The sequence below is a fragment of the Pistacia vera genome, unplaced genomic scaffold (genome assembly GCF_008641045.1).
Source record: "Pistacia vera cultivar Batoury unplaced genomic scaffold, PisVer_v2 Contig928, whole genome shotgun sequence".
NCBI lineage: Eukaryota > Viridiplantae > Streptophyta > Magnoliopsida > Sapindales > Anacardiaceae > Pistacia > Pistacia vera.
Window position 1 is genome coordinate 1 of NW_022196810.1, and position 71574 is coordinate 71574.

Genomic DNA, 71574 nt, shown 5'->3' on the forward strand with positions numbered 1-71574 from the left:
CGGCTTTGCCATTTTACCGGATAGGTCGCCAACATTACACATTGCTGAAGAATTGAACTGTGGAAGCCTTCTCAGCATAGCTTTTCACATCATTGATAGAGCCTCAGCCAATAAATACATCCCTCAAGAATCAGTTAATGCAATATACAAAGTCATCACAGAGACTGTTGATTTAATTAAGACTGCTTTGGTCCCCAATAATTTACAAGACACTTCATGATCTGGTGAATGATAACAAGAGGAAGTAGGCCTCTTTATAAATCCAATTCATTTAGCAAGTGTTCATAAGATAATCATTTGATTAATGTGATGTAATTAATTATTATGAATGTTAATCATTCCATTCATTTTTTAGATCCTATAAGGTGCATTTGGATCGGGGGCATATAAGATAATTGGGTAATCTTCGTTTATTTTGCATGATTATGATGTTTGGCTTGCAAATAATAAAATATTACGGGTATCTTTTATTATAAATAGTGTTTACTGTTGGTAATGTATGAGGTAATTTGATACCCTTCCCTAGGGGTTTTATTAAAAGATTATCGGGTATATGATTTTTATAATTATTTTGCCCTTGATTAAATACCATTTTGAACATAATTGTCTTCAAATGTCTACCAAATAACTATTTACAGCCTCCCTATATTTGAGAAATTAGTAAAACACCCAAACCACTAAAAAATTTAAAAGTTAACAAAATACCCTCAGCCACCTAAGACCACCATCGGCCATTACTCACCACCATCGACCGCCAGCATCAATCGTCGTAATGGTGCACAACCGGCGAGACCTGGTCAGTCGTGCGCCGGTAAGGCCGTTTCCGGCAATGGATCACTATGGCCATTTCATGGACACATCTTTGGCTGTGAAATGGCCATAGATCTGGTTGTAAAATTACCATAAATCTAGCCGTGAAACGACTATGGATTTGTGATCCATGGCCAGAAATGGCTCTGTCAGTGCACGACTAGCCATATACGGCCAGTCGTGCGCCATTCTGTTAACTATCGATGGTGGTTGGCTGCCTGTAGTGGTTTGGGGTGGGTGGGGGTGATTTTGCTATAAACTAAAGTTTCATCTGGCTGAGGTGTTTTAGCAAAATTTCAAATGTAGAGGGTTAAAAAAATTATTAAAAAAATAATATTATATTAATATTTAAAAATGAGTGCAATTTAGTAATCTAATTAACATTTTTACCCATTTATCCTCCCAACCAAACATATTACTCACCAATTTATTCGACCTAACCAAACACATTTCCTAAACATTCTCAATAATCTTTAAGGTGGTCTATCTTTCAGTTAATATAACATTCTCTTATAATAAAATAGTATATGATCCAAACACCCCCATAATGTTAAGTCAAAACAATTTAAATATATTTCAATAATTTACTTCTTATAGTCATTATTCCATTTGTGTTTCTGTCATCTAACATATACATTTTAAACAGCAATACTCTAATGGAATACTAACTATAGGGGGTAAAATGTTATTTACTGATACCTTAGGGGGACAACGTAGTCAACTATAACTAATTAACCTCAAGGAATTGACCTGGTGGTCAAGAAAATTTACTCCCTTCATTGACTTCCTGGGTTCAAACCACCTTGAAGTCACTTACCCTCATTTATGGCTTACCTTGGAACATTAGATTTGTAAGGTATTCAATGAGCCTCAAGATTAGTTGAGGTGTACGCAAACTGACTTGAACACTTCAGTCTAAAAAAAAAAAAAAGACTGTAACTAATTAATCAAAGATATCATGAACTTATGGTGTATTGCAGCAAATGAAGAAGAAGAAATTGAGGAATATATATTTCCCAATAAAAAATAATAATAATAAAACAAATATACACAGCTTGACTCATCTTTCTGGTGCTATAATTTGTATTGTGGAGTGAATCATCAATTCATACTTACAATCTGATTGTTCATATCACATTTTTAAGTAATTGGTTATATATATATATATATATGGAACACCATAAGAAAAATGGCTATTTTCCGACGATGTCTAATCCGACACAGCGAAATATTGTTGAAGTAGATCACATACTCCAATGTCAAAGAGTCTTTTTAAGATTGTATCGTCTTCTGGCAAACTTTTCACCATTGATATTGATAGAGGACAGAGTTCTAGTAATGAAGAAAATTTGGTTCTCTAATTAAAAGCTACCGTTTTTCACGGGCTATAAAATTAATTATTGTTGAAATAAGTCAACAAATCTTATTTAATCATAAAATAATAAAAATCATTGAATTATTTTCTTCAACATTCTGTATCGAAACAATTGGATCCTTGAAATCCCATCTATGAATTAATTTGTTCTAAAAGAAGATGAAACACTAAATAAAGTAAGAATAAAAAAAAAAAAAAAAGCAAAACCACAACAATGTAATTTCATGTGCTTCCTTCAATAAAAAAAGAAGAAAAAAAAATCAAATACAAATTGAAGTAGTGATGGCAAATTGAGTTTGTATAATAGGACCACTAGGGTGGTTTAAAATTTTCCCAGCTAGAATGAAACAAAGATCACATGTATGGATTCAGTACATGTATTTTTGCATATGTTTTTCAGGAAAAAACTTAAACTCCAAATGGATGTATTCTGAGCAATTGGGGACCAAAACTTAAAATGATCATTCACCATAATAGAATGGTAAAGCTTCTGCACCATGTCTCTAAACAAAGTGATGGATCCATGTTCTTTTGTTAAGATATCACCTCATGTTGTAGATTGTTGGGGCCATTTTATTTATTATTATTCACGTTAAGTCTTTTTCAATGTTTCAAGTATATATATATATATACACATGAGATCCAAAGTCTCTGTTAAAATTATTTATTTTCACCAGCAGCTGTTTAAAAAAAAAACACAAATGGGTGGTCTTCAAAATTTAAAAACTGATGTAAATTTTAATTCACGATAGCAATGTATAGAAAGAAAGAAACAGGAGATGAAAATGTAGCCAACAAGCCGAAATCTATGGCATGAAATGAAAGACTTTAATTTGGATTCTCTTGTTCGATGTGATGGGACAATTAATTGTTTCCATTCAAAACAAATTATAATTATTAGCACTTAATGGGAAATTTTGACTTAATTCAGATACATAAACACTCTCTCATTTTGTTTCAACATCGAATGCGTTCATTTTATCACTTTAATTCTTTCAAAAAACAAAAAGATTATTATAAGACATGTATTATATATATGATTTGGTGAAATATTTCAAAATTTTTGTTTTTGTGTGGAACTTCAGACGTGGGTAGGCATGTGAAAAGGTAACCCTCATACCACTCGTGGGGGATCAGAAGTCCATGTGCAACAAGAAGAAGATTGAAAGAGCCATTCCTCTAACTCAATGACCTAAAATTGAAGATCAGATTACATCTTTGAAAATGAAAAATACAAAGTATTTGACCTAAACATTCCAACATTTTTCTTAGGAATCATGTTATATTGGACCCCACGAAGTGTTAGTGCCTTCAATTACTATTTTTATTTATTTATTAAATCATGTCAACTGATCAGGCTCCTTCAATTCATTTTGGTTTCTAATCAGCTCTGTTGATCAAGGGTCACTTAGCTCAGATGATGAGAGTGCAATGGAGTTGGGATCAGAAGAATTACATGACGTAAATGTCGAGGTAATTAAATCAAATTCTTTAAAATTCTGAACGAAAACCTTTTTTCAATGTAATTTCTTTTTTTTTTTTTTTTTTTTTTGAAATTTTTGCTTGACAGTATGATAAGATATTATGGGCTCTCACCGCGTAGTGTTGTTGAGTCTTAAGATTCAGTTGGTTCAATGTCATCCGCAGAGTTTACAGCTGAATTAACAGAGCAAGTGACCTTCTAATGGCGGTTTCAGTTTCAGCTGTACAAACAAGGCCAAAATCAGTGATGGCCTTTTCAGCAATGGAGGAGCTAACAAAAATGGCTCTAGAGGGGAGCCTCTTGGCATCGAAAAGGCAGTAGCGAAACCGAGACTCTAAATGGGCTTGAATATATGAAAGAATTTGGGAGTGTTGAGCAACATTGAAGGAGATTATGAGAATGGTTGAGGTGGGGACCCAAACGCTGACAATTTCCTTGAAATGAAAGTCATAGCAGCCAATTTTATGTGAAGAATTTGGCCAGGAACACTCCATGTGAAGCTTCGCGTCAAATCGGTTTAGTTATATGAATCCTATCAGCATTGTTGAATTTCTGATGATGTGTATGCTTAATTTTCAATTTTTTTTCTTGGTTAGTTAATTATCAAATTGAATCAGTTTGAGGAGCCTTGTGATGAACAGAACCAGTGGTCGACAGCATGTCTAATATAATCTCAAGAGCAGCATTGTTGGGAGTTTATCAGAAGGAAAGGAGGGAGATATAATGGGACAATGCAAGTGGTAATTAATTAAAACTTAAATCTCATTTTAATAATTGTTAAGCTCCTATAAGCACTGGTTATTGAATTTGTAGTACAATATTTCCCAGAGAACATGGAACTTCATCTTCCTTCAGCACTAGTTCCCACTAGAGAGAGTTATTTTGTAAGATACTGTAACAGTTAGCCTCTGGAACTGGGGAGTTGTTGATGTATCTTTGGAGAATTTATTCCCTTATTCGACATTCAAATTTCGAAGACGACCATCAGGCTGCTTAATCCAAGACATCCCAAATGGGTGCTCTAAGGTTACATTATAAACTAACAACACTTCATCTGAATTTACTTCAATAAAGTTAAATCTTTTTTTCTTAGGTTATATGGGTTGAGCATGTAGCAGTTGACAACAGATTAGTTCACAATATTTATCGGCCTCTAGTTACTTCTGGTTATGTTATAGCGCAAAGCTTGGGTCGCCGCTTTGATTAGACCAGTGAATGGCTCGAAACTTTAGTGTAAACAACTCCTACTAATGATGGAGGTAAACAAATTACTAATCTTTACTGACTGATTTTTTATAATGTTTGAGTTAATATATTTTCTGCATAGTATTGATACCTCAAGCTGGTAGAGAGAGTGTGTTGAAATTGGGGGAGAGAATGAAAAGAAGCTTTTGGGAGATATAAGTGCTTCCAATGAAAGCACTTGGATGGCATTGCTGTATGTGGCGCTGAAGACATTCGGTCATGACTAGAGGTGTCATTCAAGTTCTGGAGAGTCTCCTATACCAAGATAGCTTTCACTACTTCCTCCTGGCTTCCGTGCCTCCAAAGAGATATTCGACTTCCTTCGCGATGACAGTACCCGAACCCAGGTATCATCTTTTGAAATTAGTATAATTTTCTTAATGGTCATGGGAATTAGCCATGAAATCCCAAATCAGGGTATATCTTTTAAAAGTAGTACTTTAATCGGGTATTCAACTTGTGTTCTCTGGCATTTATGAGTGGGATATTCGTTTATGTGGCGTTTAATTCGAGAACTTGCATACATATTAATGGTGACATCCAGAGAACCGTATATCAATCTGCAAGTGAATGTAAGTAAACTATATATCCTGTTACCTCATCTCCATTTATCCTTTAAATTAATCAAAGCTCTCAAATTTCACTAGGCAACACCAGGGAGATCGAAAGTTTATACTTGCAAGAAAGTTTCAACGATATAAGGATTTTATGTGATATATGCACCAGTTGATATGGTCACAATGTCCAGAATTCTGAATGGTGCAACTCAGATTGTGTAAATATATTGCCTGCGGCTTTGCCATTTTACCGGATAGGTCGCCAACATTACACATTGTGAAGAATTGAACTGTGGAAGCCTTCTCACATAGCTTTTCACATCATTGATAGAGCCTCAGCCAAAAATACATCCCTCAAGAATCAGTTAATGCAATTACAAAGTCATCACAGAGACTGTTGATTTAATTAAGACTGCTTTGGTCCCAATAATTTACAAGACACTTCATGATCTGGTGAATGATAACAAGGGAAGTAGGCCTCTTATAAATCCAATTCATTTAGCAAGTGTTCATAAGATAATCATTGATTAATGTATGTAATTAATTATTATGAATGTTCATTCCATTCATTTTTAGACTATAAGTGCTTTGGATCGGGGGCATATAAGATAATGGGTAATCTTCGTTTATTTTGCATGATATGATGTTTGGCTTGCAAAAATAAAATATTACGGGTATCTTTTATTATAAAAGTGTTTACTGTGGTAATGTATGAGGTAATTGATACCCTTCCCTAGGGGTTTTATTAAAAGATTATCGGTATATGATTTTATAATTATTTTGCCCTTGATTAAATACCATTTTGAACAAATTGTCTTCAAATGTCTACCAAATAACTATACAGCCTCCCTATTTGAGAAATTAGTAAAACACCCAAACCACAAAAATTTAAAAGTTAACAAAATAACCTCAGCCACCTAAGACCACCATCGGCCATTACTCACCACCATCGACCGCCAGCATCATGTCGTAATGGTGCACAACCGCGCAGAACTGGTCAGTCGTGCGCGGTAGGCCGTTTCCGGCAATGATCACTATGGCCATTCATGGACACATCTTTGGGGTGAAATGGCCATAGATTGGTTGTAAAATTACCATAAATCTAGCCGTGAAACGACTATGGATGTGATCCATGGCCAGAAATGCTTGTCAGTGCACGACTAGCCAATACGGCCAGTCGTGCGCCATTCTGTTAACTACGATGCAATGATTGTTTTGAACAAATTGTACGTGAATTCACGCATAACATGGTCAGATCTTAGATTAAACAGACGTTTCAAAGACTATTTCGCTCTGTAGCTTCCATGACTGTTCACCCCCCCTAATCAAAGTGAATGACGTTAGTCACACAGGATTATCTCTTTTTTATTTGGTGAACGGGGGTATCCAGATTAGTTTGCGATTTTTTAGGATTTTAAAGTTAATGAGGTCATATCTATTATCAATTGAGGTGGCTTAAATTTAGGATCTCTTAAATAATACATTTAAAAGTTTTTGCTCCATTTAGGGTGGTTGTTTTTATTGCACACTTTCTTAGGATTATCAGTAAACAACAAATATGGTAACTTGTAATATCACCACGTGGCATGGAAGAAATTGAGCTTAACAATATATCATAACGACTAAAGTATCTCCATTTAATCAGCAAGAGAGATCTCTTTTGTTGTAGCACTGATAATCATCAATCTGATCATTACCACTCGGTATGTCTACATACAAATATATATTTTTCACTTCAATTTATTGCCATCAATGTACCTCCAGTATCTCAAATCAATGATTTTGTTTCATTTGTGTTACATTTTTATCATTTGATGTCCAGGACCAAAATCAAACTAATAAAAAAATATATAATTAATGTTACAGATTAAAGGTTATGGGTGAATTTAATTTGGAAATGACATTTTCAACTGATCGGAGATGAAGATTACCTCCTGGACAACTTCAAGACCGAACTACAAGCCATGGAAAAGTGAGTTCAATGCTGAAAATCTTGAGTTCTAATCAAGAAAGCATTTTCTTTTTTCTTATTTTGTTTAATTGATTCATTATATATTTTTAAGAATTNATCTCCCATAATCAAGACAATAATTCATTCTTGGCTCATCTAAAAGAATTTTTTGTATATTTTCATACAAAGTTTTGAGCCCCATCTTTGCTTTAGGTCATTGCTTAATTAAGCTTTCACAAATCATGATTATAGTTTTAAAATCTTTCTAAATTATTTTTCTGTTCCTGGTACAAACAACTTCAATGAAGCAAAATGATTTGAGTATCAAATAGAAATTCTCTACAACTGAAGCATTTTTCAAGTGGGTATAATTTGGTATTCACTATCCAATAAGGTGTGAAGTTAGTTAAAAGGAAAGAAATTAACAATATCAAACGATTGCTTGTCATTATAAAATTAAACTCAACTATATATATCAGCCGTACCAAACCAACGAATAATAAAAGAGTTCTTCAAATATTTAAAATATATATGGTGACAATATGATAGGGAAAGTCGTCGTCATAAAACATGAGTTATATTTTAAAGTTTTTTTCTTTCTAAAGTCATAGTCTTAATCATCATTATTCCTCATCTAAATGATGGAGGTCAGGCCTCCATTAATTATTTTTCAACAGCTGACTATACAGAGAAGAATTATTCAATGAACTCTCTCTCTCTCTCTCTCTCTCACGATGTATTTGCAATTAAATCACTAATTTTCATCAAAAAGTTTCATATATAAGAGAGAAGCTTAATTGGGTTATTGTAAATGTTATTAATAACTAATCTTTTGCATGAAAATCAAAGAAATATACCGAGAAAAACAAAAGAAGTCCATGCAAAATTATAATAAATATATATATGGGTTTGATGAGTCGAATTGAATTAATGACTGGTTCAACGCACTCATCAGTGGAGAAAATAAGTCCACTCTCAAGAATTTGGCAAATGAAATCTCTGCTGGTTTAATCTAATTTAATCTGTAGAAACCAAAAAAGGTCAAATCCCAGTATGTATTTATGCCCTAATTTAACTTCTCCAACTCCTTCTCTTTGGCCCACTACTTCCCCAATATTCTCAAACCTTTCTCTTATAATCAATATACATATATGATATATGCATTCACTCTTATTTCATCTATCTTGTATTATTATATCTTTCTCTCTTCAGGAGGGCTAGCTTTTGCTCTAGCTGAAGCTTCTCTCCAACTCATCAATCACCATCATTAAGTTTGAATATTTTAGGTTTTGGAGAGATGGATAATAACTCTGTGAGCAATCCTATGAGCAAAGTTATGAGTTATGGTGAGGAGGAGGAGGAGGAGAGTGGGTGGACTGTGTATTTTGATGAGTTGTTTGATGGTGATAATGATGATGCTCGATACAATGAAGAGATTAACAGCTGTTTTTCTTCAAGTCCTGAAAGCTCTTTGATATCTGATGCTGCTTCTTCTTCAGTGCTTGTGAAAAAATCTGCTGCTCATCATCATCATCATCCACATCACGATGTTCATGATCGTAATAAAAGATCGATCATGAGCTCCAAGAAAAGAAAAACAAAAGTTGCTGATAACGATTTGGAGGATACTGCTAGTTCTCCAGTTAACAGTCCAAAGGTCAGAAATAATAATTATTATTATTATTCATTAATCTTTTATATTATATATTTTTTTTATCTCTTATTTTTGTTTTCTCATGTTTTAAAAGATTTACAGTCTGATGAACCAGCTGGAGAGAAAGCCTGCAGAAGCAAAAGATGTCATGGACATTTCTCAGGTAATTATAAATTTATTTTCATGGTTTTGGTGTTCTGTGATATTGTCATGCAGCTTGTTTTTTGGTGGCTTTTTATTAATGAAAAAAAGTGCTTTTGGATTTTGTGTATACAGGAGAAAGGAAGCACTTCTGCTCAGCGAGATGGTAGAGCAGAAAATAATAATAGTAACTGTAATAATGAAGAAGAAGAATCAGAACTGAAGAAGAGGGGTCTTTGCTTAGTTCCTTTATCAATGTTAGTTAAATATATAGGCTGATGATGATTATAATTTTTCATTTTATGATTTTATGAATATCAATCCATGAAATTATGAGTGTTATATATTACATGAACTAAAATATGTTCTTGTATATAATTGAAGGGAGATCTTTTCTGTTATATTTTCTTTCTCCATCTCCATGCAACAATGTTATTTACTCCATTCATAGTTACCAAGAAATTGAGAAATACTAGGTGAAAAACGTCTTTCACTACTTTCTCTCATGTGGCACTGAGTTGGCTTTACACATCAAATCACAAATTTTAACTAAACATGAACAAGTGTTGTTTAAGAAGGAACGGTCGTTCATTCATAAGGAACGGTCGTTTTATTCATAAAGAATGACCGTTCCTATAAGGAATAGTTGTTCCATAAGATGAAATAAAGGTTCCATAAGCCTATTTGGAATGGCCATTCCTCAACCAAGAATGACCATTCCTCATATAAAGAACAATCATTCCTCATCCAAGGAACGATTGTTCCTATTTCATAACGTTCGTTCCTTATGGAGGAACGACTGTTTTTTAGGTATAGTTGAAATCATTTTGCGACCGTTCTGGTGAGAACTGCCAACTTAGTGTCACGTGTGCGGTTTGTGAGATAAATTAGTGAGAGACGTATGTCAAGCTAGTATTATTGCAAGAAATTATATGTACCTATCATGCTATGAAAAAATTTCATTTAATTTCAAGCCCAAACAAACCCTAAACCATTTTTTATTCCTTTTGACGAGGTTATATTTCATCTGTGGATTTACAATATCCAACGAGTTTAGCATCGTTAAAAGTTACTTCACTGTAAAACATTTTTCATTGGAGGATTAATTCAATGATCTTCGAAAGATCAATAATCAATTATCAGTAACATCTTGTTTGTGTCATTGCGAGCCTTAATATTCTTCTAATGACTAGCTTTTAATAGGATTTGACTAATTGTATGATTAAGTGTGTTGATCAAATATGAAAAGATGAGTCAAAATGTGGGTTGATTCAACAATTAGGAAGGAAATTACATGACTAATGTGGTAAGTAATTTCAAAATCTCTTATCTTTTAAACTTGAATGGTCAAACAAATTTTGTTTAAAATTGGCTTTCGGCTCCTTTTAGTCTTACAGCAATTGAGTTGTTTCCTCTTAATGATAATTACTGATATTAACCTCTCACCCATCCCCTAACAACCCCCACTTAGCCGACCAAATCCCTCCTTTTTTTTTTTTTTTTAATAAATTTCGTTTCTATTATTGATTTATTTCCACATTTGAGTTAAGCCAATATAGACATTTGGTGGCTGCTGAGCATTTCATATTATTTTACAAAGAAAAGTGAATGGCTAGAGGCCATTTTCATAGTTCCAAATCGTAAAGAAATCACCAGCCCACATAAACTCAAGACAAAAGCCGCTTTATTCAAAGTTGATTTTTATTACTGTAATTTGAACCATGTACTATATGGCAATGTTTTGGCACTTGGACTTCAAGTACATCAGATCTATTTTTTTTCAGGAATCTTCTCCAGCAATTCTGGTATCACTTCAAAGAGATCGCCCACGAGACCATAATCAGCTACCTGTATTTCAAGAGTCCACAGTCAGCCAACACCAAGAAGAGGTAAAGAGGATTGGGGTAACCAAGAACTAACATTCCACAATGACAGCAGTGTCCAGTGATATGGAGAAAGTAATAAGGGTTTTGAAGGTCACCTGGAAGATTGGTGCGTCTGCATCTTTATTTACAGCAACAATGACCTTGGAGTCTCTCATGCCGGCTAAATGTTGAATGGCTCCTGAAACACCAAAAGCTATATACAATTCTGGAGCAACAATTTTTCCAGTTTGTCCAACCTGACAACCAACGCAATCATCATGATTAAAGAACAGCAGTAAAAGAAAAGCACAATCCTGAAGCAGCATAATGCGCTAGTTATATAGAGTATGTACTATGCTTCTAAAATGAATACATTAGCCTTTAAAGACATGTGAGTTAGTTACCACATTAGCATGAGCAGATAATATGCTAAGCAGATGACTACTTTTATTTTTACTCTTGTTACTTTGTTACCTGGAGATCATTAGGAACAAATCCAGCATCAACAGCAGCACGAGTAGCTCCAACTATACAAAGAGAAGTCAAATTCAGCAGTCTAGAGAATAAAAAGAAGGGAATCTTGACACCTATGACATTCCTCCTGCTCATGAAGGAAGCTATGAACTGGCAGCCACTGTTAACAATTTTATTCTTGAACAGTGACAACAGCAATAAATTTTCATAACTTCTGTGTAAGTCAATACAACTTTAGTCTTATAGGAGAAGATACCTGCTGCACCAAGTTTCTCTGCAAGCTTCTCAATCATCCTGAAGTTCTCAGCACTTTTCAACCCTCGACCTCCAGTGACTACAATACGTGCACTTCCAAGGTCAGGGCGCTCTGCATCCTGAGATGTATGCTTTACATATCTAGATTTACCTATAGAATCTGAAATAAAAAAATATATAGTTATGTTAACACTTGAAGCATTTAAAGTAACCCATTCCCATTTCAATGGATTTATAGTCAAATAAAGCTACACTTACAAAGAAATTTTACAAAGATCTCCATACAAAGTGATATGGCAAAAAATGAATGAAAGAGTGAATTTAATGAGTTTGACTTTTTGTTTCACTCTTCTATTCATTTTTTGCCACCTCACTTTATATGCAAATTTTTGTAAGATTTCTTTGTAAATACAGTATTATTATAAAGTATTCAATTAAATAATCCAAAAAACCAAACAAAACAAAACATCTCCCATTAGAACTCTAATAAGAACAACATTCCTCATGGAATTCTTTTATTACCAGGTATAAAAAAGCAGTGGTTAACCACAAGATATCAATGTAACAGTAATTATTAAACAAACAACAAAAAGGTAAACAGACCTTCATCTAAGGTTGAGAGATCAACCTGGGTAATAGGAGCCTCGTTCGATTGTGAAGCAGCTGAGCTAGGGGGCACTGGAAATGATGTGGATCGAATGGTCAACATACAAGGGTTGGCACCTGTATATCGAACTGTACAAAGCGCATTCCCAGCATAAATTGGCCTGCAACAGCTTCCTTCAAATCAGATAACTGTTTAGCAGAAAACTATGGCTCCTACCATAGCATGTTGAAAGAAAAACTTGACTAGTGAATAACAGAAATGATCTACGATAACTTGCAAAAACTAATGATCCTCAGGTATACCAAGCGGCTCCATTTAATTAGAAAATACTTTAAATTGTATAAGAGACAAACCAAACCAGGGAACAATAAAACACACCTAACAAATTGACTAGAACCAGAGATTTCAATAACATCAGTAATCGGAGAAACATCCAAAAGGGCAGCTGCACGAGGAAGTATGTTTTTCCCAAATGACCCCGAAGCAGAGATTATGTGCGAGTATCCATCTCTTTGCTGAACCATGTGGACTAGTTTTGCCCAAGGTTCAGCAATGGGATACGAAAATTTATCCGAATCAGCTACAAGTACCTACACATCAAACACAAATAAATTCAAACCTCCACAACTTAAAATCTAAAGACTGCCATTCAATGCTCGTCTTTGCATATTATCTGCAAGAGATTGAACAATAATACACAGCTTAACCCACTCCTACACCACTTTCATAACTGCATTATAAGTTAAAGACAATTATAAGATATATTTTGCCCCCTATCACCCAACTTCAAAAACCCCAAAAAAGTAATAATAAGAGTAAGAAATAAGAAATAAAGATTAAATTGATAGATACCTGAGAAATGGAAGGGTGACAAGAAGCAGCATGTTGAGCGGCTTCTTTAAGAGAAGGACCCGACCCGGCCAATAACATTGAAACCGGGTTGTCTTCACTCAAACACTTAGCAGCATCCACAGCACTCACTGATTGACCCTTGATTAAACCGTTCTCGTGCTCCCCCAAAACCAATGTGCTCGCCTATTAAAAAAAAAAATTACAATAATAATAACAAAATACACATATATTCATAAACTTGTAATTTATACATAATTAAACGGTGTCGAAGCTTACTGATCGAGAAATGGAAGTCGCATAGAGAGGAAGATGTCGTTTCGACAGAGGTTTAAGTATTGCACGAATCGCCATTCGTTGTTCGATTGAACGGCTGTCTGGATTTGGAGACGATGATGAAGAAATAGAATTTGTTATTATCAGAAAAGCAAAACGACGTCAGATAAGGGGGATCGAGTTGGCAGTTAGTTTGGTTTAAAAATAACTTGCGTTCAGGGTATTCTAAATATTAAAACGGTGTCGTTTTGTAGGAGATGTGTTCTTAATTCTTGCTGCAGACATTATTTAATTGAATAATACTACACATACATCATTCCCATACAATATTTCTCATACAATATTATGTGATAAGATGTGATTGGGTGAAAGTTTAATTTTAATTTTAAATTAACCAATCATATCTTGCCACATAATGTTGTATGAGAAATGTTGTATGAAAATAATGTATGTATAGTATTACTCTATTTAATTAAATGAAGGGTACGTGCGCTCGAACCAACCCCATACTTGCCGGTATGGTTACTGGTAGCCGGCAACACAAACCAAAAAAAACGGAAGAAAAAGTTTTAGCATAACGTTCGTAACACAAAAGATCTGTACAACTACATCTATATTAGGAAATTTAGCATCAAATACACAGATCAGTGATCACATCAGAACCGCAGGTCAAGGATCTTCAAATCCAACGGTCCACAATTGGTTACATCAAATGATAAAACAAAAAAACAAAAAAAACCGCACCAGACAAAGAGCGAAGTCTATATAGAGAGCGAATTAGCGAAACACTCGATTTGGTTTGTCTAGCTACGTAGTAACCACCAGATCTGTTATGCTCTCGCATTTCATTTCTGTGTGAAATCTGATTCCGCAACTAAAGATCAATCATGATTTCTTCCGCGAAGCTCAAATCCGTCGATTTTTACCGGTCAGATCTGCATTTCATGTTCAATACATGCTTCAGTTTCTATTCATTCCATCATATTAATATGATTTTGTTTTTTTTTTATGTTGAATTTGTTTATATTGCTTTTGTTCTTGTTGTTTTGGATACTGTATAGTTTGGCGCGAAAATTTTACTGGATTTGTGAATGGATTTTGGTGTGTTGGGATTGTGGTTTAGTGAGTTATTCGGAGGAGCGATATGAAGTGGTGACTGTTTTAGTTCCGGCGAAGTTGTAGTGTTGTGCTGAAGTGGATTTTTTTGTGTGAATGAATTTTATGTCATTAGTTTTATAAGTAGTGATGAGATATGTAGTAATGTTATAAGAAATATTTGAACTGAGTGCTTCTGAGACTTGACAGGACCTTTGAATGCTATGAACATTTGGACAGGGAATTTTAGTAGTCTGGTTTCTATTTAATTTATTGACGCTCCTTTTTAATTTTTTGTGGCTAAAAGGAGAAATATGGTTATGAAATATATGATGAACCCAATTGTGAGTCTGTTTGAATTTTCTTTTTTCATTTTATTTGGTAAGCTGAGGTGAATTAAAATTATATTGATTCATTTAATAGTGTTTTAAAGTTTATAAAATAACTTATTTCTTTTTGGTTTACAGGAAAATTCCAAGAGATTTGACGGAGGCATCACTGTCTGGTGCAGGATTATCCATAGTAGCAGCCCTCGCCATGGTGTTTTTATTTGGAATGGTAAGCAGTTTGTGTAGCATTGAGTATATTATTATCTAGATCGGACGTTGTTTGGTTTTATACTGTCATGATTAGTTTTCTGTTGATTTTATTCTGTATCCAATTTATAATTTTCTCTACTCTTTGAGTTCATTTTTACTTTTCAGCTGGTATGGTATATTCCTCTTTTTCTTTGGTTACGCTGCTTCTTTGGTGATTTTTATCTTACTAATGGGCTCATTTTGCAGGAACTGAATAATTATTTAACAGTCACCACATCTACAGCTGTTATTGTTGACAGGAGTACTGATGGGGACTTCTTAAGAATCGATTTTAATATGAGGTGCTCTTATTTGCTGTCCGTCATTGATGTTGTAACTTAATAGAAAGTGGATTTAAATTGTCTCTTAGGTGGTGCATTCTCTGTCTTGTTTGAACTTTTCTAAGTTGTTGGCAAAGCTCTTTTGACAAGGATGCTACTGATGATAATAATTTTTCAGTGAATTACTTTGTCTCACAGTCTGCAATGTTTATGAGTATACTGTCTCCCAAAAAATATTGTTTTGTTTGCTTATGAATTTGATTGGCTGATGATCTTCAACTTGTCATGTAGTTTTCCTTCACTCTCATGTGAATTCGCATCAGTTGACGTGGGTGACGTGTTGGGAACTGTAAGTTTTCATGTTCTGATGTGCTCTCTCATCCATTTATATATAGCTAGCAAAAGGAAAATTGTACTTCCTTTACATATCTAACAAACTAAGTGATTTATTGATTTCATGGAATTAGATCAGATATTTCCAATTTTTTTGCAAAGGGAGTCGTTTATTTTGCTTGTCAATGGAAATCTCCACTAATACATTAGATTAACTTATAAATATCTTTGCAGTTGAAGTGTGTCAAAGGAAATTGCATATTCTAGGAAAATTTGATCGTTACCTTTTCTTTTATCTATTTTTTCTTTTCTGGGGAGAATGGAGAAAATTGTGTGTATATCATAGTAGTAATCAATTTTTTTTTTTTTTTTTTCCTGTTTTGCATTGTCATTCTTTTAGGAACTTATCCATCATGTTATGCATTTCTTCTACCCTATTGCTACGAACCTTCATTAGTCTTTAATGTTTGATGTTGTATGAACTGGCTGACTTTGTGTCCATCTGTTTTCAGAACAGGTTGAATATAACAAAAACAATCCGCAAGTTTTCAATAGATCATGACTTAAAACCCACTGGTTCCGAATTTCACTCAGTACCATCCTCACATTTCCTTAAGCATGGAGAGGAAGGTGATGAAGAATCTGCTGAAGGTTCTGCGACGCTAACTGCTAGCAATTTTGATAGTTTCTCCCACCAGTAAGTGAGCCAGTCTTGACCCTTAAATTTTAATTTTCCTTTTTCTTTTTTCTGATCAGAAGATTTTTTGTTCTGGCATTGATGTTTAATATGTCTTATACATTTCTTTTCCAGGTATCCTATTTTAGTTGTCAATTTTTTTGCTCCTTGGTGCTACTGGAGTAAACGCCTGGTATTTCTATAATTACTTCTCTATCAAATTTATCTTCAAGCCTTCCATTTTTTTTTTCTCTTGAAATAGTTGTTGCCTCCCTGATAGCAAGTTGGATTAGGTCCTTTGTTATGTTTAGTTTAATATAGCTGCTGAATCTGATATTTCAAATGATTCAGACGGGCCTTTTATTTGTATTTCTGCTCATTTGTGCATGTATAAGAATTCATTGTTTAATCTAACTCTGGGTATGTGAGTACAACCTATGTTTGTCGAAAAAACATGCATGGATGTTTTTTGTTCGACACATGCATGGTTAGACTTGTTATCAAAAGCTCTTTCTTTCAATAAACCATTGCAATCTTATGTGGTATGTTCTATGCTCCCTTGATTTTTGCCTCACCACTTCTTTTTTTCTTTCAGAAACCATCATGGGAGAAAGCAGCCCAAACAATAAGAGACAGGTTTTGACCTCTGTTGATGCTTTTCCTTAATAAGATTTGTATATAGTATAGTCTTCATTTCAGTCAGCCTTAGAATTAGCAGCTTTGTTTTGACAGATTGCTATCCAGGTTGTCTTATATATTTTTGCTTTTTATAGATATGATCCTGAGATGGATGGACGTATTCTTTTGGGAAAGGTTGATTGCACGGAAGAGATTGATTTGTGTAGGAGGTATTTCCTTTATCAATGTTTTTAACTTCTTAGCTGATTTTCTTTTGAAATGGAAGGACTATGTTTTCTGAATTATCAATTTCATCATCGGTCCATGTTTTTCATAGCTTCTGTATAGGTTGATATCTATTTACTTTTCTCTCTTTCACATTCATTTCCTAATACATTACGTTTGAGTTATTCTCAAGATCACTTATGTTGACATATTTTCCATCATGTATGTTCAGGCATCATATACAAGGTTATCCATCCATTCGCATATTCCGTAAAGGAAGTGATTTGAGGTAAACAACACATATTCATGTTTGTTACTATTTTTGGCCTCTGTATGCCTCCTTTCTCTTGTTTTATTCTTCTTTCTTCAAATAAATTGTGTACATTAGCTTTTCACTGTCTATATTGAAGACAATATTTGTCAAGTGCTAGATTTGTCACTTGAAAATATATTTTGACTGTATTGTGTCATATGGTATCAAAAGTTATAACACTAATTTGTTCTCAACTTGTCTCTGCATGTTATATTCGTGTACGGATCTGTTCTCAGGTTGCTGTTTTTATGTAATATTATTTGACAACTAGCTGTAACTTTCAACTATTACAGGGAAGACCATGGACACCATGAGCATGAATCCTATTATGGAGATAGAGACACAGATAGCCTGGTCAAGGTGAAGCATGCTTAAATTGGACATCATTACACACACACACACATATATGTATATAAACTTCTGTTTGGCTATATGTTGATTTTGCCCCTTGCAGACGATGGAAGAGTTAGTTGCATCTATACCAAGGGAGGGGTCTCAGAAGCTAGCTTTGGAGGATAAAAGCAAAAATTCTGCAGAGAATGCCAAAAGACCAGCACCAAAGGCAGGAGGATGCAGGATTGAAGGTTATGTGCGTGTAAAGAAGGTAAACGTTTTATACAAATGTGTATAGGATAGTTGAGGAAAACTGAAATTAATTAGTTTCTGTGATGTCTATTATGAGCTTGACCTGTCTTGACTTAAAGGGAAATAGTAATGTAGCTATATTAAAGGGGCATCTTTTAAGTGTTTAAGCTATCTTCTACTGTGCAGGTTCCTGGTAACCTTATCATCTCAGCTCGCTCAGGAGCCCATTCCTTTGATACTTCTCAAATGAACCTGTCACATGTCATAACCCATCTTTCATTTGGCCGGATACTTTCTCCTAAGGTCATGAGTGATGTTCAGCGATTGATACCATATCTTGGTAGAAGCCACGACAGGCTGAATGGTCGGTCATTCATAAATACTCGTGATTTTGGTGCAAATGTTACTGTAAGTCCATGACTTCATATGGTCCTTATTTATACTTGTTTCTTGAATGCTAATACAACAACATTGCAAACTCTTTCTATGTCAATGTGTTGAATAATGAATAAATCTCAATTTAAAGCCACATTGGCACAAGGCAATAGACTTCTAGAATATGCATAGCCTAGGGTATGATGCAGTTTTGTCTGCTTAATATTTTATCTAAACCTGTATGATTATTTGTGCATAGAGATGGAGTGGATCCATGATATAGGGTATCTAGGACTCTCCATTGATGTATATGTACGCTTTACCATTTTGTCCATCTTTTATCAAAATATTTACTAACTTAATTTTCTGAAATGGTAAACTAGAAAATATATTGGCCATGATTGCAGTCTGCCAGAAGGCAAGATAGTGAAGTAAGAGCCTGTGATGTCCAAACATTGTGATGTTTTTTTGTTCAGTCATTTATTTAATCAATTTTGGTGGCATTAATGATACCAAACTTTACGGGTCTGTTTTAAGCAGCTCTGATTTGCCAGAGTCTTGAATACATATTAGCTCCAAAGATACATGCTCATGCTCTTGTTTTGGACAATGCACTGCAGAACTCCTTCAACCTGAGTCTTACTACCGCAAAATTGATTCCGTTTTCTAACTGTTGCCTTTGCAGATAGAGCATTATCTTCAAGTAGTTAAAACTGAGGTGATCACCACAAGATTTTCCACTGAACATAAATTAGTTGAGGAGTATGAATACACAGCCCACAGCAGTTTAACCCAGACTGTATATATACCGGTTGCAAAGTTCCATTTTGAGCTCTCTCCCATGCAGGTTAAGTAACAGATCATTGGATAATATCATTTATGCTTTACTTATTCTGAAGGTAAAGTGCTTTTAATCTTATACTTTCCTATTCTTTATCTTCCTTTCTTAACAGGTTTTGATAACAGAAAATCATAAGTCCTTCTCACACTTCATCACCAATGTCTGCGCTATAATCGGAGGTGTATTCACGGTTGGTATTTTTATTTTCATTTTTTTTTTCTAGTTCATCTAAAAGTTTCATATAATCATTACCGAGTATATAATCCTTCCCTGTGGGTTTCAGGTTGCTGGGATTTTGGATGCAATTTTGCACAATACAATCAGAATGATGAAAAAAGTCGAACTAGGCAAGAATTTTTGATAGAAAAGTGAAATATTTTTATTTTGTAAAGAACACTAATTTTTCCGTGCTCAAATACTAGCGAGGAGCGAGGATTATCTTGTTAAAACATTTAAAATGTGCCCATATTCAGATGTAAAATGAAGCACGATAAGTTTTTACTTATTTCATTTTGCTTCAGTAGGTGATTATCTTTTAAAAGTTCCACCTCATTGTTTGCAGTGATTTTTTCTGTGGTTGATTTTCATATCAAACGAAAAAAAAAAAAATCACATAGAATAGAATCCATTTATTTAGTTACATATACACTGTACTTTCATCTTAAACTTAAATTGATTAACAAGCACACCAAAGAGTATTCAAACTTCCCACTTATTCGAAAAATCACGGAGAAATCAAGCGGCCAAAAAAATTGAAAACAATCACTACGAAACCCCAAACAAACGATGCTTTTATGCAAGCTATAATTTGTCAACTTAGAATGCCAGAAGAAGTGATGAAGCAGCCGCCAAAGCCCCAATAGAGTTTATGAGACTAATGAAGGTTGAAGAAGCTGTACTTGGTGGAGCCTCAGGAGCTGGAGTTGGGTTGATGTCCACAGGCCCTGCAGGTGGAGAATTCTCGTCAGCCGGGGCTGGAGCCGGTGTGATCATGTCGGTCGAGTTTGACGGGGATGGGCTTGGTGGGGTTGTGTCATTTGTCTTGGAACTGCTGTTGCTTCTGTCAGCCAAGACCACCACAATCAGTTTCTCAGACTTGAGACAGTTGTCTTTGCTGCCACTGATGAAGTAGAAAGGCCCAGAGTGATTGAAAGTGAAGACAGTGTGGCCATCTGTGAATTTTGCCAAAGGAACCTCTGTGCTGCAGTTGTCATAGGCATCCTTTGTCACTTCAAGCACTGAATCTTGGCCAGATGAATATTTGAACACTGCACAAAACCATCCATTTTAAGTACAGAATACTAATGTTTACATCAGAGAATCACCAAGGAGTAGAACTTACCAAGCGAGTCCCCGGTTTGAAATCGGTTTTTTTCAGCCCATTGATTGAGAGTAGAGTTATTAGAGGGAACACTCCAGCTAACTTGGAACTGTCTTGCAGCACAGTTTTGCATCAAAAGCATGAGACTGAGGAATCCCAATGCATGAAATGCTCTGCTTCTCTTGTCATCTAATCTCAAAATGGTGCTAGCCATTGCCAAAGTGGAAGACTGAAACCTGGAAATGTTTAAAGTTGGTGAATGAATGCAATGGAGAGGTGACAGAACTGGGAAGATGGGGAGGGTATTTGTAGGGAAAGAGAGGGAAGAACTTTACAAGATGTGGCAGAGAAGCTTTTGCTACTTTTAATTATTCTGTGTGTTTTTTTGAATTAATTTCTTGACTTGCATGAAGTGCAAAGCATATATTGNGCCAACTTGGAACTGTCTTGCAGCACAGTTTTGCATCAAAAGCATGAGACTGAGGAATCCCAATGCATGAAATGCTCTGCTTCTCTTGTCATCTAATCTCAAAATGGTGCTAGCCATTGCCAAAGAAAAAAGTTTAACGAATGGAAGACTGAAACCTGGAAATGTTTAAAGTTGGTGAATGAATGCAATGGAGAGGTGACAGAACTGGGAAGATGGGGAGGGTATTTGTAGGGAAAGAGAGGGAAGAACTTTACAAGATGTGGCAGAGAAGCTTTTGCTACTTTTAATTATTCTGTGTGTTTTTTTGAATTAATTTCTTGACTTGCATGAAGTGCAAAGCATATATTGAGCCCTTTGAAGCTTTTTCATGTTTCTTGAGGTGTGGATTTATTACTTATACTTTACTTGATATCTATACAGCATATTCATATCTTGTAAAATGGGTTATATAATAATCTGCATGCATCCATGCATGGCAGATTGGCAGTTTATGAACATCAACATTTCCTACCACCTCTTGTTCTTCACTAACGAATAAATTTGATAATTATGGTCATCTTTTCATTGCCACTAACATTAACATGCTTCACCAAATGGCCTTCATAAATGTCATTTGTTAAAAGTAAGACTAAGCTATATATCTCTAAAATGCACATAGATACATGCATGTTATGTCTTGAATTCTTGCAATTTTAAGTAGTGTATGTCATGATAATAGTGTTTGTCAACTACCCAAAATTAGTACTTTAGGTGATACAATAAGGCTAGATCTACAACTCAATTTCACAACATTTTCTCACAACTTCCGACGTAGTATCTCATCATTGGTCAGGTTGCAAATGAGCAAGCGGGACCCATTCACCCTTATAAATCTAAGAGCTAACTTATTTTTGTTTAATACATTCTTCCCCATGTACTCATTACATTTAACATTATCTTTGCCAATCCAATTCAACCATTAATTGATTTAGGAGGGCACATAACAAATTCGATTTACCCCATTGTTTTCTCTAACCGTTCAATAATTTGGATCGACAATTTGGTTTACTAAATTTCACTTTTTACTAATCAAATACTTGTCTAACTAATATGTTGTTTACTTACTCTTACACATATTAGGAAATTTTAGTTCATTTCAATCCATGTACAATTTAAATATGAGTAAACTACTTTTCCCATCCAAGGTTTGCCTTAACGACACTTTTCCATCCAAAAAGTTTCAAAATACCACTTTTCTACCAAACGTTTATATTCCGTTAATACCAAAGCCAATTCCGACCGGTTCTGACACCGAAAATTCTCTCTGTCACTACCATTTGAACCTCCGATCTCTTTTTTACAAAACACTTCTCACTTCGACATCTAATTTCTCGTTTCTTATTCTTAGCTGATTTTCAGTTGATTTCGGCGGCAAAAATTCTCTCTTGTCACCACCATTTGAACCTCTGATCTCTTCTTTACAAAACTTCTCTTACTTTGGCACTTGATTTTTCACTTCTTGTTCTTAGCTGATTTCCAATTGATTATGACGGCGAAGATTTTTTCTATTACCACCATTTGAACCCCGATCTCTTCTTTACAAAACCTCTCTCATTTCTGCACCTGATTTCTCGTTTCTTGTTCTTAACTGATTTCTAGTTGATTCTGGCTGCAGATATTCAATCCGTCACCATCATTCAATCCATCGGCCTCCACTCTAGAAAATCTTTCTTCCTTTGGCTCTTAATAACTTGCTGAATGCCAATTGAGAAAGTGAAGTATATTTTAAATATTAACAGAATATAAACTTTAGGTTAAGTGTCATTAAGGCAAACCTTAGGTGGAAAAAAGCCGTTTACTCTTTAAATATTTGCTCTCTATGAGGTGAAGCCAAACATGAGCCAAGAAAACGATAAAATTTAAAATTTGATTATGTGAGTTTAGATATAATATAATGAAATCAGATTGTGATGAACCCATATGGCCATTGCCCATATCCCCACTTATCCTAATAATGAATGGACCCTCTCGTTTCTTTTTGCTCCTTTGCCAACAAACAAGTATTAAAACAACCATTCATTTTATTTAAAAGCTATAATTGCCCTCACTATTTTATATGAGACAGCTGATTAACTAAATTAAATTATTTGCTTTTGAAGATTCCGCAGTCAAGATTGACAACACAAATTAAATGGGTGGCGGTGATCTTCAATGTGAATTCCTTTTTGGTAAATTACCCGTTGTATCATCAAACTTATATTTTTAATATAAAAAATCAAATATATATATATATATATATATATATAACGATGATTAAAATAGTATAAAAAAGTGGTAATTGGGTTATTTGAAATAAAAATAATGAGAAAATCTACTTTTAAATAGTTTAAGGGTTCAAGAAAGAATATTAAATGTATTATTTAAGAGGTTTTAAATTCGAATCTTTTATCGATTGTTAATAGGGATAGTCATTGAAACTTTTATTTAATTAATAATTTTAAGATTTAAAAAAATTAATTAAAGTATGTGTAAAAGAAAAATTAACGAGAAAATGAGTGATTAATGAGAAAATGAGTGTTTTGACTAATTTTCGATTAAAAACAAAATAGTGGAAGAGATGTCAACTTCCCAAATGGAGAAAATTGGACTAATTCTTCTTGGCCAAAGTCAACGTAAAAAAGTTAGCTCACGTTACCGATATATTAACTGCCACGGCCGCCAGTGGCCTGCCATAGTATAGCCACGCGCAGCCACAAGCGGGTGGTACAAGCACCCTTTTTCCTAATCCCTGTTTTGACAAATCCCAAGAACTTCTTAACTAATATCTCCCGTAAAATTATGACATGTCAGAAACCAAGTCTCATGATCACGCGCTCTTCTCGCACTCTCTCTCTCTAAATCCAATGGATAATTCACTAAAATCTCATAAATTATCCACTAATTATAGTAATTACAGAAACAATTTAAAAAATAAAATCCTTAAAAAAAGACAACAAATTTTAGACCCTTCTTAAAGTACAAATTATTTTTATTAATTAATCCCAACACCTTATTTGCAAAAATATAAAAAAAATTAATAATTTAAAAAAAGATTTATTTTAGTGTATTGGATTTTAATTCTAAATTTAGGAAAATAAAAAAAAGGAAAAAAATAAACAAATAAAAATAAATGGGATAAAAAGCAATAAATAAAAAAGAAATAGAGAAGATTAGATTTAGAAACGGAGACAGCAAACGTTAATATAACGCATTGACCGGCATCAAGTTTTGTGTCGTGAGATGGCTCCCATCTCACCGCTTTGACATTTACACACACCTCCCTTCTTCTTGTTCTTCTTCTTCTTCCATCTCCATTATCACCTACACCAACAACAACGGCCCCAACTGTTCTTCAACAAAACAAACAGAAAACGATAAGAAAAATACTTTTTTTTTTCTGTTCCTTTTAGCTTTGAACGATTCTTGATTTTGTTCCAGCCAGCACCACATCCGGGCCCCCCCAGTTTTCACCCACTTTGAATTTTTCTATCAAAAGGGTATCTGAGAGCATCATTTGGTTGATCTTTTGCCGGGGGGTCTGGTTCAAAGGTGTTGGTTTTCATTTGTGAAAACACTTTTTATTTTTTTTATTTGTGAAAATGTGGGGGGCGACTTCACAGCCTGCTGATTCTTACTACGAGGTTCGGCCTGAGTGCACTGATGTGCCCAAAACCAGATTCAAAATCAAGGTTCGTTTGTTTTTGTAAATAATGGAATGTTGTGTAAGGTGTTTGATTTATGTTTTTTAGATTGATTTATTAATTTTGAGATGTAATGTGTTATTGGGATGATTGGATTTTGATCGAGAATGTGTGTTGATGTTTATTTGCATTGTGTGCTTTGGATGGTATTACAGCAGAGTTGGGTTTAATTTCGTTGTAAATTTATGACTTTGATGATCTTGAAGGATTGTGAATGAAAGCAAAGATTTTGTATGCATGTATTTGTAAGCATCTAACACAATGCAGTTAAGGTTGTGAGATAATAAGCTTAGCCCGATCATATGGTGAATGTTTGAAAATTTTAAATCTTGTGCAATTCTGACCCTGGTCCATAATTATTAAGCTTGTTAGTTAGAAAAAAGGAGTTTATTTTGTGACACCTGTGGTTGTGTGCATCAATTTGGATTTAAATTCATAATCCTTAAATATGTCGTTTTGCATTGCAATTACTGAGGCTTTTTGTTTGTATCTGCTAATACAGCCTGGTAAAACTCTAAGTGCAAGGAAATGGCAGGCCACGTTTACTTCAGAAGGATACTTAGATATAGGCAAGACTCTAAGTCGAATCCAACGAGGGGTAAGTGCATCTTCACGTTTAAAAGCGACGGCAAAATATGTTTGTACATATTCTTCATGGTACTATAATAAAGTTAGTTAGAGTTATTGCATACTATTATACCCGCTGGAAAAAATTCAATATGTGTGGCTCTTTGTGACATCTGGATTATGTGTCTGCTATCTTATGTGAAATTTGAAAGTTGAGTGAAGAATTTCACTCCCTTTTTCTTCTGCCCTCCTCTAAAGCAAAATACGACTTCTCAGTTACTTTTGTTTTATTCTTCCCTGATTCTATCCATATTTCAAACGATTTCCGCCTCTATTTCCAAATGGAAAGTCATAAATTATATTACCTGTAGTATTGATATTACTTTCTTAGTTGTTCGATATATACACCTTCATGCCAAGCTGATTTAGTTGTTTCCTTAGAGTCTTAACTGAATAAAACCTTGACTGGTTATTATTTCACTTTCTAATCAATGATCAAATTTATGTTCTGAATACTCTAACCACTTTTTCTGCTTTGCAGTCAAACAGTAGACACCTTTTTATATGACTAACCACCATATTCTACATATATTCTAGTGTTTATGCTCACTCGTGATTTCTGATGGAAGTCAAATTATCACCAAGCTTGTTATTTTTTTGTGAATGAATTTATATTTCTTTCTTTAGGCAACAACTTTCACTTATAAAAGAAGCTATTTCATGTACCTCGTGAGCCAGGGCCTAGAATTATCACTGCAATCAATTTTATTCCTTCTTAGGCTGCAGTATTATATTTTCTCTATTAGCAAGATTACATACATGTGCTAAAGGACAGCAGAATTTGCTATGTTCTTCCTTCATTCTCAATATCTTTCCTTGCTTTGATGTACTACCTTCTCTTTATAAAAGGAGAACAATCAATTTGTGAGTATTGACAAGTGTTGCTATATATTCTTTTCTCTTCAGGGGATCCATCCATCAATAAGAGGAGAAGTTTGGGAGTTTCTTCTTGGTTGTTATGATCCTAAGAGTACATTTGATGAACGAGAGCAGCTACGTCAACATCGGAGGTAGTTCATTTTTGTTGCTTTACTTGAGTGATAATGATATAAAAAGTTAGCACGTTTTAAGTTTTACAGTGAGATTGTAGGGTACTGACAAGAAAGTTATTTTCTTGTCATACTTTGATGCATTCGAAATGTTGTTTGTTTATCCACTTCTTCAGAAAGCAATATTATCAGTGGAAAAATGAGTGTCATGAAATGTTTCCAGTTGTTGGAAGTGGCAAATTCATCACAGCACCTGTAATTACTGAAGATGGTCAGCCCATTCAAGACCCTTTAGTGCTTCAAGAAACAAATTCAGGTAAGTAATTGACCTTATATTTTTGAGATAGTGGCTATTCTGAAACTGGTGATATGTTTTATGTTAATAGCCTGGATTTTTCAGGTCTGAGTGCTTCCAGTAGTTCAGAAATTGTAAAGGAGCTTGCTAGCCATGGTCCTTTGGACAAGAAAGTTATCCAGTGGATGCTAACACTACATCAAATAGGTTGGTGGTGCATATCAATTTCTGGCGCAAACTCACTTGGTTTTTTTTGCAAATTTTCTATCTTTCTTCCGTCTATGCTTTGTTTCCCCTTTTGCAGATTTGATTAAGAAGCTTGTAAAGGATGAGAAATACCTTATTGTACCCTCCAGCTATTGGCATTGACTAATGAGAATATGCATGCAGGATTCTGATATCATTTTGGTCTTAATGGCTTTGTTATGTTTAAATATTTTCTTCATAATATTTTCAAGCTTAATTTTTGGTTGACTGTATAGGTCCTTGTCTTTTTACACGAGTTTATACACAGAAAATGGATAAAGATGTAAAATTTTCTTTTCTGAAATTCTATGGCTTATTATTCCCTTTTATGTAAGGAGATTAAGTTCTTAATGTCAATCTTCAAAAGTAACTAGTGAAACTGCCTTACTGATTTTTTTATTTTATTTTTAAGTAGTTTGATTTGTAACCCATTCCATTTGGATACTTTTATGCTAGGCCTTGATGTGGTTCGCACTGACAGGACATTGGTGTTTTACGAGAAGCAAGAGAACTTGTCAAAACTTTGGGATATTCTGGCTGTTTATGCCTGGATAGACACAGATGTTGGTTATTGTCAAGGTGGATAACTAAATGAACTTTCTTGTTTTTCATGTCTTACTAAATGAGAAGTATAATATCTTCTACCATTTTTTTATTATCCTACTTTAAAATTTGTGAATTTTGAGTAAGACCTTACGAGCAATATAGGAGACAAAATAGATGGTGAGAGAACCTATTCTAATTATCTTAATCTAGCATTTCTTGAGTGTAATGGAAAGATTACACCATAATAATTCTTGTACCATTTTTTATAAATACCAGATTACATACCAATTCTGTTGATGTGTTGCCGAGTGGCAAAATATAACAATAATCTTTTCTCTCTACCGTTTACAATAAAGTGCCAACTCTCAGTTGAATTTTGTGCCAATAATATGCAGGAATGAGTGATCTTTGTTCCCCCATGATAATTCTTCTCGATGATGAAGCTGATGCATTTTGGTGCTTTGAGCGTTTGATGCGCAGATTGGTAAATATCATTTCTCTGTTAACAATTAATATGGATACCCTTTTTTGAAAATATTGTCTAACTCTACGTCTTATTTGAAACTTTGAAGCGAGGAAACTTCAGATGTACTGAGAGCTCAGTTGGTGTGGAGGCACAACTTAGTAATTTGGCATCTATTACTCAAGTTATTGATCCAAAACTTCATCAGCACTTAGGTACCATCTAAATATATGTGTTTGCATGTAAATTTAGTTAATAATCTATCTTAAATGTTGGTCTGATGCAACCTACATGTCTTTCTGTATAAGCCAGTGTACACTTAGTAGTTTATAGTACAGAAACCTCTGCTTTTTATGAAATGACATGCTGAAAATGATTTCGTTTAACAGAGAAAAAAGGGAATTCATTTCCCATGATGCAAATGATTTAAGCTTATATCCTGCGTATATCACTGAACCTATGAACTGGAAACAAGAGTGGAAGGAATACAGTAAAATACTCAGTATCTTTTATAACGAACCAACCCTTGTTTTTATATTCTTGTTGATCTGGTTTAGATGCAGTTTTCACCTATTGAGAACACTGAATGGTCTGAATTCTATTGTACATAAATGATCAATTTATGGATTAATATAACTGTTAAAGTTATTTCTGATTTGTCATTGCCTTTGCACTTTTTTCTGCATTTCTCAAATTAATGATTCAGAAAGAAATTAACAAGAAACTATGTTTTGTGATTCTGTAACACAGAGACCCTAGGTGGAGGTGACTATCTCTTTGCTTTCAGAATGCTTATGGTCTTGTTCCGTCGAGAATTCTCCTTTTGTGATTCACTATATCTCTGGGAGGTATGATCTAACTTCTCTGATATTATTTTTTGTTCTTTCACTTTGGAGATTGGAAGAATTATTTTCAGGTTCTCTCTAGATTTCCTTTGTGTTTTTATCATTCTAACATTTTGCAGAACTTTAAGCTAATTGGCGTCATTGTGAAATATTGAGTCTAAAATCTGGTCTTTAACTTTACAAGAAGTTTTCAAATGAGTTATTTTACCAGACTTTGCAGGCATATTCTAGCAAAGATTGTTCATTTATGTTATTTGGTCCATATGATGCTTGTTTACCATTTCCCTGACTGAAGACTTGGTTCTTGAGATGAGAGTATTTTGCGCCATTTGGTGGTTCCTTAAGAGCATCAAACTGCTCTTGTGACAGTATATTTCCCTGCTTCTCTTGCCTTACTAAATAGTTTAAGAAGGCAATTCCAGAAGAATGCCATCTTATCCAGAAAAGGATACTTGAGTCTTATTTGCTGAGATTTTATTCCACGTCCTTGATAAGTATGCGCATATGGATGGTTTTATGTCCTTATTTTCCCATTCCTTTTTCCTTTAAGAATTTTTCTCCATCTTGTGCATGCATGTTTGCTCTGTAATATTAAATAAAATCTGTTCTTCTTTACCTGCATTCTGGAGATAAATTTTGTATATCATGATTGTATTTTTTTTTTTTTTTTGGTGGTGGTTTTAATTTTTTTACAGATGATGTGGGCCCTAGAATACGATCCCGACCTATTTTCTTTATATGAAGAAGCTGAATTAGTTGGAGATAAAGCTGATGGCTCTAAAGCAAAAGCAAAATCAGTTCGTCAATGTGGAAAATTTGAGAGAGAAAATATGAAAAATAAAGGAAAGAATTCAGAAGCCCCGCTCCCCATTTCTGTTTTCCTTGTTGCCAGTGTCTTGAAAGATAAGAGCTCAAAGCTACTGCAAGAAGCTCGTGGCCTGGACGATGTTGTTAAGGTTAGCTTGATGAGTTAGATCTCTACTTAAGTGTCATTTCATTTTTCTTCTAGCCTTTCTCCCGACTTCCTTTCTCAGTCATTACTTTTTCATTTTTTCATTGTCTTTTTAATTTTATTTTTCTCTACCTTTCCAGATATTGAATGACATAACTGGAAATTTAGATGCCAGAAAAGCTTGCAGTGGAGCTATGAAACTTCACAAGAAATATTTAAAAAAGGTATGTTCTTTATTTGAATAGTTGTAAATCTTGATGTTTCATTCAAAATCTTAACTTACAAACGAAAGAGCACGATCAAGTTTCTGCATGAAAGCATTTGTTGGATTGTTATTTCTGCCAATTCTCTTTACACCTCTAATATAAGATCTTTCAGTTATTCCATGTGCTTACTGTTTATAACGTTAATGCAGGCCAAGCAGACATAACATTTGTTGAATGCAAATTTTTCGACCCAATGAAGAAAATAATGGGAAATTTCATTATGCTGTGACTTGATTTGGCACAAGAAAATAATATAAAATTCGCATAGAGATTTGAACGATTTTCCAAGTAAAATGAACTTGGACAAACAATAGTTCCATCTGTAAACTGTAATCACTAACTGTATATGCAAAACATTTTTTTGAAGCCTCAATACGAATTCATATTTTGTATAATTTGTTGTGGTTTGTAATTATATCTTTAAATCCAAAAAAAAAAAAAAAAATTTACTGAGCTGAATTATGTCACTTGCTCATATTAACCATTCCTGCTTCTCAAATGGTTGCTTGTTTCCACATGGGAAGTCCATTCATTTACTGAAATCTATATGTTTATCTCAAATGGTTACTTTAGCTCCTGTTTCAACTTTCAAGCTCAAAGAAAGAAGACATTTTTTTTTTGTCTTATTACAATTCTTAAGTACATAGATCATTCAAGCTCCAAACATGAATAATATCTAGCAAAATAGCCTTACAACACTACAAAATTTATGGCCAAGGTGATCCAAGAAACTGCAATACGTGTACCTCCATCTTCTATTGAGAAGTAAAGAACCAATGAAGCTCCAAAAGCCCACTACAAATCCAGGTGCCATGCTTACGTAAAAGTAAAACCATTCCACTTCATCTTCATTGCCATCTTTTTCTCTTCCATTTTCATAATCAGGTGTTGGAACCCTCTCGGAACAGCTTTTAGAAAGTGGAGATCCACAAAGCTCATTACCAATGAAAGAAGAAGGATCGAAACTTTGTATTTGAGTGCCGGAAGGAATTTCTCCAATTAAGTTGTTGGATAAGTCCAAATGACTCAAAAAATTTAGATTTGAAATGCTTTGTGGGATTTCACCTGAAAGTTGGTTTGAAGAAAAATCAATGGATTCTAATAATTTCATAACACCAATCCTCTCCGGAATCCTTCCTGTAAAAGAGTTGTGTGACAAATTCAGCAATCGCAATGCTTCAAGATTTGTCACTTCCATTTGGAATCTCTCCTGATAAATTGTTTTTTGAAAGGTCTATACTTCTCACCAAATTAAGAATGGTGTTATATTCAGCCATTTTCCCTTTCACAACAACTAAAGCATCCTCAAGAAACATCTGTATAGATAAATTTAAATAGGATGTATGCGGTTGATACACATATTCTATCTTGTTTCCTGAAGAGTTCATTGTCACCATGGCACTAAAGTTATCGATACATCTTGGTATAGCTCCGGAGAGATTGTTATCAGCAAGGTCTAAGATTTGTAAAGAAGCTAAATGGCAAAGTTCCATGGGTAAAACGGCATCAAACTTATTTGAACGAAGATTGAGAATCATCAATTTCGAAAATCCTTCTCCAATCCATGATGCAACATTTCCCGCAAGCTCATTTTCCCCAACATCAAGCACTAGCAACTCTGAACAATTCTTTAATGATATTGGAATTGTTCCACTGAGATTATTTTTGCGAAGGTACAGTGACCGAAGGGAAGTTAAAGTACCCAAGGAAGTAGGAACAATACCACTGAATTTATTATCTCGTAAATTCAAGAGCAACAAGTTTTGCCAATTCATCCAACAATCAGGCAGGAATCCTGACAAGAAGTTTCCTCCAACTTTGAGAATCCGCATTTCGTTAGATTCATTGATGAGTCCAGGACACACAAAATGAGAAATGGATCCCGAGAAAGCATTGTTGGAAAGATCAAGTTGATTCATATTGACAGATATAAGCGGCAATGAACCTGACAAATTATTTGAATTCAAGTGGAGTGACTCAAGATGAGTAGCCTCTCTCAAATTTGGAACTTCCCCATTGAGTTGGTTGTGGGAGATATTTACATGGATATATTGAGAAGGAGATTTGAATAAATGAATTGGAATGGTATCTGAAATTCTTGAATTAGAAATATCAAAATGCTGTAAAAACTTTTGTGAATGAAGCCACAACGGAAATTGAGGTCCTATGTGACAAGATCTCACTCCTAAAACTTTAAGTTGGAAAGGAGGAACCCAATCAAGATCAACTCTCATTGTTAATGAGTTCTCGGATACGTAGAAAACCAACAATCTTGTGAGATTAGCAAAATGAATTTCAGAAAGAGTTCCATTCAATTTATTGTAGGAAAGATCTAAAAATTTCAAAGACGAAAGTTCTCCCAGAGATACTGGAATAGGACCAGAAATAGAGTTGTAACTTAAACGAAGGGTGTTCAAATTCTTAAATTGCCCAAGTTGACTAGTTATCTCCCCGAAAATTCGGCTACTCTTTATATCCAAGGACTCCAGTACATTTGAGACACAAACTGACAAAATATCCAAGATTTCAGAAATTTCTTGATTCAGATTGACAGCCGAAAAAGAGATGGACCTCAAGTTGCATAGTTTTCTCATTGATTTTGGAACTTTTCCTTCCAGTGTATTGTATGATAGGTCAAGAGTATTGATAGAAGTCAGGTTTCCAAGAACTCCTGAAATTTTACCTACCAAGCTATTACGCTTGAGAGAAAGGTAGTTGAGGTGGTTAAAATTGTACAGCCAGTTGGGTTTTGAAGAATTGAAATGGTTGGAAGATAAATTAAGGTATCTAAGAGATGTCAAAGTTTTGAAGTCCATCAGGAATGGGACCTTCAAAATTATTAGAACCTAGATCAAGAAAGGTAAAATGACTAAGACTTAAAATTCAACTGGGAATCAATCTGTCATTGAATTGGTTTCCTGAAAGATCAAGATAAGCAAGAGACGAAAAATTTGCAACTGGTAATTGAGGAAAGTGATGAAGTTTTGACAATTTGACAACTGTAACACAGTCAAAGAGGGAAGTGTGTTTGTTACCAGCAACCAATCAGAAGCTTTACTCAGTTGAACACCACTTAAATCAAGGTGCTCCAGCCTTGAAAGATTTGATAGCCAACCGAAATTCTCAACACTGAGCTTACTTGCAGAAGCAGAATGGAGGTCAAGATATTGCAAATTAGAGAGATTTCCAAGTTGGTGAGGAATCATTCCAGAAAATCCACCTTCAGAGAGATTAAGATATCTCAGATTCTGTTTAGAACCAAGAAAACTAGGAATCGGAATTCCTTCAAAATCATTCAAGCTTAAGTCCAAGTAAAATAAATTCTTAAACTCAAGCAAAGAGCGGTTTATCTTACCACCCAACTTCGACCTCTCATACGCTTCTTGTTCAGAAAAAGAGGGGTACTCTGACAAAACAAAAGGATTTGAAAGGTGGAGCTTAAGGACATGACCTGTCAAGTTGTCGCAAACAACACCAGCCCATGTACAGAAATCTCCATCACCAACCCAAGAGGCAAGCCGGTTGGAAGGGTCTTTAAGGTCTTGTTTAAACCTTAAAAGTGCTTGTCTCTCACTTTCTATGCAAGAGTTTCCATTGCACAAGCTGACATTAATGGTGGATATAATAAATAATTGAAAGAAGAGGAAGACGACAACACTCAGGGTTGGTTTCTTCGTTGCCATGGAGCTCTAAATAGAGTTTTAGAAAGGAAATGTGCCTGAGAATGTTTTAATTAGCATGCTACTTATAGAGTGTCCTTTCTGCCCATTTGCACATATTGTCAACATGATTACCACAGCATCCATTAATTTCATACCACCGCAGCACCACTCTTGGAAAAACTTAGATGGATGGTCCACAAGGCCGGCTCAAGGGTAGGCAGGTGAGACACCTGCCTAGGAGCCAAAAAGGGAAAAAAAATTTATATATTTTTTTTTTCAAATATATTACAAAAATAAAAATAGTATATAATTTCTTATCTAGACTCATCCAAGGGGTCCCAAAAAAACCAAAAGGCCCAAATTTATTATAAACTTTTTACACATATTCTCACCCAAAGTTTGACAAAATAGCAAGTTTATACCTCTAGTTTCATATATTCTAATTTACACCCCTAAATTAACACATTGAATTTATTTTAATAATGAAAGGCTAAAATGGTCACTTATATGTCTCAAATTACTCACCCCAAATTCAATCCCAAAATTCAACATTCACATAAATCATCTCCACCTCGCTTCCTCTGCCGGCCGTTTGGAGTTTATTCCGGTCGATTTTCTCACCAAAATCGATCGGAACCATCACTTTATTATTTTTCAAGTGTTTTTCCAGCTTTAATGGCCCTTAATTTGGCCGATTTTTTATGAATCTCGCAACCTAACTCCACCGTGTGCAACAACCATTTCCGGCCTTTCCGACATGTACCTGGCATCTTTGGCCTTCCCCAACAGCACCATCTTCCTTCCTTCGGCCTTCTCACTAAAACCCCTATGATACCTCATCTGTTTGCTCGCCATAGCCAGCCACTGATACCTTTTGGGCCACGACTTCTCAAGTCTTTTCTGGTCAATCCTGGCATTGGAAATCACTCATTTCACCACCTATCACTTCTCCAGCATCTGCTCTCCAAAACCCCCCACCAACCTAACCCCGTTAGCCGCCAGTCATCGTTCACCTCTCATAATGATTTTGTATCTCAAAAGACAAAAAAAATAAATTTGAAATAATTTTTTTTAATATATACTTATATTATTAGAAGGTCCGCAAAGTAATTTTTGCCTAGGGTCACAAATGTTCTTGAGACGGCCCTGATGGTCCATTACGTCTTTTGCATTTATCTTGAAAATTTTATTTGACTAACTTAGATGAATGATGGATCCAAGTCGAGGAAAGACTCCCACAATAAAACATGCCAATCCCTTCCAATTTTAGTGTTATTGTCTGGCAATATCATTCATTGTTCTGAATCTGCCCAAGTGAGTAGACATCTCCCCTCTGCTGACAGAACAAGAACAAGAACAACACTTTGTATGTGGGGATTAAAGAATAGTACTACTAGTTTAAATAAAATTTCCATGAGACAGTGCTCAAATTGCTTAAATGAATTAAATACAAGTAACTGAAAATCTTACCAATTTCCTACAAGAACAGACGTAAAAGGAAGACAAAATAACCCCCAAATGGATGCTAGTTCTAATGGAATTGATCCTGCATCAACATGAAAGTCGGGACCCCGATCAACATAACAAGCACGAAATTCACTGGAGATCTACTCTTATAGTAAATTCTGTTGGAAGAGTACATTCTTCTCCATTGAAGAACACCTTGGCAGGAAACCCATCACCCCTCCAAATATTTATATTTGGTAAATGTTTCTTGGTGAATGAAATCACAGACTGCTGTTTTCCTGGCACTCTTGGTTCACCTGGTTTAGTACCATTTGTCTCTGCCATCAAGTAATTTAGACCTTCTAACCCCTGGAAGAATAGTGTTTTGTTTACTTGTGGCAACCTTGTCCCATTGAATGAATACACATTTTCATAACCTGCATAAACCTTGTCCATTTTCACTGCTGTGAACCAATCCTCAAATGAGATTATAACATTTTGAAAATATTTCAAGTCATTTTAATCAGAAGTATTTTTATAATGTTTTTTTATCTCTTATGACTGAAGCTTGACAAAACTAATTTATTAACCAAAAAAAAAAAAATTAATTTTTTTTTATTTGGAGCGGAAAATATTTTTGTACAAGTATTGTTTATTAAAATATTTAACATCAATCTTGCTAATTATAAGTATATTAAAGGCGATTTTTAGAGTATATTGTCTCATAGCTCCTATTATACATAAGAGTAATACTACACTTATAAAGAAATTTTACAAATATCTCTATACAAAGTGATGTGTCAACAAATGAATGGAAGGGTGAATTTAATAAGTTTGACTTTTTGTTTCACTTTTCCATTCATTTTTTGTTACATAACTTTGTATAGAAATCTTTGTAAGATTTATTTGTTAGTATAGTATTATTGTATACATAAGCTAAAATATTGCATAATGAATAGGGTAATTAGTGTAGTATGTTTCTAATTGTGTTCTATTATTTGGAACCTTAATGAATTATGAAACTTCTAAACAGAAATTATATAAAATGGAAATTAGCGTGTTACATATATACTGGAACTCCATTGTTCAACCATTGCTTCAGGATCCATTTGGGTTGTAATCCAAAATTAAGTTTTAAAAATTAAGTTATAAATCAAAATTTGTATCTCAATAATTAAATTTCTGCTGATGTAATTGACATAATATTCAAACAATTGTTTCAAAGTTAAAAATAATTTTTTTTAAAAAAAAAGATAAAATAAATCTATTTAGGAATGTATTAAAAAAAAAAAAAAACCAGGTTTTGAAATATTTCAAGTAACTTCGACCAAAAATATTTTCATAACATATATCAAATAAATTATTTGTGTGTTTTCAGGAAATTACTTTGATGATTACTTTGCACCGGCAAAACTCAAAGTGGTTTTGAAATTAAGTAAATAAACTGTTGGAAATTAAATTTATTCTCCTTCTAATAGTAAAATGACCCATCATGTCCCCAAAGACTTGACATGTCAAATGAAGAGTAAACGACATGTTCCCACCCTAGGTTTAACGACATCTAAAATTAATACCACTGGTTCTATTTATTCCAAATCTCCACCCTTAAACTAACACCGTTTCTATTTTTTTAACAGTTAAAGGGTAAAATGGTATTTTCCTATAATTTAAAATTCAAACTTCAAAATAATCTCAAATTTCTCTCCACCTCCTCTCTTCCTCCACCTCCACCACCGCTGGCTAGAGATCCCGACCGAGATCATTGGGTTGCATCCCACTGCCACCACCACCACGCCACTACCGTCGAACAACAAACACAAACACTCTGAAAATCAACCAATCAACCCCAGAAATCCCAAACAAACAAATCTGATTTGTCCAACACCTGATTTGTCTAAAACCAAAACAAAATCACACAATCACTCCAAATACAAACACTATCAACCTCCAATCATAACCAAAGCTCTCAATCTCCAATCAATTCTCCGAAACAATCTCCAAATTAACACAATTTCACCAAAAAACGCGACGAAGAACACGAACCTCTTGACCGATGAATGGCGACTAACCGGTTGCTGGGTATAGGGGGGGTTTTGTAAAGTGGGAGCCGCTGGGTGCATTGGTGGTGTCCAATTGGATTTTGGCCATCGGAATCGACCGGAATCCGGCGAAGGAAAGCAAAACCCTAAAGCTAACTGCGCCAGCGATTGGAAGGTTCAATGCGTCGGGAAACAAAGGGGTTTTGAAGTATGGGCTACGGGGAAGCAGATGGAGGTGATAAAGGGTTTCAACTTCGTTGGAAATAGCTCAGATTGGGCAAAAACCCCGCCGGGGGGGGGGGGGGGGGGGGGGGGGGGGGGGGGGGGGGGGGGGGGGGGGGGGGGGGGGGGGGGGGGAGTCTCTTGAGTCATTGAAAAAGGCCAAAACGGCTAGAAAAAAAATCAGGTGGTGGTGCTGATGACGGTTTCGGGAGGGAGAGAAAGAGTGTGGTTGTAGCTGAGGGTGAGGGGGAGAGAGAAGCGACGGAAGAGAAGAAGGGGAAGATGAAGAAGAAGAAGATGGGAGGGGTAGTTTGGTAATAGCATGTCATGCACTCTAAAACTCTCAAATGAATAAAGAACCTCCTCTCCCTTCAACGGTACATCTAGCACCTCCTTTTGGTTAAAGTTTTATAGAGTAAACGACCTTTTCCAACCCAAATAATGACTTAATGACACTTTCTCACCTACAAACTTTTAAAATATCATTTTACTATCTAAATTTATAATTCGTTTTCGGTTCCGGCATTGTTGTGACCCCAGACCATCACCATTCTCTTCCCCGATCATCACTCACCAAAACCTCTCAAGCTCTACTTCCGCCGACCACGCCAATCATCGGTAATTAAGTGATTAGGGTTTGTGCAACCACCCTTCCAAGTCAAATTCTGATCAATCCTAACCACCAAAATCTAACCTTCTACCACCAAAATTCTCATCGGCCTCCCATCTTTAAAAGCATCGACTGTGTTTGCTTTATGTTCGTCGTCGGAATATAAATTTGGATAATAAAATAGTATTTTAAAAGTCTATGAGTGAAAAAGTGTCATTAAGCCATTATTTGGGTGGGAAAAAGTTTTGAACTCAATTCTATATCAAATAAATTCTAATGTGTTTCCAAGAAATCATGGTAGACTTTTCTTCTTCCAAGTCATTAAAGGATATTATCAATGTATGATAATGTTTTATAAAATTATAAAGAAAAACAAATATAAATTACAAAATAACTTAAAAGGGAACAAAATATTAATCGAGATGATCAGATCTAATATTTTTTGAGGATAAAAATGGTATTTGAGAAGGGGACAATTTATATAATTTTAAATATTTTTAGTTAAAAAGCAAATTCATATTTAAATAATAACAACTTAAAAAGTTTTTTAGGGTTTTTATAATAATTATTAAAAAAAAAAAAAAAAGAAATTGTTCTACTTCTAGAAATGAAACTCGTTTGGATATGCAGATCTTTGTAAAGTCATCTAACAAATGCGCTTTAGAAATTAAGTTTGATACTGAAATGACCCAATATGTGTACAAAGACTTTACATGTTAAATGGATATGGAAATATTATACACGTTATATCTCTTTCTCTAACGTGGGAAATTAATGCCTCATTTGACATTTATAAATTAAATCTTCATTGATAGTGAACAATGATTGATTAGTTTTAAAAATGAATGAATGTAGGACATGATATGACTATAAAAATGCATTAATTATGGTATTAATATTTTCCTTCCACCTAAGTATGAGTTCAACCTCTTAAATGTGTAATACAACTTCAAATAACAAGAATAGCTCAAAGTTCATAACAAATTAAGAACATAAAACATAACCAATACTTATTTGGAACCTTAATGAAATATGAAACTTGTAAACAGATAGATATATAGTGCAACTCCGTTGTTCAACTCTTGCTTTAGGATCTATTTGGGTTGTGATCCAAAATTAAGTTTTAATTAAAAGATCAAAATCTGTATCTCACTAATTTAAATTTCTGTTGATGTAATTGACATAATATTCAAACAATTATTTCACAGATAAAAATAATTTATAAAAAAAAACTGATAAAATAAATCTATTTAGGATTGTATTAAAAAAAAAAAAAAAAAAGACGGATTTTGAAAATTTTGAAGTAACTTCGACCAATAATATTTTCATAACATATATATTTATATACAAGCGAAAAATCATTTTAAAATTCTATATCAAATAAATTCTTTGGGTGTTTCCAGGAAGTTACTTTTAATTTTGCACCGGGAAAACTCAAAGTAGTCGACGAGTGGGGGTCAAGGTCCTCAGGGAAGACTGGTAAAACTATTATCGTGGCAGACCCTTTTTCTTCAAGTATTGCATTTTGGTCAAAGTCATCTGAGAAATACGCGTTGGAAATTAAGCTTGATTGTGAAATGTCCCAATATGAGTACGAAGACTTGAAATATCAAATCAATATGGAAATATATGTGGAAAATTAATGCCCCATTTGACATTTATAAATTAAAACTTTCAAGGGTCAAGATTTTAAATTTAATTTTCTCTCACATAAAATAGCATTTAATCTAAAGAATTGACAAAATAAACAACCAAAAAAAAAAATAAAACAAACTCAAAACAAACTATAATTTTTATTATTTTTTTAATGACATACCGAAATTTTTTTAGAAATTTTATAATAAAATAAGCTGTAATATTACCTTTTCAGTATCATAGAGCTTTTATAATAAAAATTCAAATAAAACATATGGGGAAAAAAATGTTACGTGTTGGATTATATCTATAGCCTTAGATAAAATCTTGTTTTATGAAAAAGAAAATTGATTGGTTTGTTCATTAGTTTTCATAGGAAACCGATAATTCATAAGTAAAATTGAATAGAAAGAAAGAAGAAAATAAAGAACGAGGAACCACCATTGGGTGGCTCAGCGATCAACTAGAATTCTTGAATGCATTATTCAAGAGATCCTAAGTTTGATCTACCTGAGTTGCTAATAGGGGTGGTCATTGAGTAGATTTACCTAGCTATCAACTTCAAGAGCATAGGGAATTAGTTTAGGTATACGTAAACTGGTCCAGACACACTTGATCACTAAAAAAAATAAATAAATAAAAAATAAAGAACAAGGAAACTTTAAATAAGAAAAAATAAATTAGCAATGGATGTTGAGCATGTGGGTAAATTAATTGAAAATGCTTCTGTGCAAGCAATTGTTACCACTCTCTATCTTTTTTTCTATTTCTTTCTAGTTGGATATCTTTATGAATTCCTTGTTTTGTGTATCAGCCGCTTCCAAAAACTGTATGACACTATGACCCTTGTGGAAGACATTGTTATAGAGTATGTCACAGATTTGGTAAGCTTTCTTTCCAGATGGTTTTTACCTCTTTCTTCAATAAGATGGCTTAGCAGATGTAATATCTCAATTTCACTTTTTGACAGCCGCATAAAGTACAAGATGTTATCAGTTGAGGATTTTCTTCTTTATCGAAGCAGAAAGCTTTTTGACGTAGAGGAAGAAAAGCTGGCATCAATTGTTGGTATGTGAGACCTGAAATTTTATACGGATGCCATTCGAAGTCATGATAGTTTTCTGATGGAGATTCTGTGTTCAAAGAAGGATTACTTTTAATAAATGTGGAGTGAAAAGAGGCTCCTTCCAAGTTTTAATTACCCTTATAAAACTACCTTGAGCATAAGTGAACAAACCATGATGATGTCAATTAAAGTGAATTTGTATGTTTGAATGGTTGCATTGTTACTAAATGATGAAATAAATAGATTTCAAATGAGATAATCATCAAGAAAAAATACCCCTTTGTTTTTTGTATCTTAACTTCATTTAGGGTATAGATTCGGTTGATGGAGTTGAGTTATTGCATGTAAGTATGCATCTTAACACTGTGCTCCCAACTGCCATTGATTGAGTATTGAAATTCAGCTTCTTCAGAGTCTTCTCACGGGTCAGATAATTTTCGGCTCACCCATGTGAGCTCAAGGCAACAGGCACCATGAAAATTACTCTTTTTTGGGATCCCCTGCTTCAAGCTCTTTCCGAAACAGAGTGCTGATTAAAGGATTTAATTTAATATAGAACAAGATTACAGTACTTTAATTTCATTTCTTAGAGCAGTAGATGAATAATTGAGTCAGAGTTCAAACCGTTCTGGAAGCGGGGAAAAATAAAAAAGAAACAAATTAAGGGTGTTGAGTCTTGATATAAAGATAAACTAGCACTCTTATTAAAGAAACTCTATCGATTACATTGCCTCAACTCATTAACACACGATAATTTTCTGAGTGCTACTCCAGCGAAAACGCCAGATCAGTGAACTTTATTTCTTTTACTACTAAACACTTCATGCACATCTTCATCTACTAGTACCACTCATCGCCGAGAGTATAATAGGGTGAACGGAACTGACAGCCCTGGCTGGGTGAAATGTTGCACATACGAGGCAATTCACTGGCTGTCTCATAATGTTCCTGAACCTCCTCACCTCTGAACCGTGCCAGTCGCTGCTGGTGCCTCCTTTGCACGTACCTTTGAGTTGCTGCTGTTGGCAACTCTGCCCACGGCTCGAGTCTTCTTCAACCCACCTATTTGACTGCACTCCGAAGATGAACAAAAAGAAATTGCACAACCAAACAATTAAATACCTAATTGTTAGCACATTTTTAAATTTGGACTTTATCAGTTAGCGAATAACAAACATTAAAAAAATATTTTCACAATTTTTGATGAAAATTCTCAGTTTGTTTTGTGCTTAATGGTGATGATAAACCAATTATTACTTTTGAAGTCCGTATTTTAATGCAAATGCCATCCATTTGAACCCCCAATCAAATGGCCTAGAATCCAAATTAAAAACATGCTAGTGCCACATTTTTCTTCATATATGTCCTACTTTTAACTACTTTAAGGCAATATGTATAAGCTCTGCTTTTCTAACTTTGTCCCAGTAAGTATAAAACATAAGGCTAAGTTTTAAGTAGAGAGCTAATAGCCCAAGAGTTCAATGGCCAAGGAAAAACATATTCAAAAAGTCAATAATTTATGCGTTAATTTTCACATTAGCTAGCATCCTTTTCAAGCACAAAGAAAGTACTGTGTCCCTTTGTTTATTGCAGAAAGAAAGTACTGTCTTTGTTCATTAAAATACTTCATTTGATGATTAAAGTACAGAAAATCATACAGCTCCGAAAAATAAATCTATATCTAAAAACATTTATTTACAACACTACAAAGCTTATTCCCAAGGTGATCCAAGAAACTACAATACATATACCTCCATCTTCTGTTGACAAGCAGAGGACCAATAAAACTCCAGAAGCCCATCACAAATCCAAGTGTCATGCTTACATAGAACCAGTTCACTTCATTACCATCTTTTTCTCCTTCGTTTTCAATATATGGTGTTGGAACAATCTCAGTACAGTTCTGATGAAGTGGGGATCCACAAAGTTCATTACCATCAAAACAAGATGCATCAAAACCCTGAATTTGAGTGTTTAAAGGAATTTTTCCCTTCAAGTTGTTATTGGACAAGTTCAAATGACTCAAGAAAGTCAATTCTGAAAGACTTCGTGGGATTTCACCTGACAGCTGGTTTGTTGAGAAATCAATGGATTCTAATGATCTTATAACATCAATCTTATCTGGAATTCTTCCAACAAAAAAGTTGAGCGACAAATTCAAAGACAGCAATGCTTTGAGATTTGTCACTTCCGTTAGAATTTCTCTAGAGAAATTGTTGCTAGAAAGATCTATAATCCTTACCAAATTGAGGGTGTCATTATATTCAGCAACTTGCCCTTTCAAATTAAGTACTTCCTCATCCGAAGCCCTGTCATGAACACGTTCCTCTTGACCATTTGGAAATGGAGGTGATCGTTATCTAATGTCGTTATCATTTCTGTTATTAATTGAAACCATTATCTGACCTTTGCTAAATTGTCCGTCTCTTAACGTTCTTACATTTTTCGATAGATTAACATCCATTACATTTTTTTGTCAACCGATGCCCGTTACATCCTTCCATTTGGACATTTACTGAAGCTCATTATACTTCTCGTCATCTTACGGCTGTTCTCTTTTTATCAATTATCGTTTGTTACCCTTTGGTCTAAACGATTGTTACATTCTCTGTCACGTTATATTTTCTGTCAGTAAACGTAACTTATATTTTCTATTAAAAAAACCCTGTTACCTTTTTCCGTCAAGTAACTTCCATTACAGAGTCGATAAATAAAGTCCGTCTATATATTCCGTCAACAAACGTCCATCATCGTTTCTGTCAATTAATGTCCAACATCTTTTATTCTTTTCATTTATAGAGTATAGAAAAGATTGATAGTGTCCAGTTATTGTGTGTAATTATGCATCTCAATACTATGCTCCCAACTGCCATTGATGGATGGCAGAATTCAGCGTCTTATGAGTCCTCTCATGGATCAGACAATTTTCCACTAATCCATGGATGTGAATATGATCATATTAGGAAATTAATCTGTTTGGGGTCCCCTGCTTCAAGCTCTTTCCGAAACAGAGTACTGATTCAGGACGTGATAAAGATTCAACTCGGGTTATCAAAGGCCTTATAAATTCAAATTTGCTTGAACCGAAAAGAGGATTCTTAAAATCTGTTATTTACTAGACTTAAAATTGGTCTCAAAATTTGACTATTGACAATGGACGCTTCGATTTGGATCATGAAATGTGAAGAAGACCCTTTTGCACAAAATGCCAATTCTACAGTCAGGTAATACTCATGTCAGCCTTTTCTATCTATTCTCAACTGTTGATATATTTTTGTTACGCAGGGGATCTCTAACTATACCGCAAGATGTATGAGGCAAAGAACCTGAAAAATTGTTTGAACTCAAGATGATTGATGATCCAAATGCAGCCTTAACTAAATTTGGAATCTGCCCATGGATTTGGTTGTGAGAAAGTGTTATAACCTAAGCCTAATAAGCAAATTCGCAACACAAACAACACACACAAGGTTAAAGATCAAAAGAATCACACACACAACACAAGGCACAATTTTACCGTGGTTCGTCTATCCAATCTTGGATAGACTACATCCACGTTGAGCTCCGAAATATGGACGCCCACAACACTAAGAAGATATTCAACAATTACAAGAAGGACAAGAACACAAATCTGCCAAAAAACAGATTAACACCCACCAAGGCCTAATCACTCAAGAATCCCTCAATAATCTGCAAGAAACAGAGGACAAATACCAGCCTCTAGAAGGAAACACAACCCTCTCTTAATCAACCCAGATTAACCCAGAAAGATTCTGCAACAAACCCAACCCTAGTGTTTTCCCTCTTTTGCAAACCCTAATACCCTGAGTAACAAAAACGCGTTCTCTTCGTTTTATCACTATTGCTCTTCTTTATATATGTCTGCAATAGTAATTCTCAGCCCTCGGATCTGTCTTGATCTGACGGCTGAAATTTGGTAATGGTCTTAAACAAAACGACCCCGTTTTGGCTTGAATATACTTAAGTGAAACGGCTCCGTTTTTGGCTTCACAATACTTTCAGTCTCCACCTTGAAGCCAACTTTATTCCTGTTAGTGTAGTGAGCTATCCCATATTTCTTCTCAGCTCTGAAGGGCAGTATTTACTTAATGTGAAGCAGGTTCAAGCAATGCTTGAACTTGGCTGTGGTCACCACTTTTGTTCCCATGTCCGCTGGATTATCTTCAGTGGGTACCTTCAACAGATTTATCTCTCCCTTTGCAATCAGGTCTCTGACATAGTGATGATGTACATCCACATGTTAGTTCGTTCGTGATACACTGGGTTCTTGCTCAAATGGATGGCACTTTGACTATCAAGGAGACTGTTCCTGTGCCATTCAACAGATCAGCTTCTTTAAGGATCCCTTGCAACCATGTTGCTTCCTTGAATGCATCTAAAATTGCTACATACTCAGCTTCAGTAGGTGATAATGCAACCAGAGGTTAACTGAGCTTTCAACTAACACAGTTGCCTCCCAGTGTGAAGTAATAGGTAGTGTGGACTTCCTAGAGTCTCTATCACCTGCAAAGTCTGCATTACATACCCCACCAGATCAAGTGATGCATATCTTTATAGAACATTAAACCAATTTGAACAGTACCATTAATATATTCATCAACCATTAATGCATTCCAGTGTCATTTCCAGGGTTTGACATGAATCTGCTTAATAGTGATATTGCATATGCTAAATCAGGTCTGGTGGATATCATGAAATACATTACCGAACCTATGGCATTAGAATAAGGGACATTCTCCTTTTTCAATCTTCTGACTCTGTTTTTGGGGACTGTGACTTACTAAGTATGAAATGGTTTGCTAAGGGCATTGTCACTGCTTTGGATTCATTCAGTCCAAATTTTAAAACCAGTTTTTGTAAGTATGAGGATTGATGCAGTTTAGAGTATGTGCACTTCTATTTCTATCAATCATCATTCTAGTATTTCTTTGCCTTCCCTAAGTCCTTCATATCAAATTCAGTATTCAATTTTGCCTTTAATGCATTAATTTGAGACCTGGACTTGCTAATTATTAACATGTCATCTACATATGCAAAAGGTAGATTGGCATGTTATCATACAGGCAAAATAGAAACAGTTATCATACATGTTCTAGTGAAACATTTCCTATTATGAATGCATCAAATCTCTTGTACCACTGTCTAGGGGAAGTGTATCCATACAGAGATTTGTTCAGAGCATACATAATTAGGCAGTTTTTTATCTTTAAAACTACAGGTTGACTCATGAATATTTTCTCATCCAACTCACCATGCAAGAAAGCAGTTACATCTAGTTGTTCTATCTCTAAATCATGTTGAACTACAATTGCTAGCATGAGTCTAATTGTTTAAATTTAACTACTGGAGAAAATATTTCAGTGAAATCAATACCTGCCTTTGAGTGTAGCCCTTAGCCACTAACCTGCTTTGAATCTTGGTGGGTCAGAATTTATCCCTTCTTTCAGTTTGTAACAACCATCTGCACACCAATTATGATTCTTTGGCTTTGGAACTAGGGTCCAGGTTTTGTTTGAGTGCAATGACTCCATCTTTCCTCCATAGCAGCCAACCATTCTTTTCTATCCCTTGAACTCAGTGTCATCATAGGTATTTGGTTCTGATCGATGTATTTCTGACCTAGCTAGGAGTGCTGTATAAATCAGGTCAGCATAGCTGTACCTTGCAGGGGGTCTGATTTCCCTTCTGACTCTATCCCGGCTAACTGTTATGGGCCAGATTGTCCTGCTGATCCTCTTCAGCATTGTCAGTAGGGGAATCTTCACCCCCTGCTCTTGATTATGTTGTGGTTGATCTTAACAGGGTCAGGATCATTTGTCTGGGTGTATTTCAGGGTTAGTCTCAGGCTCCACCTCAAACTGAGTTGTGCCCAGTTTGTCCTGAGGTTTCAGATCTTTTTGTGAGCTACCTGCACTGTTAGTACCAGATTTGCAAGGAAAAACTGTTCATTGAAAATCACATCCCTACTAACAATTACCCTAACCCCTAGGGCAGCCCTTTCCCACAGCTATAGCCCTTTGTTCCCTCTGATCCCAGAGAAAACACACTTGAGGGATCTTGGTTCTAACTTCCATCTTGGTATGTGCATATATGCACATCCAAAGACTCTTAGGTGTTAAGAGATGGTCTCCTTTCAGACCACTTCTCTTCAGGACACTTAAAGTCTATTGAGCTAGAGGGGCTCCTATTTATAAGGTAAGCTGCTGTGCCTAATGCTTCCCCCCAAAAGTTTTTGGTAGACCAGCTGTGAATAAGAGGCATCTAACCCTTTCAAGAAGGGTTCTGTTATTCTCAGCAACTCCATTTTGCTGAGGGGTTCCCCTAACAGTCCTATGCTCAAGATTCCTCTTCTACACAATAAGAGTCAAACTCCTGATTACAGAATTCAAGGCCATTATCTATTCTAAAGGTTTTACCTTCTGTTAACTTGGTTTTCAACCAAGTTTTTCCAGCCTTTAACTTGGTTAAGGCTTCATCTTTAGACCTAAGTAGGTACACCCATACCTTTCTGCTATAGTCATCCACAATGGAGAGGAAATAACAGTTCCTCCATGTGTTCTGACCTTTTCAGGACCCCAGAGATCTGCATGAACATAACAACCCTTTTTCAGATAGAGAGTTCCCTTTTGGAAACTCATTTGTGCTGTTTTCCAACACACAAACTTCACAGAAAGGTAAATCAGATATTGATTCCTTACCAAAGTAGCATGTTGGCTTAACACTGTGATACCTTTTGGCCTATGTGGCCAAGTCTCAAATGCCATTTCTCTGCAGCAGTTAGATTAGTAGATGATAAAGCAGACTCACAGTGAGAGCACAGTGTTGACCACACAGAATGTACAGCCCATTTTGTTGACCCCTCAAGTAGTATTTCATTTTCTTGTACACAACTATGGACTTTTCTGCCTTGTAACTACATCCAGCTTCATCCAAAGTTCCCAAAGAGACCAGGTTTCTTTTAAGGTCAGGTATATACCTCACTCTGGTTAACATATGATTTTTCCATTATTCAACCTAATGGTTATGTTCCTAGCCTTGAACCTTACAAGAGTGATTATTACCATGAAGACAGTTTCAACTCTCCTTCCTAAAGTCCTGGAACCATTGGATGTTGGGACTCATATGAAAAGTGCACCCCGAATCTAGAACCCATTCTTACTGCTAGCATGGTTGAGATAGTGAGGGCTTCTGAAACTTCAATGCCAGTGCTAGTGCTAGCTAAGTACTCTCTGTATTGTGCTGTTTTTGTTTCTTTATCCAATCATAGCAGTTCTTCTTAAGGTGGCCAGGTTTATTACAGTGGAAACACTTCCTAGTTTTCCCTTAGACTTGTTATTCTCCCCTTTTTCTTAGCCCTAGGGTTTATGTGTTGTTGGAAATTCTTATTGCTATCCCTTCCTGATTGTCCTGGATCTGATCTACCTTTGACAAACAGGTTATTTCCATTCCTTTCTGTATTTTCAACTCCAATCCCTAGATTTAAGACCGCTATAATCAGGTCAACACTGGGAAATGTCCCAGTGTATGTAAAGCATTCTCACCACTAAGTACTCATCAGGCAATGAATTTAGCAGTATCATTGCCAAACTGGAGTCTCCTAATCCTGATGTACCTTCAATACTAATGTCATCTTAAGAAACTCATCAAGGTTTTCTTCTACAGACTTAGTAACATCCATTTATAAGAAAATAAGGCTCCTTTAAGAAATGCTAAGTTTGGTGCAGACTGTAAGGAATAAAGGGATTGAGTTTACCCCAGAGTGTGAGCGGTGTTTCCATGCCATCAACCTTTCGCAGGACTGCATCGGACAGATTCATTATGATCAGATTGTAGGCCTCTCACACTTCAGCCTTCTTTTTCAGTTTCTCTTCAGACCACTTGGTGGCATCTTTTTCTAGGGCAAGCCTGACTTTATTATGCGAAAGAAGGGCTTTCATCTTCTTTTTCCATGTATTAAAATCGATCTTCCCATCATATTGGGTGATCTCCATACGAGTAGTGTCATTGTATTGTAGTACCAGGACAGAACAGTCAAATGGTATGTGGTGTTGTTATACCAGAATTCGCCAATTACGCCAGGCAGTTTTTAAGGCAGTTACTGGTGTTCCAGCCTAAATACCCTTAAACTGTATCACACAAAGCAAGACACAGACAAGACTGAAGTGACAAGACTTCTACAGCCCCTTAGACAATACCTAGATTTCCCCGACTTGGTTTGTGACTCAGACTAACCAATTCGACCTGATTCAAGGACTATTTGACAACCCTAAAGCCTATAAGCCTTAATCCGAAAAAACCCCAAATCTGACAAACCCTAATTTTGAATCTGTACGAATTTCGTTGATCCCTTGTGTTTGTAACTTAATCTCACGAATACCCAAGACTTAGCAAGATTTGAAGTCCTAACAATCTAGAATCTTGAAATCGAAAAAAAACCCAAATCTGACAAACCCTAATTTTAGAATTTGTACGAAGACCAAACGATTTCTAACCCTAAATCCCCTTAGAACTTTTCCAGCTGATACCACTGTTATAACCTAAGCCTAATAAGCAAATTCGCAACACAAACAACACACACAAGGTTAAAGATCAAAAGAATCACACACACACACAAGGCATAATTTACCGTGGTTCGTCTATCCAATCTGGATAGACTACATCCATGTGAGCTCCAAAATATGGACGCCCACCCACTAAGAAGATATTCAACAATTACAAGAAGGACAAGAAAACAAATCTGCCAAAAAACAGATTAACACCCACCAAGGCCTAATCACTCAAGAATCCTCAATAATCTGCAAGAAAAAGAGGACAAATACCAGCCTCTAGAAGGAAACGCAACCCCTCTTAATCAACCCAGATTAACCCAGAAAGATTCTGCAACAAACCAAACCCTAGTGTTTTCCCTCTTTTGCAAACCCTAATACCCTGAGTAACAAAAACGTGTTCTCTTCGTTTTATCACTGTTGCTCTTCTTATATATGTCTGCAATAGTAATTCTTAGCCCTTGGATCTGTCTTGATCTGACGGCTGAAATTCGGTAATGGTCTTAAACAAAACGACCCCGTTTTGGCTTGAATATACTTAAGTGAAACGGTCCGTTTTTGGCTTCACAATACTTTCAGAAAGATTAAGGAACCCAATGCGAAGCAAATTTCCAAACACATGGGAACAGTGTCTACAATTCCGGTGTTCGATAAATCTAGATCAAATAAATTCTTGAGTGAAGAAGCCAAAATGGAATTGAGGCCCCAAATGACAAGATGCGAAACACAATTTATAAGTTGAAAAGGAGGAACCCAATCAGAATTCAGTTTCAACACTATTAAGTTCTGAGAATATCAAAACTGGCAAGTCTGGTGAAATTGGAAAAATGACTTGTATAAAGAGTGCCATCAATTTGTTTCCGGAAAGATCTAAAACTTTCAACAATGAAAGTAGTCCTAAAGATGAAGTAGCCATTCAGTTTTTTATTCAAAAGACCTACGAAAGCGCTCCTAAAGAGGATGGAACTAGACATTCAGTTTGTTATTCGAAGATTTAAAGTTTTCAAGAACGAAAGTGCCTAAAGAGGATGGAATTGAACCATCCAGTTCCCGACCTTTAATGTTTTTCAAGTGAAATTGACAATTCTCCTAATGAAAGTATATATGTTGTATAGGTAGCGCTTTGCAAAATTACCCCACTATCGTATAAATTGAGTTCAGAAAGATGTGACAGAACATATAACTTGTTATTTGGAAATTAAGTTAAAAAAAAAAAAAAACAAAAAAACCAAAACAACATGACAGTCAAGTCTTGCTGAAATTATACGGATGCCATTCGAAGTCATGACGTTTTCTGACGAAGATTCTTTGTGTTCAAAGAAGGATTACTTTTAATAAGTGTGGAGTGAAAGAGGCTCCTTCCAAGTTTTAATTACCACTGAAATTTGCACAAAAGATTATCTTCACAAGCTTCCAGTTTTTTTGCTTTTTTTCCCCCTTTTTTATTACCCTTATAAAACTACCTTGAGCATAAGTGAACAGTCCATGATGATGTCAATTAAAGTGAATTTGTAGTTTAAATGGTTGCATTGTTACTAAATGATGAAATAAATAGATTTCAAATGAGATAATCATTAAGGAAAATTACCCCTTTGTTTTTTGTATCTTAACTTTATTTAGGGTATAGATTCGGTTGACGGAGTTGAGTTATTGCATGTAAGTATTTCATCTTAACACTGTGCTCCCAACTGCCATTGATGGAGTATTGAAATTCAGCTTCTTCAGTCTTCTCACAGGTCAGATAATTTTCTGCTCACCCATGTGGGCTGAAGGCAACCGGCACCATGAAAATTACGCTGTTTTGGGATCCCATGCTTCAAGCTCTCTGCGAAACAGCTGCCGGCCAATGATGATGCAGCTAATAAATTTTTTTGTTTTTCTTTTCTCTAATTTAGGACTTGAGAGAGAGAAAGAGATTAGGGATTTTTTTTTTAGTTTTGTTTTTTTGTTGCAGGAAAAAATGATTTTTTAAGTTCAAATTTTGGTTGGAACGTTTTTAAGTTCAAATTGGATGGAGAAGAGACATTAATACCCTTTATCTATTTAACTTAGAATAATACTACACTCACAAACACTTCTTATTAACTTTCTCTCATAAATACCACGTGTCAGCTCGTAATTGGTTAACTTGCATTCTTACATATCCAACAATGGGTCCCATCTGACTAAGCCAATTGGTCAGTTCGAATGGATCCCACCTGTCTACATGGGATTAGTGAGAAGTGTTAGTGAAAAATGTTTGTGAGGCTCGTATTATTCTTAAACTTAATGGTGAAAATTGAAAATTGGATGGAAGGTTGATTGTTTCAGAAACTAAGGGTCCAACTTGCCAAACCAGAGTGGGAAAAAAATATTTTGCCCTAATAATAATAATAATAATTTATATTTAAACTAAAAAAATAAAAAATTCCTTTGAAACGGGTTTCTTCTCCTTAGACCAAATAAACAATGGACCCATATCAGACTTTTAAAAGGTTTATGCGTCTTCCTCGTGGATGTTTTCTATTGCTCGAAAAACTTTAAATCACATTATAAACTAATTTAATTTTTATCAATCGGATTAAATTTTACCCAAAAACTAACTTTAGTTTCTTCTAATGTAAAGTGCATCTGTATCTCTATTGGTTTGGTTGATTCTCTTCTAACTCCTTTACTCTTTTTTCCCCTTTTTCATGGTTGATACATTACGAAATTCGTTGTCCATTGGTAATGAAACAAAATCTTATTTGTATTATGTACCGCAAATTTTGGAATAAGGAGTACCGGAGTATCGTTACCCCCAGTAATGTTATCAATTTCTGCATTTATCCCTCCAGTCGTGGTAACGGTTTACTTTTGCATTTCATCAGATCGACTTAATTATTCTCACATATAACATTACGGCTACAATGTCAATTGTAACATTACCATTATATCAAATTTTTGTGCCTACTCCCTCTTCCAGTAAAGTTACTGTCATTAGCTCTTTATTTAGTCACGTTACAATTATTATCCTACTGATATTCCTCCGAATAATGTTATTGCCGTCATGATCATGTTCCTCTTGACCGTTTGGAAATGGAGGTGATCGTTCTCTAATGTTGTTATCGTTTCTATTATTAATTGAAGCCGTTATCTAACCTTCGCTAAATTGTTCATCTTTTATTGTTCTTACACTTTTCGATCAACTAACATCCATTACATTTTTTGGTCAACTGACGTCCATTATATTTTTCCTTTCACTAATGCCTATTACTTCCCGTCATGTTACGACTTCTCTCTTTCTGTCAATTATCATTTGTTACCCTTTTGTCTATAAAGGTCGTTACATTCTCTGTCAAGAACCTCCGTTTTATTTTCTGTCACTAGATGTCACTTTTATATTTTCTGTCAAAAACTCTGTTACCGTTTTCCGTCAGGCAACATCCGTTACAAAGTCGATGAATAAAGTTTGTTTATATTTTCCGTCAACAAACATCCATCATAGTTTCTGTTAATGTCCGTCATCTTTTCTTCTTTTCGTTGAGAATATAGATTAGATTGATAGTGTCTGATTGTGTGTAATTATGCATCTCAGCACTATGCTACCAATTGCCATTGATGGAGAGTAGAATTCAGCTTCTTATGAGTCCTCTCATGGATCAGACAAATTTCTGCTAATCCATGGACGTGAATATGATCATCGTAGGAAATTTATCTGTTTTGGGGTCCCCTGCTTCAAGCTCTTTCCGAAACAGAGTACTGATTCAGGACTTGATAAATATTTGAATTTAAAATAACAACAAGATTACAGTACTTCATTTCTCAGAGTAGTTGATGAATAATTGAGTCGAAGTCAAAGAAGACTAATTACTGTCATGGCAGACTATCTTCTCAAAGTGTTACTGTCTTGGTTTGCCTTATTAAATTGATCAGTTGTTTTGAACATTTAACAGCCTTTCACTTGTTTCAGAGATGTCTGGTTTTTGAATTAAGGATTCAACTCGGGTTATCAAAGTCCTTATAAATTCAAATTGTTATCAAAATTTGATATCCATTGACAATGGACGCTTTCATTTGGATCATGAGATGGGAAGAAGACCCTTTTGAACAAAATGCCAATTCTACAGTCAGGTAATACTCATGTCAGCCTTTTCTATCTATTCTCAACTGTTGAAATATTTCTGTTACACAGGGGCTCTCTAGTTCCCTTCTATAAAATCTGCAAAACTGATGACTAGAAAATGCTTCTGTTTATTTTTCTACTTTGATGATTGAAGTACAGAAAATCATACAGCTCCATAAAATAATATAAATCTAGCTACCTTTTTTTTATTTTTTCACAATACTGCAAAGTTTATTCCCAAGATGATCCAAGAAACTGCAATACCTATACCTCCATCTTCTTTTGACAAGCAGAGCAAGTTGACACGACCCGCCTCGACCCTCCCTACCCCATAAGCTCCAAGGGCACCTATGAGACTCGAGCGGCCGAGACGTGCCGTGTGGGAATCTAAAAACCTGTAGTCTAAATACGTTTTTCATAAAAACATTCACTTGGATTCGTTTTGAAAGCATAAACACATAAGATATATATATGTATACATTTGAAAATCTGAAAGCTAACTTGTACGTTCATAAAATCCAAAAACGGATGGTATCAGATNCAAAACAAAGGGGAGATACAACAAAACTTACAAACTAAAGGGTCCTTAAAGAAAGAACCCTAAACAAAAGAAGTATAATGGAATTACAACTTGGGATGCCTAATAACAATGATATGGGTCCTTATATATAGGCCCTAAAAGTTTTCCACTTTTCAATTCTAATCAATGTTGGACAAACAACTTTTTTTTGGCCTATTATATATAAGTCCCTAAACCTTTCTCCATTATCATTTCTACCCCATGTGATTTGCTAAAAGCCATTTTTCAACAACAATCTTTGTACAATTCTTAGGAAGTAGGGATCCACAAAGTTCATTACCAGCAAAACAAAGTTCATTATCATTGAAATGTATAACGATATGCAGTTATCTTTGCAGTTAGATATATTATGAATTCCTTGTTTTGTGTATCAACCGCTTCCAAAAACTGTGACCCTTCTGGAAGACATTGTTATAGAGTATGTCAGAGATTTGGTAAGCTTTCTTTCCCGATGGTTTTTATCTTTTTCTTTAATAAGATGGCATAGCAGATGTTATATTTCGATTTCACTTTTCTACAGGCACATAAACCGCAAGATAGTTGTTTTAAAGTGGGGAAGTTAACCGCTGAAGATTTTCTATATCGAATCCCAAAGCTTTTGATGTAGATAAAGGAAAAAGCTGGCATCAATAGAGTAATTATTGATATGGGATCTCCAATTTTACTTGATGTCATTCGAGGTCACGACGGTCTTCTAATGCAGAACTCTTTTTCTTTCAAGAAGAATTACTCTTACTAAATCTGTATGATTGTAATTACAACCGCAATTTAAACGAAGTATTATCTTCATCAGCAAGCGATTATAAACATTAGATGATATATTTTCCCAATTTTTGATGAAAAATTTCAGTTTGTTTTGTGCTTTTCTAACTTTGTCCCTGCCAATTGAAGATTCTTGAACTAATTTGAGAGAAAGTGAACGAAAATCAGAAGAAAATTGTAAAGAGAGCTAAGTACGAGCTGTAGCTAAAGAGAGGAATGAAAAGTGTGACTTAATTGCTAACTGATCGTGTTTCTTGTTACAACTGAAAACAAACAGTAATAGCCTCTTATATAGAGACTGGGACTAGTACAAAAACGCAACGTCTTACTACTTACAATCTTTACAAAACACACCCCAAGTATACTTACAAAATTTACAGAAAACACCCTTACTTGCTTTTATTCCTAATATTCCCCCTTAAACTAAAGTGTCCCAGACACTTGTCACATAGCTGCTCATTCTTGTGTTTAATATTCCCCCATAAACCACACGGTCAATGAATGCTCCAATGAATGCTCCAGCAAAAACTTTCTTCAGTCATACACACGATCAATGAATGCTCCAGCAAAAACTTTCTTCAGTCATACATCATACCAGATTGATTAGTAACACACCATATAAGAGAACCAAAACTCAACACCTTAACCTTCCAATCATTCTACACAATCTCAATCCTAATTATCCAGAAACACCAATGTACACTAGCAACAGAGACACTAATTAAGCAAATGGCATAGAAGCCACAGTCAATATTTCAGCAACAAATTAAACATTCTGATCATCCAGCAACAGAGACACTAACCAAGCAAATGGCATAGAAGCCACAGTCAACATTTCAGCAACAAATTAAACATTATGATCATCCAGCAATAGAGAAATTAAGCAGGTATTAAGCAGATAGTAGATAAACAAACTCAACACTTTAACCTTCCAACATAATACATAACCTCAATTCTGATTATCGAGACCACCAATGCATATAAGCAACCATATTCTGATTAGCCAGACCACCAATGCATATCAGCGATAGATTAAACACTCTGATCATCCTGCAGCACCAAAACACATCATCAACAGAAGAACATTTTGATAATCAAGAGCCCGAATGCACCTCAGCAACACTTTGATCATCCAACATTACTAACACACATCAGCAGCAGAAAAAAGAAAACAATAAGCAAGTATTACTCAACAATACCAATACTCATCAGTAACAGAGGAAATTAAACAAGTATTACTCAGGTAGCACAGAGGTCACATTGAGTTTTTCTTTCAAATAAGTGAACTGATTGTAGGGAAGAGCTTTAGTTAAGATATCTGCCACTTGATATTCAGAAGCTACATATTGAACACTCACTTACTTCTTTGCCACCAGATCTCTAACATAATGCACATCAATTTCGATGTGCTTGGTCCTAGCATGAAAAACAGGATTCGAAGACACAAAGCTCCAGCACTCATGTTGTCACACCAAATAACTGGACAACCATTTACCAAGATACCTATTTCTTCAAATAAATTTCGAATCCACACAAGTTCTGTAGATGCTATGCTTAAAGACATGTATTCTGCTTCTGTAGATGATAAAGAGACTGTTTTCTATTTCTTTGAACTCCACTAGACCAGGTTACCTCCAATGAACACAGCATACCTACTGGTAGACCTTCTATCATCCATATCACTGGCCCAATCTGCATCAGCATATGCTTCCACCAAAAAATGTTGCTTCTTAGTAAACAAAAGACCATGGTTTAGAGTGCCTTTTATATACCTAAGCACTCTCTTGCAGGTTGTCCAGTGATTAACAGTAGGTTGTTGTAAAAACTGACTTAACTTGTTCACAGCAAAGGAAAGGTCAGGTCTAGATGAAGTTAGGTACTGTAGGCCCCCAATAATGCTTCTGAATAATGAAGGCTAATAAAAAACAGCACTATCTTCCTTCCCCAATTGAACTCCAGCAGCCATAGGTGTATTGCAAGGCTTTGATTCATACATACCAGCCTTTACTAATAATTCTTAAGCATATTTGCTTTTTGTCAACAACAGTCCCTTGCTATTTCTATTGACTTCAAAACCAAGAAAATAGTTCACAGGACCAAGTGTTTTTAAAGCAAAACTATTGTTCAAACCAGTCACCACTTTATCAATCAGTTTCTTATTATTACCAGTCACTAAAATATCATCTACATAGACTAGTAAGTAAACTATATGAGAATCCTTTTTATAAAAAAACAAACTAATATCAGAAATAGAGTTCTGAAATCCCTAGCAAAGAAGAGCAGTGTTTAACTTCTCAAACCAGGCTCTTGGAGCCTTTTTAAGGCCATATAAGGCCTTATGTAGTTGGCACACCTGTTTAGGCTGAGATAAATCAGTAAAGCCTTCTGGTGGAGTCATAAACACTTGTTCAGTTAACTTTCCATTATGAAACGCATTGTTGACATCTAGTTGTTGCACTTCCCATTCATTATAAACAGCCAAAGATAAAATAATCCGAATAGTTGTTGCTTTTACTACAGGGGAGAAGGTCTCAAAATAATCAAGGCCAGGGGTTTGTTGAAACCCCTTGGCCACAAGCCTAGCCTTATACTTGGACAGTGAACCATCTGAGTGAAGTTTGGTTTTAAAAACCCACTTACTACCAACAACATTCATTCCAGCTTCATAGGGTACAAGAGCCCAGGTTTGATTCTTCAACAAAGCTTGATATTCAGCCTCCATGGCTTCTTTCCACTCAGGAGTTTGTAAGGCTTCTATAATGGATTTTGGTTCAGGTAAGATAGTGTTGGTAGATAGAAGAGCTTGGGGTTGATTAGTGAGACCACAACTCTTAGACCTGGTAATCATTGGATAGAAATTTTTAATGCTGACAGAAGGTTAAACAGAGGCTGTAGAAGGTGTTATGGGAAGTGCAACTTAAAGGTGAATTCCAGGATTGTGTATGGCTATGGCTGGTCCTTCAGAGATACTTATGGGAGAGGATAGACGATGAGAATCAGCATCAGGGAAGGCTTCTTTTGGAGAAGAAAAACTGCAATCCTGAATAGGTGGTGTAATGGAATCTGTGGGTCTGAGAGAGTCATTCTGACATATAACAGAATCTGAAGGTGAGTCCTTAAATATTGAGGATGGTTGTGGAAGAGGCCATGATTGAGAAATAATATTGAAACCAAAAGATACAGTAGTGGAAGAGGCAAGTTCTGCAAAATGAAATCCTGTTCTGAATGGAAAATCTGTCTCCAAAAATTTCACTTGTTTCACTATAAACACTCAGCCAGAGGCATTCATACATCTATACCCTTTATGATCAAGATTGTACCCTAAGAACACACACTTCTCAGTATGGAAAGATAGCTTATGTTTTTGGTGGGGTCGAAGAAATTGGTAACAGGAGCAGCCAAACACCTTCAAATCTGTATATCTTGGTGACTGCTTGAATAATGTTTCATAGGGTGACATAAACTCTATAGCAGCTGAAGGAAGCCTATTTAGAAGGTATACTGCTATGCTAAACACAGACCACCAAAATTTCAGGGGCTTGGCAGCATGAGCAAGTAAAGACAGTCCAAATTCAGTAATAGTCCTATGTTTTCTTTCCACTCTCCCATTTTGTTGATGAAGATATGGACAGGGATGTCTAAACTTAATACCATGTTTTTGTAAATAACTAGAAAAAGGTCTGAATTCTCCTCCCCAATTTGTTTGCAAACACTTCATTTTTGCATCCAGTTGTTTCTCAACAAAACAGTGAAACTGAAGAAACACACTAAATGCTTTTGATTTTAGCTTTAAGGGATAAATCCAAGTGTATCTACTAAAATCATCTACAAAAATAATGTAGTATCTATAACCTTCTGTGGACAGAAGAGGTGCAGGCCCCCATAAGTCAAAATAGACTATTTCTAATGGTCTAAGAGCCTTAGAAGTAGAAACTAGAAACTGACACTATTGTAGCTTTCCATACTGATAGGCTTTACAGAAAAAAAATTTATTTCCAGAACCAGAATGCTTTACATGTAGTATGTCAAGTACATTATGCAGAATGTTCTGACTAGGATGACCTAGTCTTGCATGCCAAAGAGAAACAACATTCAATGACTCATCAAATTCAAAATTCTTAGACTTATTAGCAGTAGAACAATCACTATCAGAACTGTGACAAAATTCTGAAAACTACTCTTTATTAGACAGAGATGAAGTAACTACATGTGAAGTAAGTGCTGAGGAACCTGAGTATTTAAACTGAAAGGTAGAACCAGCAGTGGAGTTGCCAAGTGATGGCAAAGTGAGTTGGTAGAGACCATCCTTCACTACCCCTTGTAGGAGCACAACCTTGCTGTGTTTATCCTTTATTAAACAACAATCAACATGAAATTCCACAATCACATGATTATCTTTAGTGATTTGAGATATGCTCAATAGATTTTTTGCAATATGAGGCACACACAAAATGACTTGAAGCTGTAAAATCCTACTAGATTCAATAGAGGGTAGTAGTAGTATACCTGTGTGTGTGATAGGAATAGATTGACCGCTGCCAACCTGGACTTGAGATCCTCCCTGATAAGGTGACTGCAACATCAGATTAGAGACATCTACAGTCATATGGTTTGATGCCCCAGAATCCATGTACCAGGATTTATCAGCAACTATTTGTGGCGTAGCAACAGCTTGTGAAGTTGAAATTGGCAGCATAGGTGCAGCAAACATCTGCCCCATGGTTGAGTTGTTGGTAGAAGTCACAAGACCAGACTGAGGAAAGGACTGAAATTCAGGTACTTGTGAATGATACCCAAGTGTAATGGGACTTGGTGAAGAACCTCTAGTGCCACCAGTAGCTGAGAAATCATGAAAACCATCATAGGGGCTGACGGCATTTTTTGGTTGTAGGAAATTTGCTGCATAAAGAGCTTGAACTTGAGCAGCAGAATCATGAGCACTTCCAGAGTACTGCTAGGTATTGGTAATAGAAGGAGGTATGGGTGAGTTAGCTAGTGGGATTGGAGAAGAGTTGTGAGGTTGAAACCCATGATAGTCATAGTCAAACCGATGGTAACATTGCAGAGCTGAGTGACCAGGTTTGCCACACACTTGACAAACTAGTCTAGGCCTAAAATAGCCTCCACCACGACCTCTACCTCTCATTCCACTGTTATTAAACTGAAAACCACCAGTAGGAAGATATTGGGTAGTACCAAAGTGAGGTGATACAGCAGTGTACATGGCCAGATTAAGAGGCGGTTGAGTATACCCTTCATGATGTGTATATGTCATATTCGGTTGAACTAAAGAGCCAGACCCAGGATTCTGAAAAATGCCTCCTCTAGGACCAAGTTTTTGAACTGGTGAAGTGCTATTAAAATTCTGAACTGGTGACACATTATTTGGATCAATCGAAGCTTGCTTAGCAGCTAGTAAAGCAGAGGTCATTTGCTCATGAAAACTGGTCATTACACTGTTCCTGCTTTTCAATGCACATCTCATGTTTATGTAACAGTAGTTATACTTCCTGAATAGTGGTATTACTACTGTTAGCAATAAGGTTTGCTACCATGGCATCATATTCTGGACTTAAACCATCCAGAATATATAACAGTAACTCTTTTTCTCCAATTTGAACTCCACTTGCTACCAACTCATCACCTATTTCTTTCATCCTCAAGATGTATTCATTAACACTCATGGACTCCTTTTTGGTACTTTGCAACAAATTCCATAAGTGCAGAGTCCTAGCCTTAGAGAATGACTAAAAATACAACTCTAATGTGTTCCCAATCTCATATGCACTTATACACTTGGCTACATGTCTAAACATGGATTCGGAAATAGAGGACACTAACCAGCTTACTAAAAATTGACCAGTTTTCTTCTAATCAAAATATTTTGGATTAGGTTTCTTAACCGTTTGTTCATAATCAACCATTTTCTCAACTATAAACATAGGAGGACATGGATTCACACCTGTTACAAAACCGTCGAGCTCGTAAGAGGCAAGTGCAGATCTCTAGTAACTGTAGTTCTTTTCCCCTAATTTGACTAAAAGAGTTGGAAGTGAAGAGTGGGCTACTGAACTCATTGCCCTCACACTGTCAATTTGCTCTTTAACAACCTTCGAACCAGAATCCAAGATCTCAGAAGTCAGATTCGCCATGGACGTGTGTCGGTGGCTCTGATACCATGAAGATTCTTGAACTAATTTGAGAGAAAGTGAACGAAAATCAAAAGAAAATTGTAAAGAGAGCTAAGTACGAGCTGTAGCTAAAGAGAGGCATGAAAAGTGTGACTTAATTGCTAACTGATCGTGTTTCTTGTTACAACTGAAAACAAACAATAACAATCTCTATATATAGAGACTAGGACTAATACAAAAACGCAACATTTTACTACTTACAATCTTTACAAAACACACCCCAAGTATACTAACAAAGTTTACAGAAAACACCCTTACTTGCTTTTATTCCTAATACCAATAGACTCTCAGAGTTCAATGGCCAAGGAATCAAGAATTTAGCTTGAAACTTTTTCAAGCACAAAGAAAGGGAATCACTCGGTTATTACACTACTTCATTTAATGATTAAAGTACAGAAAAATTACTACTCCAAAAGTAAATCTATATCTAGCAACATTTTTTTACTACAAAACTTATTGCCAAGGTGATCCAAGAAAACTACAATACATGTACCTCCATCTTTTGTTGACGAGTAGAGGACATATGAAACTCCAAAGCCATCACAAATCCAAGTGTCATGTTACATAGAACCAGTTCACTTCATTACCATCCTTTTCTCCGCTTTTCAAAATCATGGTTGGAAAATCTCAGTACAATCCTGATGAAGTGGGGATCCACAAAGTTATTACCATTAAAACAAGATGCCGAAACTCTGAATTTGAGTGCTTAAAGGAATTTTCCCTTCAAGTGTTATTGGACAAGTTCAAATGATCAAGAAGTCAACTCTAAAATACTTTGTGGGATTTCACCGACAACTGGTTTGTAGAGAAATCAATAGATTCTAATGATCTCAAACACCAATCTTCTTTGGAATTCTTCCAACAAAAAAGTTGTGTATAAATTCAAAGACGCAATGCTTTGAGATTTGTCACTTCTGTTGGAATCTCTCCAGAGAAATATTGATAGAAAGATCGATTAACCTCACCAAATTAAGGTTGTGTGTCATATTGGCCCCTTGCCCTTTCAAATTTAGTGGTTCAATCAGCAATCCCTCCTATATAATCAAGAAAAATAATATATTGTTCTTACAAAGTAGTCCACTTTCACCATGGCGCTGAAGTGAAAAGATGCAATGACGCAAGGCCCGTTAAAGTTCCAAGGAGAGTGGAAGGTTGCCAGTGAATTTATTATCTCCAAATTCAGTAAATCAAAGAGGGCCAATTCACCCAACAATCGGGTAATTTCCTGACAAAAGATTATCTCTAGAGGAGAATTATTGCGGACTTCATTTTCTGTATTGAATTAAAAGATACTATGATAAAGTTTTTTAAGTGAAAATTGTACAATTCTCATAAATGAAACATATATGTTGTATAGGTAGAGCTTTGAAAATCACCTCCCTATCATAAAATGAGTTCAGAAAGATGTGACAGAACATAAACTTGTAATTTTGAAATTAAGTGAAAAAAAAAAAAAATGCTAGTCAAGTCTTGCTGATAAATGCGTGTTGGAAATTAAGTTTGTTCTCGTTTGATAGTAAATAAAATGACCCACCATTTCTCCAAACATGACATATCACATGAATAAAGACGATTATAGACATTAAACCCGTCGTGGGACATGACTTTGTCCTAACATAGTTAATTAATCGCGACCTGTTTACACAGAATATTAAACGTGTCATATGGGTGTGACTTTCATTCTCTAACATAAGAAATTAATCACGCAAAGCCATGCATGCCGCGATTGGCACACAAAAGCAATCAAAGTTGTTCAAAGGTTGATTCACTATCATGCCTGCATTCTAATAGAATTATACAAGGAAATATGTAGTGTAACTCCATTGATTTGGGGTCTTTTTATGTCTATAACTGATAATGGGTAGCTAAGGGCTACAAGCCGAAGTGAAAATAAGTAAACAAATAAGTGAATTTATTTGCTGGTTGGAGATAACTTTTGACTTCTTACGATATGAAGTAACAAGTTTTTCTCAAGGGTAGTTGGGAGTCAAAATCAAGAAGACTAAAACTAACATGGTAGCCTTTCATTCAGGTGTTGCTGTCTTCATTTTCTGTGTTAAAATAATGGTTGTTTTGAACTTCTAACTGTCTTTCATTGTTCTAGATATCTGTAATAGTTAGTTTATATTTTGAAGTGGTGTTAATATTTGGAAGCTTGATGAAATATGGAAGTTTATATGTGTGGAATGAAGGTGTAAAGAGGGTAGTGATGAGAAGAAAAAAAAAAAGATGGAGATGAATTAACAAAACATAGTAAGTAATAATAATACTAAGTATTAAAAATTTGATCAAATACATAGAAAAATAATGTCGGTATCAACTTTACAATCCTGGCACTGCATTTGATATAAACTTATAAAGTAGGCCATGCTCATGCACTCCAAGAGTTACAAGCATAAATCACACTGAACTCCCAGGAAATCACATTAACAACACAAACAAAATAAAATCATCTTTCATCGATACCTTCTTCAACAAAATGGGATAGATAGTGAAGGGTTACGCCCCTGGTTTATGGTAATATGTGCATCACGGCCAGCCGTGCCTATCACTCAGTGGTGTGTGAAGCAGCAATTCGACAACGCAACGCACTAATTAACTGCACTGCGATGATGAACAAAAGCAATTCACAACCAAACAAAGACCTGATTGTTAGCATGTTTTAAATTTGAACCTTCATCAGCAAGCTATATAAACATTAAATGATATGTTTTCCAAATTTTTGATGAAAATTTTCAGTTTGTTTTGTGCTTTTCTAACTTTGTCGCTGTCAATAGACTCGAGAGTTCAATGACCAATGAAAAACTGATTAACAAAATCAAGAATTTATGTGCAAGTTTCACATTAGCTTGCAACCTTTTCAAGCATAAAGAAAGTATAGTCCCTCTGTTTATTGCACAAAGAAAGGATAGTCCTTCTTATTACAATACTTCATTGATGATTAAAGTACAGAAAATCATCTACTCCAAAAGATAATCTATATCTAGCAACATTTTTTACAACACTACAAATATGCCAAGGCGATCCAGGAAACTACAATACATGTACCTCATCTTCTGTTGACGAGTAGAGGACCAATGAAACTCCAGAAGCCCATCACAAATCCAAGTGTATGCTTACATAGAACCAGTTCACTTCATTACCCTTTCTCCTTTGTTTTCAAAATCAGGTGTTGGAACAATCTCGGTACAGTTTGAAGAAGTGGGGATCCACAAAGTTCATTACCATCAAAACAAGATGCATCGAAACTCTGAATTTGAGTGCTTAAAGGAATTTTTTCCTTCAAGTTGTTATTGGACAGTCAAATGACTCAAGAAAGTCAATTCTGAAATACTTGTGGGATTTCACCGACAACTGGTTTGTAGAGAATCAAAGGACTAACGATCTCATAACACCGATCTTCTCTGGAATTCTTCCACAAAAAAAGTTGTGCGTAAATTCAAAGAATGCAATGCTTTGAGATTGTCACTTCTGTTGGAATCTCTCCAGAGAATTTTGCTAGAAAGATCAATAACCTCACCAAATTAAGGGTGTTGTCATATTCGGCTTGCCCTTTCAAATTTAGTGGTTCATATCATCAACCCTCCTATATAATCAAGAAATATAGTATATAGTCCTTGCAAAGTAGTCCACTTTCACCAAGGCGCTGAAGTTACTAATACATCTCGTATAGTTCCAGAGAGAGTTGTAAGCAATATCCAGAATTGCAAGGAAGTATGTGACAAGTTGTGATGGTAAAGGACCATGAAATTTGTTTGAACGAAGGTTGAGAATCACCATATCTGAAAATCTTTCTCCAACCACATTGGAACATGTCCCACGAATTCATTTTCACCAACATCAAATACTTCCAGCTCTGTACAATAAGATGAGTCTGGAATGTCCAGAGAGACTGTTTTTGCGAAGATATGACCTAAGGCCCGTTAAGTTCCCGGGAGACTGGAAGGTTGCCAGTGAATTTATTATTCTCCAAATTCAAGTAAATCAAAGAGGGCCAATTCATCCAAAAATCGGGTAATTCTCCTGAAAAGATTATCTCTAAGACGGAGAATGGTTATTCCGGCTGACCCATTAACAGACACAAGAATTGAGAAATTGATCCAGACAAGGCATTACCAGAAGATCCAGTTAGTTTACGGAAGACATAGGAGGCAAAGAACCTGAAAAATTATTTGAACTCAAGTCGATTGATGATCCATATGGAATCACACCAAAATTTGGAATTTTCACTGAACTTGGAATTCCCCATGGATTTGGTTGTGAGAAAGATTTAAGAAAGTTAATTGTGGAAGCAATTTCCAAAACCAACTGGGAACGGTGCCTACAATTCCTTGGCTAGATAAATCTAGATCATCTAAATTCTTGAGTGAATGAATCCAAAATGGAAATTGAGCTTAAGACAAGATGTCAAACGCAATGTATAAGTTGAAAAGAGGAACCCAATCAGAATTCAGTTTCAACACAATGAGTTCTGAGTATATCAAAACGGTAAGTCCGGTGAGATGGAAAAATGACTTGGATGAAGTGTGCCATTCAATTTGTTCCAGGAAAGATCTAAAAATGTCAAGATGAAGTGCTCCTAAGATGAAGGAACTGGACCATTCAGTTCGTTATTTGAAAGATATAAATCTTTTAAGGATGAAAGTCACCTAAAGATGAAGGGACTGGACCATTCAGTTTGTTATTTGAAGATCTAAATCTTTAAGGATGAGAAATGCTCCGAAAGAGGATGGAATAGAACCATTCAGTTCTTTATTGTAAGATGTAAAACTTCCCAGGATGAAAGTTCACCTAAGATGAAGGAACTTGACCATTCAGTTGTTATTTGAAAGATTAAATCTTTCAAGCATGAAAGTGCTCCTAAAGAGGATGGAATTGGACCATTCAGTTGTTTATTGAAAGATCTAAATCTTTTAAGGATGAAAGTGCTCCTAAAGTGTATGGAATTGGACCATTCAATTTGTTATTGAAAGTGTTAAACTTAAAGTGAAAGTGCTCCTAAAGAAGATGGAATAGAACCGTTCAATTCGTTATTTGAAAGAACTAAATTTCCAAGGATGAAAGTGCTCCTAAAGAGGATGGAACTAGACCATTCAGTTCATTATCATAAAGATTTAAAACTTCCAAAGATGAAAGCACCTAAAGATGATGGAAATGGACCATTCAGTTTGTTACCTGAAAGATCTAAACTTTCAAGAACGAAAGTGCCCTAAAGAGGATGGAATAGAAACGTTCAATTCGTATTTGAAAGATCAAGAACTTCCAAGGATGACAATTCTCCTAAAGATGACGGAATGAGACCAGAGATGGAGTTCAGCGTTAGAGAAAGAGAGCCCAAATTTTTATATTGCCCGAACTGTTGTTCAGATGACCAAAAAGACGAGTCCCCCCAAAAGCAATGATCTAGCTTATTTGAATACATCCTGAAAAAATATTTAAGATTTCGGATATACTTGCTCAAATTGAAATTTGACAAAGAAATGAACCTCAAATTGCAGAGTCCTCCAAATGATTTTGGAATCGGACCTTGCGCTATTGAGACCAAATGAACTTAGTGAAGGTACTCAAGATGGCTAAATTTATACAACCAATTGGGAATTGAAGAGCGGAAATAGTTATCGATAAATCAATATGTTTAAGAGCACTCAAATTTTGAAGTCCATGGGAGTGGACCTTGAAGAAGATTATGACTGAGGTCAAGATACTGCAAATTGGAGAGATTCCAAATTCGTGAGGAACCCTTCCTTCAAACCAGTTTGAGAGAGATTAAGATACTCAAGTTCCTCAAAGAGCCAAGAAATGTTGGAACCTCAAATTCTTGACTAAAGTTATTACCGCCTAAGTCCAAGTAAATCAAATGCTTAAAATCAAGCAAAGAAGGACTTATCTTACCAACCAACATCGACTTCGGATCAGCTGCTCGGAAAAAAATTGCATTGAAAGGATTCCTGAGGTGAAGTTCCAGGATATGGCCGTAAAGTGTTCGCAGACAACACCAGCCCACTGACAACAGTCTCCATCACTACTAATCCAAGAGGCAAGACGGTTGGAACGATCTTCGAGACCTCGCTTGAACCTTAAAAGTGCTTGTCGCTCAGTTTCAATGCAACCACATCAGAACTTCCATTGCAGAAGCTAGTTTCAGTGGCAGTATGGCAAGCAAAAGGACAATGAAAGTTGTAGCTCTCATGGGTGAATACATATCATGGATGGATGGATGCACTTCTAAATGGAAATTATACATAAGGAAATGAGGGTGCAACATTAGATATAGTGGAACTTCTGTTATTGCACAGGGTCCCTTGGTGAGAAAATCAAAAATAATTTTTAACTTTTTGGAGATCATTCTAACAATATTTAAAAACTGTTTTTTAATCAAAAACATAAAAAAGAGTTGAAAATTTATTTTATTTCATAATAATATTAGATTATAACATTTTGAAAATATTTCAAGTCATTTTAATCAGAAGTATTTATAATATTTTTTTTTATAAATGAAAATCGTTTTAGAATCTATATCGAACAATTCTATGTGTTCCACGAAATTACTTGGGATAACTTTGCACCAGCGAAACTCAAAGTATTTAATGGAGTGGAAGTCAAGGAAGACCCTTGTTCTTCAAGTCTTGCTGACTTCATTTCTGTATTGAATTAAAAGATATTATGATAATGTTTTTTAAGTGAAAATTGTACAATTCTCATAAATGAAACTATATAGTTTGTATAGGTAGAGCTTTGCAAAATCACCTCACTATCATATAAATGAGTTCAGAGAGATATGTGAGAGATCATATACTGTAATTTGGAAATTAAGGGGAAAAAAAAAAAAAAAACATGATAGTCAGTCTTGCTGACAAATGCGTGTTGAAATTAAGTTTGTTCTGTTTTGAAGTAAAATAAAATGACCTACCACTTGACTATCACATGAATAAAGAAGTTATAGACATTAAACCCGTCGTGTGGACATGACTTTCTGTCTCTAACATACTTAATTAATCACGCACCTGTTTACACAGAATACTAAACGTGTCATATGGTGTGTGACTTTCATTCTCTAACATAAGAAATTAATCACGCAAAGCCATGCACCGCCCGCGATTGGCTACACAAAAGCAATCAAAGTTGTTCTCATGGTTGAATTCACTATCATGCCTGCACTTCTAAAGAGAAATTATACACAGGGAATATGTAGTGTAACTCCACTATTGCTTTGGGGTCTTTTTTTATGTCCTATAACTGATAATGGGTAGCTAAAGGGACAAAGCACAGATGAAAATAAGTAAACAAATAAGCGAATTTGATTTGTTGGTTGGTGATAACTTTTGACTTTTACGATATGAAGTAACAAGTTTTCTCAAGAGTAGTTGATGAGTCGAATCAAGGAAGACTAAAACTAACATGGTAGACCTTTCATCTCAGGTGTTGCTGTCTCGTTTTTATTTTAAAATAATTGGTTGTTTTGAAACTTCTAATGTCTTTAATTGTTCTAGATATCTGTAAATAGTTGTTTATATTTTGAATGGTGTGTAATATTTGGAACCTTGATGAAATATGGAAATTTATATTGTGTGGAATGAAGGTTGTAAAGAGGTAGTGATGAGAAGAAAAAAAAAGAAGGAGATGAATTACAAAAACATCACTAAGTATAATAACTAATAAGTACTAAAATTTGATCAAAATACATAGAAAAAAATAATGTCTATCAACTTTTACAATCCTGGCACTGCATTTGAATTAAACCTTGCTCATGTATTGGTGGCATTCATTGTTCTGAATCTGCCCAAGTAAGTAGAAATCTCCCTCTGCTGACAGAACAAGAACAAGAACAACACTTTGTATTTAGGAGGTATTAAAAAAAAAAAAAAAAAAAAAAAAAAAAAAAAAAACCAGGTTTTGAAATATTTCAACTTCGACCAAAAATATTTTCATAACATATATCAAATAAATTATTTGTGTGTTTCCAGGAAATTACTTTGATTATAACTTTGCACCGGCAAAACTCAAACTGGTTTTGAAAATTAAGTAAATAAACGGTTGGAAATTATATTTGTTCTCCTCTTAATAGTAAAATGACCCAACATGTACCCAAAGACTTGACATATCAAATGAAGAGTAAACGACATATTCCCACCCAATGTTTGACGAAATCCCAAGTTAGTATCACAAGTTCCATTTATTCTAGATTCCCACCCTTAAAATAACATTGTTAACATTTTTTAGGATAGTGAGGGTGCAATTACCATAATGCCCTTTAACCCTAAATTAATAAATTATATTTTAACCCCTAAATTACTAAAATTATAAAATTAACCATCTTATTTTGAAATTACATCAATTACACCCTCAGTGACTGTGCACCGTCTCGGTTTTCATCGGATCTGGGCTATTTTCGATGCCGACGAAACCCTTGGTCACTTGCTCCAATTCCTTCCAATTTGCAACAACAAAACACAACAAAATATGCCCTAAATTCAAGCTTAAATTCGGCCAAATACACTAGAGGAGTAATGTCACACTTACTTGCAATTTTGGGTTAAGACAAGTAGAAAACACTTCAAGCATAAAGGAATTCTCCACCAACTTGAATTGATTCACCACCAAATCTCCTTGCCAAGACTTGGATAAAGAATACACAACAAGAACACAAATTTCTCTCAATGGTTAAACCAAATTTTGATATTTCATAAAAACTAAGAATTACAAAGGAGAATAGTTGCCTTTATATAGGCAATTACAAGGCTAATTAGGTAATCCACAAATACAATACAAGATATAAAATTAACAAATATTACACAAACAAGCCATTCATTCAAAAAAACAAGACCATACCTATTTAATGCAAAAGGGACATAATCCCCTTATTCTAGGATCCATGTCTTAACCACTCCATTAGTTGAAAAAGCTCACTTTATTAGCTCAAAGCTTGATCAATGATCCTAATCAAGTCTACTAATAAGGGTGTAAGAGTTTGGGCCTTGAGGATCTTGCAAATGGATCCAATAAGGGTTCATGGGGGCTTTCCCTTTTGGAATGAGACTTGGGCCGAATGGGTTCACTTCAACAATTAGGCTTCTCTCTTGGTGAGCTTGAGCTTCCTTTGTTGGGCTTGGACTTGAAATGGTTTGGGCCGAAATGCTTGGGCTCTCTACCTCCTTGGAACTTGCTTGGGCCGAATTTCCTCCATCGTTTTCCACATTCCACAATCCAAGTGTTTTAGGACTTGGAATGAGACTCTTTGATTCAACCGAATTAGCAAGTGTTTTAGGACTTGTAATTCTTTGTCCACTCATGTTTACAAGTGTTTTAGGACTTGTAAACATTTCATCACCTCCATCACCTTCCCTATTATCTGTCGTCCAAAACCCTTCTGGTTCCCGACTCATTGGGCCCTCCAATCGCTAGTGCCATCAAGCTTAGGTTTTCATCGTTCTTCGTCAAATTCTGGTAGATTCTGGCGACGAAAATCTAATTCGACGTCACCACTGCAACCAACGTCTCCTAATCTACAAAACCCCTATGTCCCAGCAACCATTTAGTGGCCATTCGCTAGTGGACACCGACGAAAACTAGTCGCATGTGGTGACTGTCGTGGCTGGAGATCGGCGAGCGATGAAGGGTTGTCAAGGGTATGGTTTTGTAGAGGGGAGGATGAGGGTTCGAATGTTGGTGACAAGGGTGATTTTGGGTGGAAGAATAGCCGGAAAAGGGCGAAAAACGACGGCGGTGATGTTGCCAACAGATCTTTGTTAGGGGCGGCGATCTGCTAATGTGCGCCTCCTCTGTGAAATGACCAATTTACCCCTAAGCCGTTATATCTAACCATTTTTCGTTACTTTAAGGGTGGGAATCTGGAATAAATGGAACTTGTGGTACTAACTTGGGATTTCGTCAAACCTTGGGTGGGAATATGTTGTTTACTCATCAAATGAATAAAGGACCTCGTCTCCCTTCAATGTTACTTAATGTTGTATAGAGTAAATGAGTTTTTCCCACCCAAATAATGGTTTAATAGCAATTTCGCGCCCACAGACTTTTAAAATACCACTTTACTAACCAAATTTATATTCCATTTTCGATTTCGACATCGCTGTGACCCCACACCACTACCATTCTCTTCCCCGATCATCACTCACCAAAATCCCCAAATCCAACTCCTGCTGACCACGCCAATTGTCGGCAATCGAGTAATTAGGGTTTGCACAACTGCCCTCCCAAGTCAAATTTTGATCAATCATAACCACCAAAATTCTCATTGGCCTCCTCTCTTCAAAAGCCGCAACAGTCTAGACTGAGTTTGCTCTATGTTCGCTGTCAGAATATAGATTTGAATAATAAAGTGATATTTTAAAAGTCTATGAGTGAAAAAGTGTCATTAAACCATTATTTGGGTGGGATCTGTTCTATATCAAATAAATTCTAGTGTGTTTTCAAGAAATCATGGTAGACTTTTCTTCTTCCAAGTCATTAAAGGATATTATCAATCAATTTATGATAATGTTTTATAAAATTATAAGAAAAATAAATATAAATTACAAAATAACTTAAAAGG

At 35.3% G+C, this 71574-nt stretch overlaps 6 protein-coding genes and 1 long non-coding RNA gene across 8 annotated transcripts; 4 read left to right on the forward strand and 3 right to left on the reverse strand.

Annotated features, from left to right (window-relative positions):
* Positions 1-4355: 4355 nt before the first annotated feature.
* On the forward strand, positions 4356-4893 carry LOC116120189. The gene is made up of 3 exons (XR_004126508.1): positions 4356-4408; positions 4497-4694; positions 4762-4893. It is a non-coding gene; the product is annotated as an uncharacterized LOC116120189 (long non-coding RNA).
* A 3750-nt stretch (positions 4894-8643) lies between these two features.
* LOC116120188 (vascular-related unknown protein 2-like) lies at positions 8644-9495 on the forward strand. The gene is made up of 3 exons (XM_031406132.1): positions 8644-9078; positions 9170-9238; positions 9352-9495. The coding sequence occupies exons 1-3, from the start codon at positions 8719-8721 to the stop codon at positions 9493-9495; spliced, it is 573 nt and encodes a 190-aa protein (XP_031261992.1). The 5' UTR covers positions 8644-8718.
* Positions 9496-10899: 1404 nt separating this feature from the next.
* LOC116120194 (electron transfer flavoprotein subunit alpha, mitochondrial) lies at positions 10900-13722 on the reverse strand. Its single transcript, XM_031406138.1, has 8 exons — positions 13546-13722; positions 13270-13452; positions 12796-13007; positions 12414-12577; positions 11812-11970; positions 11556-11608; positions 11198-11338; positions 10900-11064 (listed from the first exon to the last, which is right to left on the reverse strand). The coding sequence occupies exons 1-8, from the start codon at positions 13618-13620 to the stop codon at positions 10987-10989; spliced, it is 1065 nt and encodes a 354-aa protein (XP_031261998.1). The 5' UTR covers positions 13621-13722; the 3' UTR covers positions 10900-10986.
* A 548-nt stretch (positions 13723-14270) lies between these two features.
* LOC116120192 (protein disulfide-isomerase 5-3-like) lies at positions 14271-20009 on the forward strand. Its single transcript, XM_031406135.1, has 15 exons — positions 14271-14470; positions 15105-15195; positions 15423-15517; positions 15788-15845; positions 16342-16526; positions 16641-16698; positions 17101-17141; positions 17279-17353; positions 17581-17637; positions 17955-18021; positions 18116-18265; positions 18433-18654; positions 19307-19468; positions 19575-19652; positions 19746-20009. Exons 1-15 carry the CDS (start codon positions 14430-14432, stop codon positions 19821-19823), a joined length of 1458 nt encoding a protein of 485 aa, XP_031261995.1. The 5' UTR covers positions 14271-14429; the 3' UTR covers positions 19824-20009.
* A 62-nt stretch (positions 20010-20071) lies between these two features.
* LOC116120193 (early nodulin-like protein 1) lies at positions 20072-21394 on the reverse strand. Of its 2 annotated transcripts, XM_031406136.1 has the most exons (3): positions 21311-21394; positions 20805-20977; positions 20072-20730 (listed from the first exon to the last, which is right to left on the reverse strand). In XM_031406136.1, exons 1-3 carry the CDS (start codon positions 21328-21330, stop codon positions 20279-20281), a joined length of 645 nt encoding a protein of 214 aa, XP_031261996.1. In that variant the 5' UTR covers positions 21331-21394; the 3' UTR covers positions 20072-20278. The 2 variants fall into 2 exon arrangements, with proteins under 2 accessions (XP_031261996.1, XP_031261997.1); XM_031406137.1 differs by lacking the exon at positions 21311-21394 and having other exon boundaries at positions 20805-20997.
* Positions 21395-24430: 3036 nt separating this feature from the next.
* Positions 24431-30573, forward strand: LOC116120191 (TBC1 domain family member 15-like). Its single transcript, XM_031406134.1, has 12 exons — positions 24431-24920; positions 25435-25530; positions 26466-26569; positions 26725-26864; positions 26949-27050; positions 27546-27668; positions 28031-28119; positions 28208-28313; positions 28849-28946; positions 29639-29899; positions 30036-30119; positions 30311-30573. The coding sequence occupies exons 1-12, from the start codon at positions 24831-24833 to the stop codon at positions 30323-30325; spliced, it is 1308 nt and encodes a 435-aa protein (XP_031261994.1). The 5' UTR covers positions 24431-24830; the 3' UTR covers positions 30326-30573.
* Positions 30574-30837: 264 nt separating this feature from the next.
* Positions 30838-35725, reverse strand: LOC116120190 (receptor-like protein EIX2). Its single transcript, XM_031406133.1, has 5 exons — positions 35424-35725; positions 34587-34733; positions 33197-33764; positions 31402-33007; positions 30838-31298 (listed from the first exon to the last, which is right to left on the reverse strand). Exons 1-5 carry the CDS (start codon positions 35723-35725, stop codon positions 30838-30840), a joined length of 3084 nt encoding a protein of 1027 aa, XP_031261993.1.
* Between the last annotated feature and the right edge of the window lie 35849 nt (positions 35726-71574).

Coding starts and splice junctions, on each gene's coding strand:
- LOC116120188 (XM_031406132.1), top strand. CDS start 8,719: ATGGATAATAACTCTGTGAGCAATCCTATGAGCAAAGTTATGAGTTAT. Junction 9,079..9,169: donor CTCCAGTTAACAGTCCAAAG/GTCAGAAATAAT, acceptor ATGTTTTAAAAG/ATTTACAGTCTGATGAACCA. Junction 9,239..9,351: donor ATGTCATGGACATTTCTCAG/GTAATTATAAAT, acceptor TTGTGTATACAG/GAGAAAGGAAGCACTTCTGC.
- LOC116120194 (XM_031406138.1), bottom strand. CDS start 13,620: ATGGCGATTCGTGCAATACTTAAACCTCTGTCGAAACGACATCTTCCT. Junction 13,453..13,545: donor CGACTTCCATTTCTCGATCA/GTAAGCTTCGAC, acceptor TTTTTTTAATAG/GCGAGCACATTGGTTTTGGG. Junction 11,339..11,555: donor TTGTTCCTAATGATCTCCAG/GTAACAAAGTAA, acceptor GTTGGTTGTCAG/GTTGGACAAACTGGAAAAAT.
- LOC116120192 (XM_031406135.1), top strand. CDS start 14,430: ATGATTTCTTCCGCGAAGCTCAAATCCGTCGATTTTTACCG. Junction 16,527..16,640: donor TTTGATAGTTTCTCCCACCA/GTAAGTGAGCCA, acceptor TTTCTTTTCCAG/GTATCCTATTTTAGTTGTCA. Junction 18,266..18,432: donor GTTATGTGCGTGTAAAGAAG/GTAAACGTTTTA, acceptor TCTACTGTGCAG/GTTCCTGGTAACCTTATCAT.
- LOC116120193 (XM_031406136.1), bottom strand. CDS start 21,330: ATGGCTAGCACCATTTTGAG. Junction 20,978..21,310: donor ATGGCTAGCACCATTTTGAG/ATTAGATGACAA, acceptor CACCATTTTGAG/ATTAGATGACAAGAGAAGCA. Junction 20,731..20,804: donor TCAAACCGGGGACTCGCTTG/GTAAGTTCTACT, acceptor GGTTTTGTGCAG/TGTTCAAATATTCATCTGGC.
- LOC116120191 (XM_031406134.1), top strand. CDS start 24,831: ATGTGGGGGGCGACTTCACAGCCTGCTGATTCTTACTACGAGGTTCGG. Junction 26,865..26,948: donor GCTTCAAGAAACAAATTCAG/GTAAGTAATTGA, acceptor TGGATTTTTCAG/GTCTGAGTGCTTCCAGTAGT. Junction 29,900..30,035: donor GCCTGGACGATGTTGTTAAG/GTTAGCTTGATG, acceptor CTACCTTTCCAG/ATATTGAATGACATAACTGG.
- LOC116120190 (XM_031406133.1), bottom strand. CDS start 35,725: ATGGACAAGGTTTATGCAGGTTATGAAAATGTGTATTCATTCAATGGG. Junction 34,734..35,423: donor ACTATAAGAGTAGATCTCCA/GTGAATTTCGTG, acceptor TTCCAATGCCAG/GATTGACCAGAAAAGACTTG. Junction 33,765..34,586: donor GGGAAGGCCAAAGATGCCAG/GTACATGTCGGA, acceptor CATTAATGTCAG/CTTGTGCAATGGAAACTCTT.